At 38.0% G+C, this 71,455-nt stretch overlaps 6 protein-coding genes across 10 annotated transcripts in view; 2 read left to right on the forward strand and 4 right to left on the reverse strand.

The window, feature by feature from the left end:
* The first annotated feature begins 14,144 nt into the window (after positions 1 to 14,144).
* LOC112166770 (65-kDa microtubule-associated protein 1) lies at positions 14,145 to 18,565 on the forward strand. Its single transcript, XM_024303672.2, has 10 exons — positions 14,145 to 14,300; positions 14,999 to 15,083; positions 15,188 to 15,391; positions 15,483 to 15,731; positions 15,850 to 16,065; positions 16,144 to 16,299; positions 16,376 to 16,687; positions 17,350 to 17,437; positions 17,724 to 17,872; positions 18,011 to 18,565. The coding sequence occupies exons 2-10, from the start codon at positions 15,018 to 15,020 to the stop codon at positions 18,320 to 18,322; spliced, it is 1,752 nt and encodes a 583-aa protein (XP_024159440.1). The 5' UTR covers positions 14,145 to 14,300; positions 14,999 to 15,017; the 3' UTR covers positions 18,323 to 18,565.
* Positions 18,566 to 25,617: 7,052 nt separating this feature from the next.
* Positions 25,618 to 26,772, reverse strand: LOC112201400 (3-isopropylmalate dehydratase large subunit, chloroplastic-like). Its single transcript, XM_024342275.2, has 5 exons — positions 26,701 to 26,772; positions 26,441 to 26,611; positions 26,111 to 26,263; positions 25,938 to 26,006; positions 25,618 to 25,659 (listed from the first exon to the last, which is right to left on the reverse strand). Exons 2-5 carry the CDS (start codon positions 26,597 to 26,599, stop codon positions 25,618 to 25,620), a joined length of 423 nt encoding a protein of 140 aa, XP_024198043.1. The 5' UTR covers positions 26,600 to 26,611; positions 26,701 to 26,772.
* A 1,395-nt stretch (positions 26,773 to 28,167) lies between these two features.
* On the forward strand, positions 28,168 to 30,095 carry LOC112203731. The gene is made up of 3 exons (XM_024344654.1): positions 28,168 to 28,945; positions 29,138 to 29,232; positions 29,337 to 30,095. The coding sequence occupies exons 1-3, from the start codon at positions 28,168 to 28,170 to the stop codon at positions 30,093 to 30,095; spliced, it is 1,632 nt and encodes a 543-aa protein (XP_024200422.1).
* Positions 30,096 to 30,769: 674 nt separating this feature from the next.
* Positions 30,770 to 31,660, reverse strand: LOC112203732 (histone H2A.Z-specific chaperone CHZ1-like). Its single transcript, XM_024344655.1, has 2 exons — positions 31,234 to 31,660; positions 30,770 to 31,134 (listed from the first exon to the last, which is right to left on the reverse strand). The coding sequence occupies exons 1-2, from the start codon at positions 31,658 to 31,660 to the stop codon at positions 30,770 to 30,772; spliced, it is 792 nt and encodes a 263-aa protein (XP_024200423.1).
* A 4,180-nt stretch (positions 31,661 to 35,840) lies between these two features.
* On the reverse strand, positions 35,841 to 42,133 carry LOC112167364 (indole-3-acetate O-methyltransferase 1). Its single transcript, XM_024304376.2, has 5 exons — positions 42,021 to 42,133; positions 38,984 to 39,082; positions 38,478 to 38,897; positions 37,302 to 37,577; positions 35,841 to 36,426 (listed from the first exon to the last, which is right to left on the reverse strand). Exons 1-5 carry the CDS (start codon positions 42,111 to 42,113, stop codon positions 36,073 to 36,075), a joined length of 1,242 nt encoding a protein of 413 aa, XP_024160144.2. The 5' UTR covers positions 42,114 to 42,133; the 3' UTR covers positions 35,841 to 36,072.
* A 28,268-nt stretch (positions 42,134 to 70,401) lies between these two features.
* Positions 70,402 to 71,455, reverse strand: part of LOC112164726 (endochitinase A) — a 5,542-nt gene continuing 4,488 nt past the window's right edge. For 3 of the 5 annotated variants that reach the window (XM_024301022.2, XM_024301021.2, XM_024301020.2), the window contains one exon: positions 70,834 to 71,140. In XM_024301022.2, coding sequence (XP_024156790.1) covers positions 71,092 to 71,140 — 49 coding nt within the window. In that variant the 3' untranslated portion in view covers positions 70,834 to 71,091. Of the gene's footprint in view, positions 70,632 to 70,833; positions 71,141 to 71,455 lie in introns of those variants that run through there. The other 2 variants (XR_002922476.2, XR_002922477.2) reach the window with 2 other exon arrangements.

The raw sequence follows: 71,455 nt of genomic DNA on the forward strand, positions 1-71,455 counted from the left end.
TTCGCCTCGATTGGAATCACATTGGGGATTTTAGTTCAAAACAGGGGTTTCAGACTTAAATCGTTTGTGAATTGTTATTAAGTCGAGACCTTATGTGTTTAGGTACTTGACAGGCTTGTGTTGAGCGGATTGCAACGATTTGTGCTTGTCTTGGTTAGCGTGTGAAGACGCAGCGGGATTCAGAGATGAGTAAATCTCATGATATTCGTTATGAGCCTAATTACCATATTGTCTTGGAGTTATGGGATTAACTGTGACTATAGTGATATTAGTGGCATTCCTGAGTGGATAACCATGTATATATATATATATTGTGTGATATATATATAAATATATATATATATATATATATGTATTGGTGGAATCTGTGTAATGATTGGTGAAATTGTGTATTGAGTTGTGATTGTAGAATATTATGTGTTGAGATACCATGGGTCTAATATGACCGTCTTAGGTGAAATTTAAGATATGGTAAAGCTTGTGTAGGAATATCTGTGTGATGAATTGATGACATCAGTATGATGAATCTTTGTGATGATTATCATGTAAAGCTTGTGTAGGGATATCTATGTGAAAAATCGGTGAAGTCTGTGTGATGATTGCTATCTGTGTGATAACCAACAATGAGTCGTTCTGATGATTGTTATCTGTGTGATGATTAGTTGGATGATCGCTATTTGTGTGATGATTAGTTGGATGATTGCTATTTGTGTGATGACCGGCGATATCTGTGTGATGATTAGTTGGATGATCGCTATCTGTGTGCTGATCAGTGTGATGACAACTCGATAGGGGAGTTGAATTGTTATTAAGTTAACAAAGATCAAGAGGACTGCTGTGATAGTCAGAGCTACCTATGGATGTCAGAGTGTGGGGTTATGATGATTACTATGACTTGTTTTGCTTGTTTTGAATTGTGATTGCCTTGTTTCTTCTTGAATTTATTGATTGATGGTTTGATTTATCTTGAAGACCATAGTGGTGATACGCTCAAAGCAAGCATATAATTTAACCCTATAAAATGTCATCGTTAGTATATAATAAATAGGGATCATTCTATTCCGGGGATTGAGGGTGCACCTGTCATTATACAACAAGTAAAGAATTAAAATAAAAATAAGGTATAATATTTACAAAAATATAACAAAGTATAAACAAATTTACGAAATAAAAGGGGGATTTAGGTTTTAGGTTTCGAAAATTAAAAGAAAGAAATAAAATTAAGTAAATACAAAAACACAAGTACAAGAATGAAACATAAGAAACAAAGATCAAAACCAATTCCATAATCAAATTCAAATCAACCCTACAATTGTTCTTCCAAGTCATGAGAAAGAAGTTGATCATGTGAAACATTTGAAGCAAACGATTTCCCATATTTTACTTTCCTTTACTAATTAATCTAAGAAAATTAAGTGAAAGCACAAAGATCAATCCTATCAAACATGCAATCAAAGTCTAGAAAGCTAGCTAAGTAAAACATGTTCAACGCAATAAGCAAGAGAAAGGTTATCAACTTAAGTGCACAACTTAGTATGAAAAAGTTCATCTAATTGCAATCCTCTTCAATTAAATTCGACCTTTGTCCAAAGCCTTTACTACTTTTGATTTAGGTTCACAAAACTATTAGGTGAATCGTTTACCTAAATCTAGCACCAATTACATGCAAATCTTATAAGTGTCGACCCAAATAAGATAAACATATAAAAGTATTCTGTAAAGCAAATTTAATTCAACAAACTCACATAAGCAACTTTAGAATCACAATCATAGGAATCGAAAATTTATTTAATCATAAAATTTCAGAATTAAACTTTGTTCAAACATTATTGTCAACTAGAAACAATTCCAACGAAAATCAAATAAGGTTACAAAGAAAGAGGACAAATTACACCGTGAGATGGAGATGGGGATGGAGAAGTTGACGTTATGGAGTCTTGAGCCTTGGAAGCAAGTCTTCAAGGGGGAGGATGGATGATGATGCTCACAGCTCCTTCTTCTTCTTCTTCTTCCTTGCTTGAAACTGTGGAGATTGCACTAGAGGATGGAGAAAACTTGACGTTTTTGAGTAATTTTCTGAATTATGGGATTGTGTGTCTAACGTCAAAATATGGGGAGTATATATAGGGGATGTTGGACTTGGCCTCCAAGCTTCATGAATCTTCTATTATTTTCCCAAAGAATTATTTAATAATTCCACATAACTTCAACCAATCACGTAGGGGCATGTAAGCCCTGGTGTGTCATCCAACCAATCAAAACTCTCCAAAATAAGTCCCAAATATATTATTGCAGAATATCCATGAATTAATTATGATTTTCTTCTTTATTTTAGGCCAAAATTCCTTTAGGAATTGTAGGAGAGAATCTGGACTTGTTTTTGAACATTTTCTTCCTTAAATCTCTCCATGGACTACCTTTAATGTCCTCCCCTTGATTTTCTCTTGATTTTCATGGCAAAAATCTGATTTATTCTCTCAATAATATCTCCAACGTGATCTTCTTATAATTCTCCCTTGAGAATTAACGGCAAAATGCATATATCCTCCAAAAATATTTCTTTGTGCGTCACAAACCCTAATTCCCATGGGCTTTTATCCATTTTGCCAAAAATCCAATTTAATTCATAGAGTTCATGAGCCATGTTGCGTCATCTTCAAGCCTTGATGGTCTCCAACGCCATTTCCTTCATTATTTCGATCAAGTTTCTTGATTGGCTTTGGAATCTTGCTTGGTACACTTTCCTCTTTTGAACCGAGTTTCCTGGTTGGAACAGGAAAGCTTCATTTCTTCATTTCTGCTCCTTTGTGTAGCCCTTTGTGTCTTATCTTTACACTTCTCAACGTTGGCTAGCTCCTCTTTCCTTTCGTGAGTTCATTTCCACTTGTTTGCTCCAAGGACCTGAAAATAGAAACTATTACTAAAAATAGAAACTATTACTAACAATAGAAACTTTCATAAAACAAAAAATAGAAACTTTCCAAAAATGAAAAATAGAAACTTTCTAAAAGTGAGAAATGGAAACTTTCCTAAACTAAAATGTAAACTTGCTAAAAACCTGAAAAAGAAACTTTCCTAAACTAAAAGGATTCATTTAAGGAAATAACTGAGTAAATATGAGGAAATAACCGTTAAAACGTCGCATTAAAATGCTTCTATCAAGTGGTGACGATTGTGCTCTGTGTGAGGATAGGAAGGTGATTCATTGTTTTCACCTTGATGTCATGTTGATGACAAAGGCTTCCGGTGGGAAGGAAACGAGTGTGATCCTTGTGATTTGCCGTTGTGCATCAAGGGATTTCCAAACATTATCTGAGGAGGTTTCGTTTGACGGAAAATTTGTGTAATGGGATGTTAGATTGAGAATCTGAGCATGTAGTTTAGTCACGAGTTGACCTACGTAAGCATGTTATGGAAGATTTTGAAGCAGATGGTTGTAGTTGTGAGTTATGTGCTTATCGTGGTTAGGTTGAGGTGACTTAAGAATGTGTTTATGTTTTGTGGTTTTGAGTTTACTCATACGGGCTTGCAAAAGCTTACCGGGTTTGTTGGGTGGCAACCCGGTGCACCATTCAAATGGTGTAGGGGTTAATCTTGCAGGTCAAGGTAATCGTGGCTGAACCTGAGGTGGCGTGATGACAGCATTACGGTAGAAAGCCAATTTTGTGACTTTACCTTTATAAAGACTTCCGCTTGTAGTGAGTTCTGAGGAGCCTTTATGTTTTATCTTGTTGTTGACAATTTAATTTGTAAGCTTATGTAATATATGACTCTGTGGACTGAGTCAATATTGATATAGTAGGTTCAGGGCATTAATATGTGTGTAGTTTAAAGGGAAAAAGTTTCCAGGTATTTGATATTGATGACTGGACGTTCACGCATGTATAATTATGGGATTATATATCGATTTTTATTTGTGTGAAAAATCAAGGGCGTGACATTGCTAGCCATCTAACCATCGCCAATTATCCCCCTTAGAACCTCTAGACGATCTAGACAGTGATGCCATCCCTATAGCGTTCAATCCGACTGAACCACGTCGGACACTCGGTCCCCATTAACCCATTCAACTATGGCGCTGCAAGGATGTGTCGTCGGATAAAGCATCGCACCTCACAAGCTTGACCAAATGCGTGCTACGTATTCTAGGTCAGAGAGTTTCTATTACACTCCGAACTTTATGTTTAGTTTTTATTTTATTTTTTCTTTCAACCATTACATAATTTGTATAATGTCTAAGTTTTGCGCTAAATATTTACACATAACCATCATTTCACTTAAGATAATATGCTAGATACAAGGCTGGAAGCATTAGCAAAATTTCTATTGTATACCAAGTCATAAATATTACATATGTACATATTGAAGATTGGGTTCGTCTACAGTATATTAATGTTTTGATACATCAAGTAGACTACCTTGATACAAAGGTAGACTAATTTGAGATAATGTCAAGCTAGTCTACTTAATCATGGACTCAGTCTAACTCTGTATCAAATCTAATATACTTGATGTATTGATATATTAATATACCATAGAAGTTTCCTTGAAAATTTCATATAAATTCTTCATAATCTCTAATTATATCATAACGTTATGAAATTTCTAATTGATCTTTTTGTGAAGTTGTAGCATTCATTGAATCAATTTTAGTTACTTTGACTGTAACAAAATGAGTACACATGATTATTCTTTTTGTGTAGTTTAATTGTAGTATTCATTGAGGTCAACTCCCTTTAACTACAAGCATGGTAGGAAGCACGAGTGGACCGACTTAAAATGAGCTTGCTTGTTTATGATCCAAGTCTAAAACTCAAGTGCAAGCTCATTCTAAGGTGGCAAACATGTAAGTCGGTCTATTCGTGCTTCTTGCCGTGATGGTTGACCCATTTGATATTGTGTTCGGGCTGTACCGACCCACTTACACCGTTGAATCACAATAGCGTTTGGTGATGAAGGAAAAATGGTTCGTACTGTAACCAACTTTTTCCTCCTTATAAATTTCAGTACCTCACGTTTTGAAAATATCAATACAGTACTTGAGGTTTTGACCTCGACCTAATATTAGTTTCTAGAGCCATTAGCTTTGTTAAGAAGGTTGCTGTTGACAAATTTTGAAGGGCACTTTCGTCATTTTATGTTTTAATCCTCACTAATCTCAACCATATCCCCATTCCACTGATTAACACCACTAGCAAGTTCTTTCCTCCTCCTCCACCACCACTACCAGACATAAGGATGCGAGGAAGAAGCAGTCAAGAACATTAAGGGAAAAAGAAATCAGAATTGCCCAAAGTCAATTTAACACAATCCTCGACGACATCAACAACTCCCTAAATAACTTTGCATCAATACCCTTCCAAATCCACAGACAAAAGTTATTGTCCTCTATGACATGGTGAGGTGGGTGCTGGCGGTGGAGACGCAATGGTTGAGGAACTGGATGAAGGTAGAGGTCTTAAGGGTGTGGCAGCTGTCTGGAGGTGGTTGGAGAATGAAGCCATGGAATTGCACAAGCTCCGAATCAAGTCCTTCATTTCTTTCTTACTCAAATTCACTCTCAATCAGACTCTCTCTCTCTCCCTGAAAATTTCAAGAAAACTAATGGGTGTGGTTTGGGATTGAGAATTTGAGGCTTTCCACTCCATCCCATCTCCTTCTTTCACCTTTTTCTCCACTCCAAACCCAATCATCAAGGCCTGAGATAGGCCTCATCAAATAGCCCTCCGGCCAGTAAGGCTGAAGCCCGACCTTACCCTTGCATTAGGGCAGGCCGGCCCTACCCTTTCTCAAATAGGGTAGGGTAAGGGTCATGCAAATGAAACCCGGCCCTACCCTATTGAGCCCGTAAGGGCCAAGCCCGGCCCGACCCTAAAAGCCCTACCGGGCCCGGCCCTAAAATTTATATATTATTATTATTATTTTCTATTACATAGAAATAAAATTTAAAATCTGTATATGTGTTATATTAGAAAATGGGTATAAACAACCTATTAATGTTTGAGGCCCAATGGCCCATTTCTTTCCAAGTCAGTCCAAGTCCAAGGCTTAAAAACTAAGCATGTCTAAGACTCTAGGGCAACAACTCTGTGTCTTCATCTCTTGACTCGCTTTGATAGTTTGACAAACGGAGGCCGCCGCTCTCTTCTTCTCAAAACTCAAGTGTCCATCTCCGCCTCCTCCAGCCTCCGTCTTCTCCAACTTCGATGCCGCCTTCACCTCCAGCATCGATGTGGTCTTTATCTCCAGCATTGATGCCTCTTCCACCTCCTCCAGCCTCCACCTCCTCCAGCGTCGTGCCACCTCCGCTTTCTCCAGCATTGATGTCACCTTTTCCAGCTGAAGCTAGTGATATTTCCGATGAGAAACCAGGCAAGACTGGTTCGAAGCCACCGAAGCTGCTCAAGGACTATATTCATATATGTGCAAGAAGGGGTCAAGCCCCTGACAGCCATAGTCTAGCTGAAGATCGTCACCATCTCCAAATCTCACAGCCAAACACTCGGCCTTCGGCCCTCCTCCTCCAGTCTGAACCATTCACTGACATTTGCTTCTTCAATACATGGTAAGATAATACTAGTATTGCTGTTTTTACATAGTTACAGTTGAAATTTGAATGTTTAAGTGATGTTTGTGGTTTTCTGGTTGGGTTGAGAGAGAGAGAGAAGGAAGAAGAATACTCCCAACTTTCATGAAGATGCGGCAATGGTGTGCAACTGTGTATGACTAATCTGGTGAGTGTAGGACTGCATGCTGTGTAATGACTGGTCTTTTGGTTTATTTCTTTTCCTTCGATATGGACTGTGTAATGACTCTAGGTCTCTAGCCAATTTGTATGGAGTGGGAGGATAGTGGGGTAGTTTATATAGACTATAGATTTTTGATCGTTGTTCACAGATTCCCAAATTTTAAGTTACCATTAGAAATACAAATATGTCCATTGCAATTTTCTTTCTTATCTGGCCTGGGTGGCCTTTATAACTAAGTAGTGCCTTCTTTCTTCCAAACATAAACGCATATTTAGTATTCAGTTCTAAACTACTTGTAAGAGTTCCAGTATTTTCTAAAACATATTTTTCCCTTGATTACAATTCAGTTCTGAACTACTTGGTGCTTTGTGTATGCTTATGGTTGGGATTTGGGACTTGGGGCTTTGGAAGTATTTCATTTCTTTTATCCTTTATGGCTGCAATTGATATGGTTTTTAGTTATTAAATTGTCCAGTTGGATTGAAGCTATATATATATATATATATATGTTGCTGAACTAAAGTCAGATAGATAATTGTATTTGTATGCTTATGTTGTTGAAATGAAATGTGTCTAGTAGCTAAATTATTTATATGATTTTATGCAGGTTCTTTCTTTGGTTGCTATGGATCTTCATATTAGTAAGAGATGAAGGAAACTTTGCTGGTGTTAAATCAAACCATGCTTCAGTTTTTGTATCAAAGATAACAACTTTTTGTGAATTGATGAAGACTTGATCAGTTCATCAGTTTTTGTAACAACTTTTTGTAGCTTCAGTCAGTGGCTTAGTGGCTTAGTGCCTCAGTGCAATTTCATTTTCAATTATAAAACTTGATCATTGAGAATGTGAGTTTATGTGGAATTTGTAATTATTTGTAATCAACTAAGCCACTTAGGTTCTGAAATCTCAAGACTTTAGTATTCAGTTTCATTTTTAAAATTTTTTACTTAGCAAAATTTGGTTTTATGTGAGTTAAACAAAAGTCATGTCCGGCCAGGCCCGACCCTTTTGGCCCTTGCGGAATGGGCCTTAAGGGCGGGTAAGGGCTTACATTTTGAACCCTTGGCCCGGCCCGGCCCGGCCCTAAGTTTCGTTGACTTGGTCAAAGCCCGGCCCGACCCTATCCTAAGCCCTAAAATTTAGGGTAGGGCTGGCCCTAGCCCGGCCCATGATGAGGCCTAGCCTGAGAGACTGTATGTTTCTGGGTTTTTCTTCACCTTTTGCTGCATGTTTATGTATTTTTATGTGGCCCTGTTTTTCAACAGGAAGTTATTGTAATTTGGAACCCATTTGTATAATTATTAGCTTCTCATCAAAGAATACACTCTCATAAGTGAATACCCATTTGTATCATTATTAGCTTCTTATCAGAATGCCCATTTGGAAATCCTCTCGAGGCTCTCACTGAATACCCTCTTGAATTGTAAGTGCGTTTGCAAAGCATGAAAATTTTTAGTTTCTGGGTCTAGTTTTGCTCATCTCCACTACTCGAGATCACCCTTTGGCTTCTTGTTGAAATCCACTGCTCAAGCACACTTGATTTCGTTCATATAGACGATGATAAATGTGTTGCTGGTTCTGATGATTTTCTGCTCGAGAAAATGATGTGTTCTCTTGAAAATTGCTTATCAATTTTGAAATTTGATTTGATAAACTCCTGCAGCGGTTTATTATGCTTGTCTAGGTTTGCATTTAGAAGCTACTTGTATGTGTGCAATCTAATTTTGAGGGAGCTCTTCATTGGGTTCCCACCAATTTTGAATGTTCTTAGTTTATACATTCTTTCAATTTCGAAACAGAACAATTTTGAAGACTACCACTGCCTTCAAAAGTGCGACTTTACTTTCAGGATGGTTGTTTGAAGTTTGGGTGTGGGACTAAAATTCGGGTTTGAGAATGTTCTTGAAAGGGGGGGGGGGACTTATCGTCGGAGTAGGGGTCATCATGGGCCGGGCTAGGGGACTTATCGTTGAAGTTTTGTTGATCATTCGGGGACTTATCGTTGAAGTTTTGTTGATCATATTTAATACACACACATATACATATTGGAATTAACTTGTAAGTTATAACATTTATAAAGATCAGTTAAAGTGGTTATATTCAATTAATTATCTCTCTAAATCTCCCAAAATTAATTGTTATTTAACAAAAGAAACAAAAATTAAAGAAAGTAAAGCTTAGAAAATCAATTACAAAAAAAAGAGATAAGTTGTATGTTATAGAAAAAAAAATATATATATATATATTTATTTAAAAAATAGAAAATTAATAGGGTTGGCTTAGAGGGTCGGGTCGGGTTTGGCCCTAACGGGCTCAAATGGGCCGGGCTTCATTTGCATGGCCCACACCCTACCTTATTTGAGAAAGGGTTGGGCCGAAGGGCTAAATGATGACCCCTACGTCGGAGGTTAGGTTGGCATGGCGGCGTTTCTTTTTCTAGTCGGCCATTTTTGAGAGAGAGAAAGAATATTTAGAAAGAGAAGAGAGGGTCGACCGAAACCCTAGTTTCGAGCCTAAGCGGTGGGGTCGGCAGCCCTCGTGCAGAGTCGGCGACTATATGTGTGTAGCGTCGGTGATAAGCTTGACGGGATTCATAGGACGGGTCTGGTGGTTTTACTTGATCGATCTCTTGATTGGTGGTTGGCTGGTTTTGGTCGAAACTGGTTTGCTCAAAGGCAACGGCGGCTGGTTGGCTTGACGTTTAAGGGTCGGGTCAAAGGATCAAAGCGTCGAGGAGCAGAGCCGGTTCGTTCGATCTTCCCAGCGAGGCTTGGTCGAGGTTCCTGGAGTCCCAGGCACCTGATCGACTTTGGTTTATTGGGATTGGGTTTCTTGATTTCCGGTGGGGTTGTTGCCGGTTCGGAAGGAAGGCAGCGGACCCAGTTGCAGGTGATGCGGTGCTGGAGGGGCCGACCGCTGGAGAGCTTAGTGGCGACGACGATGGATTAGCAGCAACTGTCTAAGACTTCGGCTATTCTTGCTCAGGTTTGGACGGCGGTTGGGGTGGCTTGGCTACTGGGGGCTAGGGCTGCTATCTTGGCTGCTCGGGTTTAGGCTTGGGCTTGGGCTCCAACTTGGGTTGCTGGGCTGTAACTAGGCCCACATTTTGGGCTTAGGGTTTTTTTTAAATGCCAGTCCTAATTCAGATCATGGTTCTTCGGAATTGGTAATTATCTTGAATTTGGGCTGGAGGAAGCGGCTTATGGATGAGGAATTGACTCCTATTTGTTTGCTGGGAAGTGGCTCTCTGTTGGTATCACAATTGCGCGCCTGGATAATGGGGATGCTAGTCAATGATTTTGCCCTAGAAGACACGGAGTTGTTCTTTGTTTATGGGTCCGCTTCCAAAGCGGGCTCAAAATCGACTTGTAATGAGTTTACATTGCTTAGATAGGAGCGTGGTAGTTACCCCACCATTTTTCTGTCTTTAAGTGTATGTTAGACTTTGGCTTTTTAGCTGGTCATCTAATGCAATGAACCTTTATTTCAAAAAAAAAGAAAAAAAAAAGAATATTTAGAGATTTTATTTGATTTTATTAAGATATGAATGGACGAAAGTGCTCTTCAAAAATTGCTAGTTGGCAACTTCCGTAATGGAGCTAACAGCTCTAGTTACCATTATTAGGTCGGGGTTGAAAGCTTAGAGCAAGCTTGAAGAAACTGAGAGAAAAGAGAGAGAGAAATAGAAACTCTCTGTATATATGAGACGTAATTGACTAGCTTAGTTACAATGAGAATAGGTCAAGGTATATATAGGAAGCCTAATTAACCAACTAAGTAACAGAGACCACTATCTTCTAGCCACATGACAAGATGAGCTGCAGCACATGCATACACTGTGTGTAACAACCTACACTATGTGCAACAACCTAATATCCGTGTAATAATGTGTAACACTCTAATAACCTAAAGGTAAAAAGGAAATCCCTGATTTGACTTTTGCAATATATTCTAACACCCCTCCTCAGCTTGATGGGGAGGCGGGTCATCAAGCTGGACTAGTTGAACTGATGAAGAATAGAGAGGTGACAGATGGAGAGGACCCCACATGAGGTGATGGCCGAGGTAGACATGCTGAGGGGAGCATAGGCCTTTGGTAAAACAAATCAGCAAGTTGATCATGAGTGGAGACAAACTGCAACCGGATAGAACCATCTTTAACCTTGTCTCTAGTGACAAGTAGGTTGTAATACCCCTCCTTAGCACCATCATATCTGTAAAAGAAGCAAATGAGAAAACTAGAGAATGGCAGCAAGTAATGTTTGTTTCAACCAGGATGAAGAAGAGGAAGTGATGGCCATAACTCCATTGATTGATAAGCTCTCCTACAATTCATCATAATTTTGACTTTCTGGAGCTCCATTGCCTGAGATACCAAGTTGCCAGTGTTGGCCAAATCCATTTGGCTTTCTATTAACTGTTGCTCTTCTTGCTTGACTCTAACCATTGGTCTCATGCTTCCAGACAGTGAACTAAAGTGCTTCATTTGATCACTACTGGAAACAATATGAAAATCATCACCTTTGCTGATATTTCCCTTCCTCGAATTAATCACACTATCGATAGTAGCATGACCATTTGTAGTGTTAAGAATAGAGGAAGCTTCAAGTTCTTCAGATTGTTTCATTGTACCTTCATTTCCTGTCTTCTCAAAATCTGTTCCTACCAAAATCTCTCCTGGTGTAGTAGCAGTAGCACCCATAATAGAACTACTTGGCTCACTTTTATCATTTTGTTGTGGAATACTCACATGTGCAACAGGTTTTTCAGTGGGAACAAGAATTGGTAGAATATGCATATAAAATCCATCACCTGAGTTAGAGTTTCTTGAGTTATGATAAGAACTCACATTGTGTTGAGACACACCACCTTTTGATTTTGAGCAGCCTTTACTAAACTTGACATCATGTTGAGCTTGACCTTGAGATTTAGATCCACTGTATGATAGGTTACCAATAGATTGAAGGGCATTGTTTTGCTGAAAACCACCACTACTTTGCTGTTGTGAAAAACCTCCATTGTGCTGAAAATAACCATCACCATATGCAGCATTGTGTACTTGTGATTGTAGTTGTCGAGTACCATTGAATGCCCCATTAAGTGCACCATTACTGATAGACAATGAGGGCATCAAACCAATAATAGGTGCAGTAGTATGGGAAGTAGATGACACAAAACAATTACCAACATATGGAGATGGAAAGAATGCATTGGGTGGTGTTCCTGCATTTGATATCCCATATTGCATTTTCTGAGATGAGTTGACAAGATTATTTTGTGCAGCCATAGCAGCCAGAGGTGACAAAGGAATACTTGCATTCAATGGTGACAAAGGAAGACTTGCAGGAGCATAGATAGACTTCACAGTTTGTTCAATCTCATCTTCAGCAATGAGCAAAAGAGATCTTAATTCTCTCATTGAAACAGGGGAGCTTAGTGTTTTAATTCTTATTACAGCTTTTATGGTAGCAAACTTTGAGGGCAAACCATGGAGAACCGAGACTACCATATCCTTATCATCCATATAAACTCCCATTGTAGCAAGCTGATCATAGATTGACTTGACTCGAAGTAAGTACCTATCAATAGAGTTTGAGCCTTTTTGGATGTTGTATAAGGAGTTTTTGAGATTCAAGATGTTATACCGTGAATCATCAACATATTTCTCCTTAAGTCGACACCAAATTTCCTTAGAAGACTTACTTCCAATAATGAAGCAGAGAGCATCACTGGATAGAGTAGAAGCAAGTATCGACATAATGGCAGAATCAATTTGCACCCAATTCATGTACTCCTTTTCTATATCAGATGCAACCCCATTTTCTTCCATAATCACGCGTTCTGAAGGACAAGGGACTGATCCATCGACATATCTCATTAGGCCACAGCCTTTTAACAATGTCTCTACCAGAAATTTCTATGTTACATAGTTAGAGTTATCTAACTGAACTGTAATGAGATTGTAGAAATTGGATAGTAGACAATTTTGTAACATTGTATTGGTATCCATGATGCAAGGCAACCTGAAAGAGACTCAGAAATCTTCACAGCTCATTTCTTCTTGACGATGTACATCAAAGTATACTTCGTTCTTTCACCAATTTTTCATCGATCAACAACCAGATTCTAAAAGAAACCACAAACCATAATAAAGAGAACATCTGAACTACAATCCCCAAAATTCTAGGGTTTCAAAGTATCAAATGCTCAGAATTTCTTATGAATCAACTACTGTATCTTGTGCCAAATCAAAATCGAACAAAATGTATATGATAACAAAGCTTCAAAGCTAATCAATTTCTGTAAATTTCTCAGTAATTTTTCAAGAACATGAAGTTAGAGTCTTGAGAGAGGGATGCACTTATCTCTGTAGCAAATCCAAAGATCGAACAAAGAGAGTGAAATTGAACACGAAGCTAAGCTAAAGGAGCATGATGGAGCTTGAGGAACAAACCCGAGGTCGCAACCTAGGACCTGATACCATGAAAGCTTAGAGCAAGCTTGAAGAAACTGAGAGAAAAGAGAGAGAGAAATAGAAACTCTCTGTATATATGAGACGTAATTGACTAGCTTAGTTACAATGAGAATATGTCAAGGTATATATAGGAAGCCTAATTAACCAACTAAGTAACAGAGACCACTATCTTCTAGCCACATGACAAGATGAGCTGCAGCACATGCATACACTATGTGTAACAACCTAATAACCGTGTAATAATGTGTAACACTCTAATAACCTAAAGGTAAAAAGGAAATCCCTGATTTGACTTTTGCAATATATTCTAACAGGGGTCAAAACTTCAAGTACAGTATTGATATTTTCAAAACATGAGGTACCGAAATTTATAAGGAGCAAGTGGTCATGGACTATTTTTTTTGGTGGAAAAAATGGTGAGGTCTAATCAGAGAGAAAAGAAAAGAAAAGAACGAAGAGAGAAAAGAAAAATTGAAAATTGAAATAGAAAAAAAAAATGAATGGAGATGCAATTTCCAAATTGGTCTAAGAAGGCATGAATAAAGTCACGCTAGCACTAATAAAAAAATGGTTAAAAAGTAAAGAAATCCACTAAACTAGTACTAATGACCAAATAATTGCCCAGTTTTAGGATTGGCATCCGACATTGGAAACATTTCGTCTGTCTAGTGTGAATGAAGCTGATTGACCATTGACCGTATGCTCTCCCTAATTTCTATGGACCATCAAACCCAGACAAAATAACCAGTCAAACCATTGACCGTATGCTTCACACTCACAGTGTCACACCCGTAAATAACCACTAAAACACCGGCAAAATCCGGAATCAAGATTTTCCTAAACAATCTAATAATTATGGTACGCGCCGGCCCCACCCATGACCCCATTTTCATCTGTACACTGTGTTCTATAATCTTCTCTGTCCTTTGCTCTGCTCCCTCTCTTTTAGTGTGATGCACTGAGGTAGACGCACACTCACGCCACTCCCTCTCTCTCTCTCTCTCTCTCTCTCTCTCTCTCTCTCTTCCAGATCTGAAACCCAGAAGCCCCTTGGTTCAGCTACAAGGACGATCCGGTGAGCATTTTCTCTGCTGTACTACTCTCTCACCCTTTTCCTGTTTCTTCCATTCTGTAATATGGTGTTTGTTTGGTTCTGGGGTTGTACTAGTTCTACAAAGATCTGAGTGTTCTGAAGCTCTTTTGTTCTTGATCGAATGTTGGGTTTTATGGGCTGCTGTTGATAATGCATTTTCTGTGTGATTTTGCGTACTGGCTTAGCTTGAGATTTTTCTTCTCTTATCTTGGATTTAGAGGATTGATTTTGGTTTGTGTTGACTCCAAGTTGACCTGAATGTGTGGGTTTGATTGTTTGTTGTGCTTTGACTTGGTGGTGGTTGTAGTTTTTGTGTAGTCTGGTTGGTTTTGAGTGATCTGTGCTTGGAGCTTTAGTGTCATTTGTTTATCGAATGTAGTTCTGGAGTGGATGTGTCTTGTGATTCAAAGGGCCTCTGTAGGTTTTGCTTCTGTTTATGGCAGTTGGTGGATGACCTTGAACAATTTTGTTCTGATGTATTGAGCCTTTTGGGTGATTAGTTATTCGGCTTCTTGTATGATTGATGTTGAAAGGTGTTTACTGCTCTACTTGTCTGGTCTGGTTGTTTATCTGGACCTTTTCTTCATGTGTTTAGTTTATATGTTGTGCGCTTCGGGATATAATTTATCATTACATGGCATATGAGATACTGAATGGTTTTGAACATTTCTATGGAGCAGAGTGTAGATTTTGACAAAAATGGTCACGGATGCTAAAAACCCTCTTGGAGAAACCACCTGCGGTTCTTTGCTGCAGAAACTGCAGGTGACTTATATTTTTCACCTTTCATTGGCTGTCCCTTTTTATTCCCCAGAATTTCTATGTACTGTTGAAATTTGGCCATTGAACCAATCCATGATTTGCTGCAGGAAATTTGGGATGAAGTTGGTGAGAGTGATGAGCAACGAGACAGAATGCTTCTGCAATTAGAGCAGGAGTGTCTGGATGTATACAAGAGAAAGGTTGAGCTGGCAGCAAAGTCAAGGGCACAGCTTCTTCAGGCATTGTCCGATGGCAAACTTGAGCTTTCCACTCTTCAATCAGCACTAGGAGAGAAAAGTTCTGTTGGAGTTGTGAGTATATTTTCTTCACAAGTGCTCTTGATCTTTTTGTTGCATGTCAACATTACTATCTGACACTAATTAACTGCTAATGTGGTTACAGCCAGAGAAGACTTCTGGAACAATCAAGGAACAGCTTGCGGCTATAGCACCAGCACTGGAACAGTTGTGGAAACAGAAAGAAGAGAGAGTAACCGAATTTTCTGATGTACAATCACAGATACAAAAGATTTGTGGTGAAATTGCTGGGAACCTTTATCTCAGTGAGACTCCTGCTGTTGATGAGTCTGATCTGTCCCTGAAAAAGTTAGATGAATATCAATCCCAACTTCAAGATCTTCAAAAGGAAAAGGTAAAATATATATCAACCTAAATAACAATGGTTTCCTAAAGACAAATAGACTATTATTATTTATCTATTCTTAGCCTGCATCAACTTGTGAATGTTAATTGCTCAATTTATCTGGCAGAGTGAAAGGCTGCACAAGGTGCTGGAATTTGTGAGCACAGTGCATGATCTTTGTGCTGTACTTGGAATAGACTTCTACAGCACTGTTACAGAGGTTCATCCTAGCTTGAATGACTCAACTGGTGTGCAATCCAAAAGCATTAGCAATGAAACTCTATCCAGGCTGGATAAGACAGTCATAGCACTAGAAGAAGATAAGAAGCAGAGGTTGCATAAGGTATTTTTTATTCTTTATGCTCATTGGGAAAAAAAAAAATTCAATCCATGAATTAAGTTTCGCATCTTTGCTCTGCAGCTTCAAGAGTCGGCAGCACAGCTAATTGATCTCTGGAATCTGATGGATACCCCTGAAGAGGAAAGGAAACTGTTTGACCATGTTACCTGTAACATATCAGCTTCAGTTGATGAAGTGACAGTTCCTGGGGCCCTTGCGCCAGATCTAATTGAGCAGGTAATTAGCCATTGAATACATTGTTCGAACAGTTTATGATGGCGGTTTACTCATTTTCTCTATTTTTGTTATCAAGACTGAGATCGAAGTTGAGAGGCTTGATCAGTTGAAATCAAGCAGGATGAAGGAAATTGCATTTAAAAAGCAAGGGGAGCTTGAGGAGATTTTTGCTCGAGCGCACATAGAAATAGACACTGAAGCTGCCAGAGAAAAGATTATGGAACTCATTGATTCTGGAAGTGTTGAGCCTACTGAGTTACTGGCTGACATGGATGATCAGATAGCAAAAGCGAAGGATGAAGCTCTCAGCAGAAAGGACATATTGGACAAAGTTGAGAAATGGATGTCAGCCTGTGAAGAGGAGAGTTGGCTTGAGGACTACAATCGTGTAAGTAAACCCTCAGTTAGTATAATTTTACCTGATAAGAAATTTGGCTAATGCTGCTCTGTAATTGTTGCCCCCCACCATTACATCCAGATACTTGAACCCACATGGATGTGATTTCAGTTAGCTTGAGAGTGGCTTAATAATTTCTGGTTAATGCTGTTGGCCTGAACTTACTCTGGCAAATACAATCTGAATTGTGTAGTGGTGTGCAACTGTGCATATGTTGCCAAAACAAATTAGACACTGTATATGGTTAATTAGGTAGCCTTCCGCTCCCCATCCTGCCCTCTTGGTAAAGGGAGAGGTATTTGTTAATTGCTGAAGCTGGTGGACATGCTTATATCAATTATGTCACTAAGGAGTTACTAGAATAAAGGGGCTTGGTATAGAACCATACGAGGATTTGCCAAGTCTTTTCCACCTATCTAATCACCTCCAAACTATATAGTTGATCATACAGGAAAAAGTAATTATCTCATTGCTGGCAGTTAGAGCAACCATATAAATCCCATTAGACTAGTAATTGGTCCACACGGTTGTCCTTATAGGATGGATTGCATGCGACCTAGCATTTGTGCAACACACTTGACTCTTGCATTTTTTATACTCGAGTTTTCCATCTTCAGGTGTTTCATCTAACCAACATTGTTATGCTGAAACAGGATGAAAACAGGTACAATGCAAGTAGAGGTGCACACCTAAATCTAAAGCGTGCAGAAAAAGCACGTATTCTGGTTAACAAAATTCCAGGTATTTGTAGGATGAGGCATTAAAGAAGTTATGTTGATTGTGTATCATACAGATTCAATGTTGATAGAAAGTCGTATGTGCATGATAAAAGAAAACTTTTTGGCATAATAGAGTAAAATTAAACTGTGCATGATATATATGTGTAATTTTTGTGTGGCCCTGTTGCCCTGTGTATATGCATGATAAAAGAAAATTAAATGTTTATAGGTGCCAATTAGCACTCCTTGACTTGCTTATATACCATTAGTTTTCACATTTCTTATTATTCATTTTCTTGGCAATGTAGCTTTGGTTGACACACTGGTAGCCAAAACTCGTGTGTGGGAGGAAGAACGTGGCATATCATTTACTTATGATGGTGTTCCTCTTCTCGCTATGCTAGATGAATATGCCATGCTCAGGCAAGAAAGAGAAGAAGAGAAGCGGAGATTGAGGGTAAGTTTAATTGAGTAGATTAGGAGTTGCTTGATATGACCTGAATTTGTTTTACCAGTCCCACACTTTGTTTTTGTTTCCACATCCAATTTTTTGTCCTTTTGAATCATATAGTGTTATAACAAGTTGCTTTTGCAGGATCAGAAGAAGTTCCAGGAGCTACAACACACAGAACAAGAAAGCGTATTTGGTTCAAAGCCTAGCCCTAGCCCTGCTCGACCAGTTGGCACAAAGAAGGTAGTAGGTCCTCGTGCAAATGGTGGTCCCAATGGGACTCCCAGACGACTTTCACTTAATGCTAATCAAAATGGAAGGTCGGCAGTGAAAGATGCAAAGAGGGATCCTAGACCTGTTGCTCCTATGAACTATGTTGAAGTATCGAAAGAGGATGCTGCATCCCACATTTCGGGAACTGGTTCTGGCAGTGACCCAATTCCAGCTTCACCATAATAATAACAGAGATCATATTTGTAGGTTACATCTCTGTCGAGTTTAGTGTCGTGACTGGTTACTGCTTTAGGGATATAATGTATGAAACAGTGAGGGTAAATTGGAGAGTGAACTATCAGTACCTGTGTATGTTGTATTGGCATTTGGAGGCTTTCTAAATACATGTTGCTTTCTCTGTTCAAGTTTTGATAGTGTAGCAAGCATGAGGCCTCTTCCGGGAGCTACTCGGTGTTGGCAATAAAATATCCTGGGTCAGTGGTCGCTACAAAATTACACATTGAATTTTGGTTATCGGTCTTGTTTCTTTTAGTTGTTTGGTTTTGCGTGACTGCGAATCCATAGAATAGCGTTACCTTGTCTCAGGGCATGCATAAAAGCATAGTAACTTGATGATATGCAGAGTAAATACCAATTATATTTCCTACCAGATTTATTTGTTTCTTGCACAGATGCTCATTCTCACTTGCAGGTTTAACTTGTAACCTAGAACTGATATTGCAATTTTTTTATTTTGGTTCCCTTTTAATCTTTTTTATCCCCGACCCGCCCAGGTCATGGGCAAATTGCAAATGTTTTGTTTGTATTGAATTTTGGGTTATTCCCTTGTTGGAACAATTAATTGAAGCTATGATCGGAAGGAAGCCTTAGAAAGACAAGGATGTTCAAGGATCAACTTGAAGACAAATTCAAATTGGTCGTAGATAGTGTCAATTGTGCATTTATGCTTTGGCATCTGCTTATGTTTTCCAGGAAACAACCGCCGGCCAATGTAGTATAGCTACTATTGTCATAATGTAAGGGAATGTAGTATAGCTATTATTGTCCATAGCTCTAATCAACTACCAATGTGATTACATCCTGAGAAGACTTTCTGGAACAATCAAGGAACAGCTTGCAACTATATATAGCACCAGCACTGGAACACTTGTGGAAACAGAAACAGAAAGAAGAGAGAGTAACAGAGTTTTAACAGAAATCATATTAATTTGTGGGTTACATCTCTGTCAAATTTAGTGGGGTGACTAGTTACTGCTTTAGGGATATAATGTATGTAATAGTGAGGGTAAACTGGAGAGTGAACTATCAGTACCTGTATATGCATGTCATATCAATTTTTGATATGACTTGAATTTCGGTTATGGATACCGGTCTTGTTTCTTTCATTGTTTGTTTTTGTGTGACTGCAAATCCATAGAATCTCCGATATGGGTTTTCCTGTCATGGGGAAAACATAGAAGCATAGGATGCTTCATGATCTTCACAGAATAAATCCTAATTTTATTTTCTACCAGATTCCTTCTTTCTTGCACTAATGTTCATTCTTGAAATGTTTTGTTCATAACACTCGAATTGTGTGATATGACCTTGTTCCAACAATTAATTGTAGGTATGATTGGAAGGAAGCCTTAGAATTAAAGCTTCCAAGGCAAGGATATACATGGATCAACTTGAAGACAAATTCAAATTGGTCTTAGACAGTGTCATTTGTGCGCTTATGCTTTGGCTTCTGCATACTAGTGTTGGATACATCTGACGGTCCCTTAACGTCCTAAATGACATCAAGGCAGGCTAAAACATATTTTTTCATGAAACGAATTTAACTGCCGGCCTGCATTGTAGTGTAGCTAGTCTTGGCATTAATTTAAAAGAGTTGGCGTTATTGGGGTAGAAGCTAGAGACGAACTTGAAATTTTGAGTTTAGGTGTTAAGTGCTGTAAACCAGCCACTAGAGTCACAATCCCTCACGTATAACATATCGTCTTAAATTTGACTCGTCTTCAGCTGCTTTTGAGGCTGTTTACGCCTAATTTTGTTAGGATTTAGGAAAAATGGTTGGTGTGATCCAAAATAGCTTAAACTTCAAAAACAAACGGACAGTCTTTCATTTTCTACATCCATAGGGACAACAACCTGATGGATATAGATGTAATTGTAGGTACAATTCTTGTACATATTGTATTGCCATTCCCATACAAAACTATGACAAAGTCCCTTTACTGATGTCAGAGAATCATTGGTAAATGCATCTGCATATGCATGGGATTGCAACGTGTGTTGCAATCCCCGAGTCAGTAGTCAGTTTCATGTGGAGTCCGATTTTGAAAAGTAGGTTTGAGGTTTTATGTATTTATGTCTTTAAAAGATTTTTCTGAGTGTTAAAATCGTGGTGTTGATGCCCTAGGGTGGACTTGTCTATTCCTAATTGATTTTCTTTAAGATTTATTGGATTTCATATATGGAAAGTTACTTTCCTAATTAAACGACAATTAGGGTAGAATCTTTGGTTGAGAGGTTTTGCTGTTGGTGCTTGATATATATTCAGAAAATATGCACGGCAGAAGGGTGGATCTTGTGACGCAAGAATTTTGTTAGAGTCTTGCATGTTAGTTTGAGATTGAATCTTCACGAAGAGTCAAACACTTGGTCCATGTGTAAGTGTTATTGATCACGTTTTCATATGCATAAACAAACTCTCTTGAGATTAGTAAAGAGACTGTGAAGAAGGAAGAACAAGATTTGGTCATCGTTCAATTGAAGGAGTTCAAGAAGATAGACAAATTGTGTGTTAGTTTTTGTCTAAACAAGATAGCCGAGCTAGTGCTATTTGAAGTTGTAAAAGAACATATCCTTTTGAATGGGTTCTCAAGAGTAAGAGCCTCGCAGTGTTTTTAATCTCATATTTGAGGTTTTCACTGCGTAACCAAAATCTGGTGTCCCGTTTGTTTATTTTAGTTTCTGCTGCCCAGTAAGGATTGATCCGTGTACTGCAATCCCCATTCTCCAGAAAACAGTTTCTGTCCTTGTATTTTTAGTAATCACGGCAATAATATCATAATTTTTATGAAACTGATGGCTCTAAATTAAACTGCACATTGAGATAGAACTATCAATAGCTATCTTATAGCATCACATTAGAAATAGAAGTTGCCAATATGCTTATAAATATTGCTGAGTACTTTTTGTGTATGCGAGGAGAAGATTGCTTCCTTGGTCATTAAAACTGAGACGGTTTTTTGTCTTTGTTAAAATGTATCTAGCAATAAACAACCCTGTTTACTAGTGATGGATTTCTATCTATAGAAAATTACAAAGAAGTGTCACTTTGAGACTTATATGACTCATAAGGCCACCTAAATTGTTTTGTACACATAAGGCCACTTTAGGGCCCAAAACCATCAGCTCCTTTTTATGTTATACCTATTTTACCCTCACCTATCTATTATTTAAATTTCTGTTTCAGATTCAGTTACTCTCAGTCTCTCTCTCTCTCTCTCTCTCTCTCTCTCTCTCTCTCTCCACCACGATGAAACTCTTTCTCTCTCTAGCAAACCGTGAAGTGCTCTCTCTCTCGCTCGCTCAGGAAGACGAAGCTTTCTCTCTCTAGCTCGTCAGGAACTCTTTGTCTCTGTAGCAAACCGTGAATCTCTCTCTCTCTAGCTCACTCAGGAAGACGAAGCTCTCTCTCTCTGGCTCACAAACGAAGATGAAGCTCTCCCTCTAGTTCGCAACAGTCTCTAATCGATCATTGAGGTTTAATTCCATATCTCTGCACTCTGTTTAGCTTGATTTTTACTTCAGTTTTCATCGTTTTTGTTTTGATTCGATCTCAGCCTTCTCTCTCTGCAATCTGTTTAGCTTGATTTGTATTTCAAATTTCATCAATGTGATTTCATTTTTGTTCTGCTAAACCTAAATCATGCGTAGCTTATAGTTAAATGAGTAGCTATTGTGATTTCATCACTGTATCAATCATGTGTTTTTGTTGAAAGTTGATTGTACAGTGAAACTGTTGTGCAAGTTGATTGTTCATAGCTATCTCTGTTAACTAGTGCAGGTTTTAGCTGATTTGTACAGTCAAAGTTACTAATGCAGTTTGTAAATGCTACTGATACAGTTCAGAAAAGCAACTAACAGAATGAAAGAATTCTACATTTGTTGTTTTGTTATATATTCTTTGTTTTTTCCTCTTGCCTTTTAATTCATATCAAAACTAGAAGCTGATTGATAGACTGATATGTTCGCAGTCTTCATTTTTCATTATAATACCAATCTTTGTCATGTCTTTGTTTTTCCTTTTTGATTACATATAGTAGCTTTGTATAACTTTTATAGTGCCTTTATCTTACTGTGGTAGTAGCTTTCTTTTCCTCTGCTAGTATTATTTCAATCTGCTTCCAGTAGCTTTTTTGTTTGATATTGCGAATAGAAGCTAATTATTCTTCCTCTAATGTGTAATTGCAGTAACTTAGCCATGGATGCAGAACCTTATGCGAGGTGCACGTATATCTTTGAGACGATCATGTTCGTTCTTGATATGAAGCATAAGTTTAATGATATTGTGAGGGAGGTCTCTATGGGTTTTAATCATTTGAATCTTGCACTAGGCCAAAAAAGCTAACAGACAACGGACCAAAATCGTTGTGTGATTTGGATGATCTCTATTGTGTATCGGAGCGTTGTGTGATGAAAAATGACACAACGGTGGAAACCCGTTGTATGAAACACAAACAGACAACACGTATTTTGTTATCAGTGTTGTGTCTTCTCTCGGCATATGGCAAGCACAGCTGCCGCGCAATCATGCATCACATAGCAGTGGCATCATTCACACAACAAATGTTGTTTCCGAGATGTTGTATGAAAGGCTAATCAGACAACATCATTTTATTTTCTCTGTTGTATGAGTTATCCTCACACTTCACTTTTGGACTGTGACTGTTGTGTGGCTTAGTTTTGGACAACATAATTCGGTTTTTACAGTTGTGTGAGCGTAAATAAGAAGACATATTTCTTGTGAAACCATTGTGTGATATATAAGAATGCATTGTGTGAATATCCAAATTTTGTGTATTCAAACAACGTTTCATTGACATTATATAAAATTTGTTGTATGATAATGCTCTATTTGACCTAATGAACAGTGATCAATTGTAAAGAAACCATATTGCAAACTATCAAATGAGTAATTCAACCCATACTATAAAACTCAAATGTTAAAAGGAAGCATTTCCTAATCATCCAAGCCAATATTAAAACAAGAAAAGCATTCTAGTGTACAAGCCCTATCTGCTTGGGAACTACAAGCCCTATCTACTTGGGAACTCAAAAGCTGATACACATATTGTTCCAAAACACGCCTCTTATGAAGTCTTCATTGATAGTTGGCAAATTCCTTGAACAAATTCTTTAGCATCTTAGCTTTCCGGTGACATGCATTGCTCAAGGTAATTCACAAAGCTTCTCAGCTATCTCTTCAACCTAAAACTGGAAGAGCATCAGAAAACAAATTAGATGGCTTATAAGGTTCAAACTTATTGCTACAAAACAACATCTCAATGTACATGCTTGATAAACTGGTATTAATGGCATCAGTAACTTGTAGTAGTTGGAAGCATCAAAGGCTGTTTTGTATGACGAATTATACCTAGGATCCTAGGTGTTAATGGCATCAGTAACTTGTAATAGCTGCAAGCATCAAGCAATAATTCTTTGTATTCACCAAATACTTAACAAAAATCAGAAGGTACTTTTTTTTTAAATCTTTTTTCTTTGTATTGAACTAAGCTTGAGCCATTATTATGACCCATGTACACTTTTAACTACTCTGAAGTCCAAAGCCCTCTCTATTCTAATGAAGAACAAGATGCAACTTACTTGAATACGCAGACTTTCCCAATTTTAAGTTCTTGCAAGTAAACAGCTCATGGAATGAATTACTTGAATTATCTGAAAAGAATTAAGAACTGCAATGAAATTCTAATTTTCATTGTACAAAAGCGACAACAGATTCGTCCTTATCAGGAGCTACAGATTCATATATAGCAATATATCTTAGGACATGAATGGCCCCAACACCCAATTGAATAGATTTGTGCCTTTGACACTTTTTTTGCATTAATAGAGAACAAGTCAGTCCATCAACATCAAAACACATTATCCGAATTTACATTCATCAGATGAAAAGTTTCAGCAAGATCTAATAGCGTCACTCTGAGAATCTAAACATTTGAAAACTACAACTTGAGCCTTGAGGGGAGGAAAAAAGATATGAATTTTACTAGCAATGAGATTTTGTGACGATCTAAAAGACCAAAGTGAACATAACGAAACGAACGCCAAAAATCTAAGGGATTAAGACTAGCCACGTAAAAGTGTACAAGAAAATAATAACTTAGGGAAGCACCTGAATGAATTGCGACAAAATTTTATTGTTTGAATTGCTCAGCAACCATTTGCAAGATATCCTAAAGTAGAATCTGTCGGCTTATTCAGGTTAACTAGGTCAAGCATACATAACCCAGAACAAGTTTCAGCTATGACCTTCACAGAAGAATCTGTTAAATTTCTGCAGCAAATCGAAATCAACCATCATAAGCATAATATCAACAAAAAATCAATGGAGCTACAATAAAAGATGACAAAAACATATTTCTTGAAAACGTTATACATAGAGATGAGTTAATATGACATAAAAACTCACAAGAATCCAGCTTATGCAAAATAAGAATCCAGCTTATGCAAAATATTCAGAACACTAAACAAGAAGCTACAAGTCCACAATCAGTGAACAAAGAAATCCCACACTACTGAGAAAGCAACAGAAATGGCCTCAAACAAGAAACTAATCCTTTCTGTTAACATGAATGCAGGTTGAGAAGCATGTTTTTCAAACTTATCAACATATTCAGCAAAAAGTTAAATATAAGACAACAAATTCTAAATTAAATATAAGAATATATCAATAGAAAAACAAAAAGTGCAAAGCTGCAGATTGGTCACCAAAAAGGGTACAGTCCTTTACCGACCATATAGATCAAAGCATTAAGTTTGAAATTGAGGTACCGAGGATATATGAAAAGTTAAGAGCTTAAACAAAGAGTGAGGACCCCTAAAATCCTAAGTATTAATGCCATTTGTTCTAAAATTTCTTTGCTCAAAATTGAGAACAATAAGATGCACATATATAGTAATAAAGCATGTACATGTACGGCTGGTGCAAAACCATATTTACACTACTTCAATACCAAATATTTCTCACCCAAAACTCATACAAATAATGATTCACAAAATCCATATACACGTCCATAACATTCATTAGCTATAAATACACTATTTGTACCATTATGAGCAGCCAAACACATGTTACAGTGAAACAATATGGTGGATGTAATCAAAAACTAACCGGGTCACATTAGGCTAACATTGGAGTCCATCCAGGAATAATAGAATAAATGCAATCCGGCTCTTTGCCAGTCTCGGTCTCTTCCTCCTCTGTGGGTCTCTTCACTGGAAAATCACCGGACTCCTTGTTGATTTCTGACCTTCATTTTAGCACCCTTCATATACAGAAGCACCGATAAAAATTAGACAAAGAAAAATCAACATCAAAGCACACAAGTTAACACTACGTCCTAAACTTCGGACAAGTAAAGCTATGCAAACACAAACCCACTACAAAAATTACTTTAATCGAAGCTAATCTGAGAAGAACTGAATTTGTACGTACACAGACTTCTTAAGCGAAAACCGCAAACGAAGAAATTGAAGGAACTAGTGATATTATTAACGAGAATGCAACAAACCCTAAAATCGTGGGATTTTTAAAGAAAAATACCTCTCCAGGCCTGCAATGACCTTCTTGAGCAAGAGCAACATGGCATACACCCTTGTAATCTGGGTTAGCCTGCCAAATTGTGAACTAAAGTTAACGTCTGATGCAAAAACAGAATAATACATAAGAAAATATACACTAGCAAATCGACATAAAATTAAACTTCAAATCCACACCTTAAAGTTACCAAGATCCTTGATATCATAGAAGTACTTGATGTTCTGCTCTGTGCAAAATTCCCTCAAGATATCCACATTACGGTTTGCACGCTCATCAGTAGTAAATATATAATGGTCAGGTATGATTACAATCTTTTCTCTGTCCCAAACCTACAATGCCAAAACAATGAAGTAGCAATTAAATAACTTCACAGAACACGCAGCAATACAAAGATGACAAAGACTATGAGCTAAACGAAAGGAAGAACCGATATACATATATATACACCATACATTGTCTATATGGTGATCAATGCAATGATCTTATTAGCTGAAAAATGAAGCTACCTTTGCATTCTGTCCAAACTCTTTCTTGAAGATTCCAAATGAACCAGGGCCACACACGTCATGGGTCATCAAAACATCAATGTTAACCCAAACATTGTCACCTGGGCTCAATTGGGGTTTCTCAGAAGCCCTAGCCAATATCTTCTCAGTCATAGTCATTCCCGTCTTGACCTGCAAAATCAACCAAAACCCAATATCAAAAACCAGAAAACAAAGAATCCCATTAACCCCAGAGCACCAAATCAATGGAAAAAACTAACCGAGCCAGTAGTGGCTGGCTTCCGCTCCGATTGCTGTGGCGATATGACGGAGCAGATTTTCTTGGAGAGTGATCTCTTGCATCTCGGAAATGAAGCCAGCGACGTGGAAGAGAAAGCAGAGAGACCCAAATCCTTGCTTTCAAAGTTGTATTGACCCAAATCCGGCGATGTCAAACAACTTGCTTTCAAAGTTGCAACCACCGACGAAAGCAACAATCACCAACGCTGAAAGATCTGAAGAACCCTAGAGGCTACCCATTAGGTTTTCTTCCCTTCGCTATTTCCCAGATCGAATAACCTAGCTAGAGGGAGAGATAGTTTTGGTCGGGGTTTGTCGAAGAGAAAGAGCTTTGGTTGGGGTTTGTTGAAGAAGAGAGTTAGGTCAATGAAATTTGAGTTTCAGATTGAGGTTTAGACTTGATTTTGGGGAATCTGAGATTGGGGGTTTCCCTATTTGAGATTTCAGAATGAAAGAGAGAGGAAGACTATGATTTCTGGGTAAGGAAGAGAGTTGGATGAAGAAGAGAGCGAGAGCAGACTGAGAGTGAGACAGGGAGAGGAGCGATGTGGGGAGAGGGAGAGACGGGGAGAGAGAGAGAGAGTACAACGTGAGAGTTCAATGACCCCTGCTTTCTTTCTTTTTTTTTTTTTTTTTTTTTTTACAAGTGATGGAATGAAGGCCCAGCCTTCTAAATGTTCCCGCTTATGTGAACTCAAAGTATCAATTTTGGCGCTAGGTTAGGCATTACTCGTTTATACAACACAAATAAGTCATTCAGTTGTGGGATTATCAATCACTAGATACATTTCAATCAAAATCTATAGGTTTTGGGGGGAATGAGTGCTATTTTGGGGCAAACATAGGCACATCCAAACCTTTCCTTCTTGATCATACAACACAGAGTAAAAAACTGTTGTATGATATTTTGCATGTCACTCTCATACAACAGATATAATTATTCTGTTGTACTATGTAGTACCAATTTTGAGCCAAATTTGAGTCAAATTAAGAGGGAAATCTGCCGCTATTTTTTTTTTCATTCACACAACAAATTATTCTTGTAAGTGTTGTGTAATGACCTTCTAGCTAAAAACTTCAGAATTTTAACAACTTTATACAACACAAGTTTTTTAAACGTGTTGTATGATTCACTTTCCCTCATCACACAACAAATTTTTTTTTTTCGTTGTGCAAAAAGTGTTGTATGTTGAGGTTATTGGCCTAGTGTTGGTTCATTCGACTTGAGGTATTCTTTCCCTGGATATAAAAGCTGTGTGTTATCAAGTGATATGGATGTAAAACTGATGTTTAGGTGTATGTTTGATTTTAAATTGAATTCTATTGATATTTTGGTGAGGGATTCTAATGGGAGCACCATTTTGGTGCCTTATTGTCTAGGGAGTAGTAGTTCTACTTCTGCAACAACATCTTGGGATGATGTTTCATGTGCTTCTTCATGTTTGTCAATGGGTTCAAGCAATATTATTGATGCGAGTGAATACTTGGGGTGTTATAGGCCAGAGGCTCCAAAGAGTTATCTCACTCATGAGTGCAGGGCTTTACAAGGCATGAGGATCAAAAGTTTGAAGGGGAGGGGGGTGTTAGAATTTAGGGAAAAGTTGACCAAGTATGCTATTGAAACTAGTTTTCTTTTCAAGTACACACGGAATACCTCAAGTCGTGTTATTGCAGAGTGTGCTAAGAGATATTCTGATGGTTGTCAATGGTTTATTCGCGCTTTGAAGAACAAGGTGAATGGCTTTTTCTACATAAAGAAGTTGAATAATGTTCACACATGCAAAGGAGTTCTTAGGAAGCAAAAGAGTAAGCTTTTGGGGTCTCATGTTGTGAAATCGGAGATTGCTAATGAGTTGAAGTCTAATCCTCAACTCAAGCCTAAAGAGATTGTGTCTCGTTTGAAGCATTCTTTTGGTTTAGATGTGTCTTATAGGACTGCTTGGTATGGGAAAGAGTTGGCTAGAAAAGCTGTCCATGGTCATGATGGTGACTCATATTCTCAACTGCTTTGGTATCGTGATGCTATTTTATCTAGTAATCTGGGCTCTTATTGCATATTGGAAACTGATCATTTAAGTAATCATTTTGTACGTTTCTTCATTTGTTTTTCTGGTTGCATTGAGGGCTTTAAGTCATGCATTCCGCTTCTGTTAGTGGATGCTGCTCATTTGAAGAGTAAGTATAAGGGATACATGCTCTGTGCTACTGGAAAGAATGGAAACCAAGGTATGTTTTATTTTGTGCTCTCTGTTCTGTGCTCAGTATCTTGGATGGTAGCTTTATATAGCTGTGATAGTATATATCTATGCCTGTCATAGTATCTTTGTGTACCTATATCAATAACTTTTAAAGGGTCAGTAGCTTCTGCTTCAATTTCCATTTTCAAATACTAATTATTTGTTTTATCTTTTTTTGCAGAGTTCTTCCCCTTTGCATTTGCAGTTGTAGATTCTGAAAATCATACGAATTGGATTGGTTTTTTGATCATCTATATAACATCTTGTCTCCGCAAGGTAGAAATGTGACTTTTGTTACTGATCGACACATCGGACTATTGAATGTTGTTGCCAGGGTATTTCCAGATTCTCCTCATTAATACTGCTACTATCACCTTAAGGAGAATGTTAGAAGTGTGTACCGAAAGCAATCTGAAAATTATTTTGTTGACAAGATTGTGGAGGAATTTACGAAAGTTGCTTATTCACCTACATTAGCAAGCTATAACTTCAACTTTCACAACTTGAAGAAAGAAGGTGGTCCGCCTATTGAAGAGTTTCTGCGATCTTTGCCGTTGGAAAAGTGGTGCAATGCATTTTTCAAAGGAAACATGTATGGTGAAATGGCAAATAGTGTTGCCGAGTCATTTAACAATTGGACTAGAGATTTGCGTGAGCTTCCTATATTTGAGATATTTGAAGGCTTAAGGGCTAAGGTTATGGAGAATATGTCTGAGAGGAAGTTTGCATGCAAGAGGTGGACCACTATTTTGTGTCCTCCAATGGAGGCTTTGTTGAAGAAATCAATGGATATTGGGCGGCATTGGGCTGTTAGTATGTCTAGTGAGACTGTTTTTGAAGTTCATTCAGATAAATCAATGGCGGTTGATCTTGGGAACAGCACTTGCTCTTGCCGTCAATGGCAAATTAATTCATTCCCATGTTCACATGCTCTTGCTGCAATCCAAAAGGTTGGAGTGGAACCTGTGTATAGTTACATTGAGCCGTTTTACACCTGTCAAAGCTATATGGATTCCTACGCACATGGTATTCATCCTATACCAAATATGGAGAAGTTTTATGAAGATGCAGCTAGTTCAACTTCTGTCGTTAAGCCTCCATTGGTTAGGAGGCCATTCGGCTGGCCAAAATCTGTTTGAATGAAGTCTGCAGAAGAAGGAAGCACAAGGAGGCGTATCAAGTGTGGCCGGTATGGTGAGTTGGGGCGCCACAACAAGATAACGTGTACTGCGCCAATCTGAAAGCTGGTAGTAGTACATGAACACATGGAGTATCTTTTTACAACATTGACAGTAGTTTTCTATAACAATTTGAGTATCTTTTTATACCATTTGGAGTAGCTGTTACTATACTGTCATTCTTTTACAGAGTATAGCTTTTACTTGTGTTGGCAACTGTAAATGAACAGAGTATCTTTATACAACATTAACAGTATCTTTTGATCACCTTTGCGTATCTGTTTATATGATTGAGAATATCTTTTGATCAACTTTGTCTAATGATTTCGACATAAATTTCAAAATAAACCTAGAAATGGACATTAAAGAAGAAAACTAAAGCTAAAAGTAACAAAATAGAAATCAATTTCCACCAATATTAAAGCTGAAAATTAAACATAAAGCTACTGTTAACAATTCGTAAAGCCACTGTCAGTACTTCAAAATACTACTGTTAGCCCGACGTCATTTTCCATCAAATATCAAAGCTAGAAATTAAACAACATCAAGGTACTGTTCACACATGAAAAATCTACTTTCATAGCCTCAAAAACCTATTGTCAGCACTACATAAAGCTACTATTTTCGATTATCATCTAATGCCTCTTGCCGCTCCTTGTTCTTTTAGTGGTATACGTGAAGTCCTTGTCTTCAGTAGCCTTCCTTATTTTGTTCTTGATTCGATCCACCATTGAATTTCTCTTTACAGCTTGCTTCTTCCCTTTCTTCTTCTTTTTAGTGGGTTCTTCTTGTTCATCAGCAACTTCTTCTTCAAGTTCTTCTTCAGCAGCAGCTTTTTTCACCCTTTCCCTTCTCCCTAATTGTTTCTTTGCTTCCTGTTTCTGAGAAGACCTGCCTCTTTTATCTCTTCTTGCTGCTGTGTGCTTTTTTTTGGTTGTTCTCACTTCAGGTTTTTCTTCTTTGTCTTCATCATCGTCTCCACCATCTTCACCATCATCTCCTTCTCCACACTCTTCCTCACCATCTTCACCATCATCTCCTTCTCCTCTCTCTTCCTCACCATCTTCACCATCATCTCCTTCTCCAACCTCTTCCTCACCATCTTTACCATCCTCACCATCACTTTTACTATTTTCTACATCTTCTTTCCGTAAATCCTCTTGAGCATCCAACATATCCTTCTCGAGTAGCTTTCTTTCCATTTCCAGCAATTCATTTTCTAGATTGTGTATCATTTCTCTCTGCTGCTCAATGACGTCCTCCAAGTTCTTTTTTTCCTTCTCAATGGTTGTAAAAGCTTTCCACTTCTTCAACAATTTGTTCTGCAAGATCTGTATCTTCCTTGTTGCTATATTGTCTTCCTCAAAGGCTTTGTCCAACATCTCCCAATATCTATCATTCTGCCTTGCTAGCTTTTCATTCTCTTCGGTCAACTTCTTCAACAAGTCTTGAGTTTTCTGGTTTTCTTTTTGCAAAAGACTTTTTTGAGTTGTTGCTTCTTCCAACGAGTCTATTATGTCCTTCATTCTCTTCTAACTTTCTGCTTCTTCTTTTAGTCGCTCTTGGGTGGTTTTCATGTGCTGTATCCAAAAAAAAAAAATTCACATTAAAAAGCTACTGAGGTGGTTATTAAAATATACTAACATAGTTATACAAAGATACAAACTTGCTCAGAATTAATTACATGAAACTGAAAGTTTCTTAGCTACTGATTTGAATACAAAAAGCTACTCAAATGATTAAAGAAAGCTACTAACATAATCATACGAATCTACTAACTAGTCCATGAAACTGAAAGATTCTGAAAATTAAAAAAAAAACTACTGATGAGCTTAAAAGAAGCTACTCAAACAGTTACAGAAAACTACTAAAATTTTCAAAGAAAATTACTTGGTTATAATCACATAGGCTGAGAAAGGCAGAGAAAGCTACTAACCTAGGCAGAGAAAGCTACTGAAAATCAACAAAGAAAGATACTTACCCAATCTCCAAAAGTTGGAGTTACAAAGTCTTCCTCCCTCAGCTCTTCGTTTGATTCTTCTGATGCTACTCCTCTGTTTCTTCCTCTGATGTCATGCATTGCCACTTCCAAGTCTTCCTTTGTTAGCTTTCGGTCAAACATTTCCTTTTTTTCATCAAACAAAGTACACACAATGTTAAAGACTAGAACAATATATTTCTAAACTAATTTCTTATTGCAAATTTATTCTTTGTTTTTCTTTCTTTACCTCTATCTGCCCATTGGTTAGTTTCTCCATTTCTTTGTGCAGCTCGATGAGTGACCATCTTATGAAATTTGGCGACCCTAATTCATTTCTCTTGATTAGTCCTCCCATCTTTGTCTTCTCAGCTAACCAATACTGTTACACAACAATGAGAAAAACATTAATTTTGAGGGCTAAATCTACTGATATATTAATGAAACTAACATTAGTGGTTACTTACCATGATTAGCGGCAAACAACCTGACAAATTGACATCTTTGTCTTCTTGCTTCTTACTTAGATCATTGTGTAGATGGTCTAATACCAAGGTTGCCCATGAATATCGTTGCCAAGAATTCCATTCGGTGCCAATTTCTACCAACTTCTAGGACAATGTAGAACCTGAGGTGCAGAACAAGAAGGATACGAACAGATTCATGATGATTAGCGATGCCACCTCACTTGGGACTTGATTCTTTGGGTCTTTCAAAGATTCGGCAAGTGCACTATCGATCATCGCTTTTGTCACTTTCTTTGCATCTCCAAAATACTTGTCAATCATCCGATTCTTTGTTGGCTTCTGGTAGTGCTTGTTTAGCTCGAATGTGACTCCTTCCAATCGCATTCCAAGGCAGATAGCTACATCTTCACGAGTTATTTTGTGTATCCTTTCCCCAAGCAGAAACCCTTTCTGATTGACGTCGTATGTCTTGACCATTCTATGAATGTCCTCATCTACTTTTCTGCATTCATTGTCTTTTAAAAGTCCATGATGGAAGACATAAATGATCTCCCAGAATGGTGTCCTATTCAACCTCAACATTACATCTGGACTAATCATCCCTTTGTAGGTTTTCATCTTCTCATTGAATGACTGTAGACTTGCTCTATACTATGGTATTCGGTCTCTATGTTCAGCCATTTTCCCTTCTTCAAGTAGATACAAACAAAGCTACTAAGACTACAAAAGATTTTCACAAAAACAACAAAAAAGCTATGAAATGTTACTGCTAAAGACTATGAAACCTACTAACACCCAGCACAAAATCTACTACCATAAACTGTCAAACTTACTAGCACCCGACACAAAATCTACTACCATAAACTATGAAACCTACTAGCAACAAACAAAGCTACTAAAGGCTACAAAAGATACAAAAACGACAAAAAAAGCTATGAAATGTTACTGCAAAAGACTATGAAACCTACTAGCAACCAACACAAAATCTACTATCGTAAACTATGAAACCTACTAGCAACAAACACAAAATCTACTATCATAAACTATGAAACCTACTAGCAACCAACAAAGCTACTAAGGCTATAGAGAGAAAAAGGCTATGAAATGTTACTACCAGAGAGAAAGCAACTGCGACAGAGAGAAAGCGCCGACGGAAAAGCTACTGAAATGTAGCTACTGAGAGGAAAAACTACTGAGAGGCTATTAAGAGAGGCGCCGCCAATGGAAAAGCTACTCAGAGAGAGGCGCCGACGGAGAGGAAAAGCTGCTGAGAGAGGCGCCAACGGAGAAGCTACTGAGAGAGGAGCCACTGACGGAAAAGCTTCTGAGAGAGTCACCTCCGACGGAAAAGCTACTGAGAGAGAGGTGCCGATGGAGAGGAAAAGCTACTGAGAGAGGCGCCGTCAACGGAGAAGCTACTGAGAGAGGCGCCGCTGACGGAAAAGCTACTAAGAGAGGCGCCGCTCTGTCGAGAGAGAGAGAGAGGGAGAGAGAGAGAGAGAGAGAGAGAGAGAGAGAGAGGGTTTCTGATTCCAAATGACCTAGAACGTGAAATTGGGTCTGTTTAGATACCAGTGGCAGAGCTGTAATTTCTATTATTTTTAATGTTTAATAATTAACACTATTCCTAACCTAATGGCCTTATGAGAACAAGAAATATTTGGTGGCCTTAAAGCTAAAAAAACATTGAAATATGCACTTATATGCAATTTTCTCGTGTATCTATTGGTGAAGTTACCAAGTAAATATTTTCCTGGTAAAAAGGAGGATAATATCCAAGAGTCTCCAGCTAGCTAAGAGTTATCTTAAAAGACTTTTATGTAAATCTGTCCCAGAATTTTTAATTACAGACAGAGATCCAGATAATGTTCTTTGATCTTAGACCTATAAACGATAGGTTCAAAGAGTGCTTTAGTTGTTTTTTATAATAAAAATCAGCTCCAAGTATATGTTTAGATAGTAATGATTGTATATGTTTATATATACCTCCGATCCCAAATTTTTACATTAACCCACTGATAAGAATGAAGTTACCTCACCAAGAAATTCCGATCCCTATTCATATCCTCGGAGACTCCGAGGAATCCAACCATCAAAGACATACATATGTGCTCACGATATTTTATAATTGTGTTATATATTTATGCTTAAACCTCATATAAGTACGTATTCTCTTCAATTCATGACTTCTTTTCCTCCTAGCTGGCTAGGAAAATCCTAAGAAATGGGTAGGAGTCTCCTCTGCTTTCGGCAATTTTCAAGCCCTTGTAGATTGCCTAAGCAAGACTCCGATGATGATCGAAGAATTAGCTTCACAACATCGATTGTCGAGTTCATGAAGCCATCATGCTTATGGAGAGAAAAGAGCGTGAGGCGGAAAACGTAAGTGCAGCTGGCCAAAAGGCAGAAGAAGCAGCAGAAGGTGAAAATGGTGAAGGAGCTCACTCTAGAGGAGTGGTTTTCAATAACGTCGCCATGCAGAGATGACAATAATAGCCTTCGCATCAATGGATCAGCTGAACACAACACCTGGGTTTTTCCATCTCCAGATGATGATGATGTTATGTCAAATTCGAGGCACAGTTTTTCTCAGCAGAGGCTGGTGATTGAAGTGGTTGACTGTGGAAGAAGAAGAAGTGATGCTTCTTGTTTGAGCTCAAGGAAGAGTGGGAAGGTGAAGAAAAGGGTCAGCTTTAGATTTACCAGAAGAGGCTGATATAATCATTTTCTGTTCACCAAAAGCAGATTATGAAGAATGAATTAATCAAGTTTATGGTAATGTATGCATTTGTAAACTGTTTAGTTTAATGGTGAATGTGTACACTACCATAAAAAATAAAGAAATTGCTACATGTATGATTCAAGTTAATTATCAGTTATTGTTTTTTCTTTTCTTTTTTCTCTCTCTTTTTGGTCTGGAAACAAGTTTACAACTTTACAAAAGAACCCAACTATTCTGGTTTATTTCATTTAAATAATTAAGGTTTAGTTTAATTGCAACTGAAATAACTAACATTGCTCACTAGTAGCCCATCACTTTGTTCCAAAAAATTAAATTAGGTTGAGGATCTATCAACAAAAGTCCAACTATTCAAATGGTATTTCAAAAGCTGTAAGCTAGCTTTAGTGGAAGCAAAGTGAATGTAGACTCCTCATTCATACAACTAGCTGTGCTATATCATATGATGCAGAGAACATAATAATAAGCTATAAAGAAGCCAAAGTGAACAGAGTTGCCCAATTGTTTTCTTCAAAGGAACACAGTCATAAAGCCCATCGAGTATATAAATAATGACTACTGCAGTCAATAATAGCACAAACAAACACACAAAAGACGGAGATAAAGAAGAGGATTGAGCCAACCCTCTTAATTCTCTTTTTTATCTTTTGTGTTATCTACTTCTTTCCCCAACTACTACGCAATAAAAATAAAATAAAACTATTTGCACATGCATTCGTAAATCACATTGTAGACAACAAAATTTAACATTACTCATGAAAAAGAAAGTGAAGCCACTATGTGATAGAATTGTAGCTTCTCTAGCAGCTCTTTGGCATGTGATGTGCCTCTCTTTTCTACTCGTGAAAATAGTTCACCGCTGAGCTTCTCCCCTATGTGTGCATCGACGAGGACTCCAGCCACACTCCGGCAGCTGTTGGCGAGGGCTCGACCTACTTCAGCTGCGTCATCGGGCTGGTTCACCACAAGGGGGCTCCCTCCTTTGAAAATCTCAAGCTTGTTAATGGTGAATGAGCCGTCGGCTTCTACAACCTCCTTAAAGTCTTGTAAACTTGATGCATACACCGGAATGTTGAAAGTGTCACGTTTGTCACTAGTGATAAGCCCCTGCAATCAAAACGTACAGAACGTTTATTAATTCATTTAATTTGAAAGATAAAAGATAAGTATTTACTGCATGGAATGTCAGCCACACACAGAGACCATGTAGATCTTGTATTAATAATCAACTGTACCAGTCGGTTTAGAATGGTACTTGATTGATGGAGAGGAGTTCATGAACTGACTCTTTGCTAAGCTGAAGGCAGTTTTTTTTTAATATTTTTTTACGATGATGAACATTGATCCTTTTGTCTTTGATATAAGACATTACTATCCAACTCATCGATGATCGATATAGTGTATGTATGGGCCATCCACGAGCCAATGTTGTTATAATTCCATTCCATTTGCCGACAGTACGTAGTAATCAACGAGTTGAGGGATATCGATTAACTTTAGTGAGAGCATCAAACGGCTAGAATTAGTGTAGCTTAATCATGACCAGTGCAAAAACATAATTAGGTCTTGTGAAATCAATAACACCTAACGTTGCATATCTATCTTTCGTATCAAAGTCATCATCAACCCCATCCTTCCTTCTCGCGCTCTATAAGAAGAAAGAGATGAAGTGAAATAAAATGTTACGACTCTCCGGAATACGTCACTCTTTACGAATTCAATTATCGAATTCAAGATTTAACGACTATAAACATCTAGAAAGTCCTAAGTAAAGCATACTCTAAACAACTACAAAATCGTCTCACAACATTAGGATTTTGGTACCCTCTGGTTCTTGATGGGTGTTGATGGTGTGTGCTTGCTTTTGGTCTGCCAAGAAGCAGAAGGCAATGACAACTACCTAGTCATAGGTTTATACATTAACATGTATACAGTACTATTTGGTTATTGACCCTAGGCTAGCATTGAGAGTAAAGGAGTACCTCTTGGAGAAGATCGTCCCAGGCATCCTGAAAGTGGGTGCCGAAGAGAATGCCGGGACCACCCTGGTCGGTGGGGTCGACGGAGGTCCTGCCGAGGCAAACAAGGAACATGGAGCCACCTTTCTTCATCTCCTTTGATCTTGCTCGCAGGAAGCTCGCTAGGTCTGTTTGATACTGCTTCTTGTAAGCCTTGGCCGTGCACTCCTCCGCGCCGTGGATGAACACCCTCCCTTTGTTGTACGCCGTCGATCGCTTGTCCACCACACTCTCCGGCACCTGTATGTCCAACATACGTATTTGTATACGTAGTATAGAATAGTTAGCTTTGAATTTTGACTACACGGGACACACCAGAACAAAGCATGCATTTGCATAAAGTAGTAAGATCACTCTCATGAGCTATATATCTTCTGTCTAGATTCTTCAAGAAATCCAGCAGGCTCACAGTGCTTTTGTTTGATCATTTTTGGTCCAACCCACTTGACTTTATTGCCTCGATCCAATGCATTCAGTCTTTTTCAGGACAAGTCGAAATATGTATACATAATAATTCTTGGGACAATAGGATAAATTGCTTTAGGCATGCTTGAAAGTTGAAAGTTGGAAGAAATGATTTGGTGATTAAGAACCCTAATTCAAAAGTACCAGTAACTCTAGCTTAGTTAGTGAGTTGATTAGCCAATCTAACTATGAGTTTCGCAAACAATATACAATATACATCATAATATCATAGAAGGTAGATATTACTAAATTAATGATGTGATTGAAAAAGAGAAAATTAGTACAAATTGACAGAGGGATAAAAATAATGTTTCTGTTTCAAAACAATTATTACTGGCTTTTACGAACTTAGCTACTTTCTCCTAACCCCGAAGACCATAATTTTTTTGGGCATTTAACTTTTGACGTACTCAAAGCCGGCTATAAAAAACAGATGTTAAATATAGGAAATGTATTGTTGCATATATATATATAGGAAATGTATAATACGTTTCTTTTACTTTCTTTTTCTTAAAGTGCGGCATATTCATTTATTATGAGATCCTCGGAAACAATCGATCGGGTTTCAAATATATGTCATTACCAACCTAGAATTTTGTTGTTGGTCATATTATAAAATGCAGTAAAAAAAAAAAAACGATAAAGCAATTCTGACCAATAATGAACAATATTCACCTGAGAAAGCCAATGCAAGGAAAACGCCGAGTGAAAGAGGTCAATGGACCTGGACGGGAAAAGCCTCCGGTAAAAGGAACCCGGAACCCCAGCCGCAAAGTACGAGCGGTGGTTATCTGCGGCGAGGCACTCCTCCATGCTCCCGGCCCCGTAGTTGGCCAGAGGAGGGAGGAGCTGGAAGAGAGTGTTGAAATCATTGCTAGGGAGGTCGGAGAAAAACGCTGAGAACTCCGGCGGGTCAATCCCGGAGGCCTCGTAGCGCTTGGTAATGTGCTTGATGATCACATCGACGATGTAGATGGTGTTGCTTCCGCTCGAGCACCCCAAGTCCACAACCACAAAGGGAACATCGGGGGAGCTCAGCTGAACACTGTCTAGGGTTTCCTTGAGAAGGTGAAGCATAGATCTTGCATGTATGGCCTGAAAATCATTTAAGAACACAATAAATATTTAAACAACAAATTAGGTGTTTAATGGTTTAATACTTTCATAATAATTGGACCAACCTGCGCTTGGGAATTATTGGCATAGCTGGCTTCTCCTTTGCCTCCTTTCATGCTAAAAATCCTCTCAAGCTTTATGTTAGAGACTACAACATTGTCTCCCTTTGGAGCCATTTCAATAATATTATGATCAGAGAGAAAGAAACTTGGGTGAGAATATTATTTGTACTGAGAGGTTTGAAGGGGGAAGTGAGAAAACGTTGGGTATATATAGAGGGAGAGGAGAGAGAGAAAAGGGTAATATATGTTTTTGAGAAGAGTGACAATGAAATTATGATATACTGCATATATTTTTAGGAGTGGCATGTTGGGGAGCTAGCTCTTTAATTGTGTTCCCTAAAGAATTTTCCATGTGCACCAAGTTGGGGCTGATGTGACCTGCCTCTTTAATTTGCTCAAGAATTTATAGGAGCTAGCTAGTAGTGTATATTGAAAGGTTTCTATATACATATATCCAATTCCACTTAAAAATTACTGTCTGTTATTATAAACTTTTAATATAAAACTGTGACGACAATTTTTTTCTTTCTTTTTAAAAGAATCACGTCAATTTATTTCATTGATCAGCAAAATTATACATACTGATTCATTCCGGTGGGATTGTTAAAAGAGTCACTACCTAAGTAATTCAACATTTTTAAGAATCATGAAGCTTAGCAAAAAACTACCTAAAAACATCCTAGAAAGTCAAAGGCAAAATGATCCATTTTGGTGGGACTGTTAAAAGAGTCACTACCTCAGTAATTCAACATTTTTAAAGATCATGAAGTTCAGCCAAAAACTACCCTAAAACATCCTAGAAAATCAAAGGAAATGATATCTTAGGCATTCTTAGCGACATATCTCATTCTTGTGCTGAAACCGGCTATCTCTAAAAGAAGAGGGACCTCACTTACCTCATCAGTTTCCACCTCATTAGCCTCCAATGTAGCATCATTGGAGTCCATCAAAGTAGCAACCAACAGTAACCCCTTCACTCACCTCTAATTTGCAAGGGGTCCTCTTGCTTTTCACTCTAGGTTTTCAAACCTTTGTAGGAGAGATCCTCACCACGCCCTTATTATTGGGCAGTCTGAAATCAGCTTAGATGAATCTGCCTTAAGCTTAGCCTTCTTTCCAAGTTGAACATAATCTGGTCCAACTAAATGCTTTACACCACTCAACTGCACCTCTGTGGCCAAAACCATCACCGCCAGCGCAGCAACCTGCACAGAAGAGGCAGGTGCATTCCATCCCTACACCGCCTTTAGAAGCTCCAAAGATAGGTCCACAATTTCAGCCAAGCTTGGCTGTTTTCCATTTGCCGACGTTAGCCCTAACTTTATGGAACCAGATGTAGAAACACTAGCCTTAGGGTTTGGACCTGAAGCACCACCACTTGCAAAACTCAAACCACATTCTGTTCGCTTAGAAGAGAGCCCAGCAGACCCCAAAAAACTTTGTCGCCACCGCATTGCTAGTCTTCTTGCTAAAGAGTTGGTCGCATATCTGGCCACCATGGTCTAACAACCCGCAACCCCGACACCACCCTTTCATCTTCTCGTAGGGCAGTGCACCTCCACCATTGTAGATGTTGTGAAGCTGAACGTGCGTCGCACTCATAAATGTCGGCGAACATCCAAGAGCATTTGAAAAAGTTGTTGCAGAAGGCCACGCTGCAGTACATACTGCCTAGCCCAGAGATACCGCCCCATGGAAGATCTGATCAACATCAAAGACACCTCCATCTAGAGTCGCGGTGGAAGACAGCACATCACCACCTAGGTCTCCAATGAGTACAGAGGGACACATTCCGGATCTCCAATCCCGTCGTATTCTGCCAACAACAACATTTGGCCTTTAAAATGCCAGGGACTACCGTATAGCACCCTTCGCCCTTCCTCCCTCACTTGGAACCGAAACTGAAAATTGTCCCCCTCCAGCTTTGTGATCGAAAAACTATCACGCATCCCCCACACTGCTGCCTTGCCCTAGGTAGACCAAACTTGTCTTCTGCCCTAAGTATGACCATCCGACCAACCAAATAGAAAAAAGAATTGGCCACCGCCGCTGCTCCGGCTTCACCAAACTCTACCACAACCTCGTCCGTTAGCGTAATCACTGCTGCCAGTCTTGATGTCATAGCCTCAGCCATCACACCACCAATCTCAGAGAAGGCAGACTCCTCTCAACCCTAGAGACGCTAAGTTTTTTTTTTTTTTTTGGACTTAAAGGGTTTTTGTTCTTTTTTTTTTTTTTTTGGCGGGGGATAAAAAGTTAGGGGTCTTCACGTTCTCCAAATTATTTCTTTCATGTTTGAACTAATATGTGAAATGCTAATGAACTATTACACTTCAATGTTATTTAATGTTCGATATATTTCACATTCATTTGTGAGAGTAGCTTATAGTATATTTTCTATCAACAAAACTCATAAAATGCCTAAATTGGACCAAGTTAAAATTCTTAAAGAAACTATAAAAGTACAATTTCTATCAACAAAACTCACAAAATACCTAAATCGGACCAAGTCAAAATTGTTAAAGAAACTATAAAAGTACAATTTCTATCAACAAAACTCACAAAATACCTATATCGGACCAAGTCAAAATTGTTTAAGAAACATAAAACAACATTTTATTGAGAGAATTTGACCTACCTATCAGAATAAAAGGAAGAAGATAACACAATTTTATTTAATTTTCGATTTCACATTAATTTGTGATAGTAGCTTATAGTATATTTCTATCAACAAAACTCACAAAATACCTAAATCAGACTAGGTCAAAATTGTTAAAGAAACATAAAAGTGCGTTTTATTTAGGGAATTTGACCTAACCTATCGGAATAAAAGGAAGAAGACAAAAAAAACTCAAGTATTTATGCATATGATAAGATCTCCAAACCTGAAAAAACATATACCTCATCCTTGACATTGAAAGATTGAAGGTTAAGTTGAAGTTTAATTCATGACAAACTTTTAATCGAATTTCACCATTTGTGCCTTACAGTTTACAAGAATGTAATCAAAACGAAAAAGAAAAACTTAAAATAAACTAACCTGGGATTTGGAATTGCTGCCATCGTTGTCTTCTACTTTCCATCCATTCTTGCCATTCTTGCTCTCACCAATGTTCATATCATTTGAAGCCATAGTAATTTATCAGAGTTTTGTATGTAACTGTGGGGTAGAAATGAAAAGGAGTTACAACTGCATATACATATATACAAGGGAGTAGCTAGCCTAGGGCGAGAAGGGTCAATTGACCCTTCTAAATTTTTAGAAAATCCTTAATTAGTGTTAATGATCGATCTATGAATCTTAATGGAATGAAATAAAATTGACCCTTCTCAATTTTTAAAAAATCCTTAATGAGTCTCAATTTTTAAAATTCAATACAAATTTATCTTAATTAGTTTTAATTATTCTTGAACTTTAATGGAATGAAATAATATTTTACACTATTAATACAGTACCACATGTATCTAATTAATACGAATCTTTTCAAGGTTTTCTTACCCTATTGATAGATATGCGCGCATATTTATGATTCTTTATTAATATGCTAAATTGAAGTAACACATAAGTTAACTGTATTTTTGGTGCTTGCACGCACCCTAAACCCAGAGTCTGGCTTCTGTGCAATTGCGTTCCCCAGGCGGCGCACGACGTCTGGGCGAGCCACTGGCTTTTCCTCGTTTCGTGGTCTGCTACCGGACGGGTGGTTTTCATCATGGGGCTCGGGGAGGTCTGTTGCTACTTGAAGTCTAGCAGGATGGGCTTTGATGACGGGTCTGGTGCAACACCTCTGAAGCAATGTGGTCAGGTTTTTGATTCTAGGGATGTCAATGGCAACTTGGGAGGGACTGGATTTTGATCTGCTTCGTTTCCAAGCGGCGACGCAGGCGTCTGGTGGCGACATCGATCTGGAATCTGGGTGGACTCAAATCGTTTTGGTTTTGAGTTTTCTTGGATATCAGGCTCGTGGGTGGTCGAAGTTGTTTTGTCAGAGGCATCTGGGATCGGCAACGACGTGGTTGTGGTTGTAGCCACCATGTGAAGGAGATGAAGCATTGGGCCGGGTTTGGGCCGTTTTTGCTAGGGTTTGAGTAGGACTACTCTTCGGAATGCTGTCAATTGGGCCTGGGTGATTGGGTCTAGGGAGAGCCCTAGGCCTACCATTTGGGCTCCTATTTAGTTAGTTTTTTCTTTCTAAATAATTTCCTTTTTTGAGGAAGCTATGCACTCTTGTGTTAGCACTCTTGTGTTAGTATGGTGCCTATTTACTGTGGTTTGTCATAGTTTTTAGGCTTTCTTGAATAAGTGAGCGTGGGTACCGTCAAATGATCGGACCTAACCTACCCATAGATGTGGTTTACCACAAACTCTTTATCTACCCATAGATGGTAGAGGGAGGATATGTAATGGTCCTTTCTGGCCTGAGTATTAATATATCGACATGATATTCTTCAAAAAAAAAAAAAGTAACTCATAAGTTTTTCTATATTTATCATTCATCTTAAATCCCAAAATTTATTCAACATGATTTAAGGATCTTTCAATTTCAACATTAGTAAAAGAAATATTACACCTAAATTTTCTTAATTATACTAATATATATATATATATATATATATTTGGGCAAAAGATTGTGTTATTTTTAGAGGACGACTAGAAATGAATATAATTTGTTAGTTAAGAGAGATTTTTGGCTACGCCACTGCATATATTTAGCGAGTAAATTACATTTGGATAAAGTAATACATTTGTAATTAATCATTTCCAGAGTTCCTGTGATATTACTAGTGAAATTACTTAGACGTGGTTAGATTTAGGTGGGTCAATATGTATAATTTCATGTTATTAAATAATCCACCATTTTTTGTTAATAAAAAAAGATAGTGATTCCCCCCCCCCCCCCAACCAAAAAAAAAAAAAGATAGTGATATACCACTGAAAAAAGAAAAAGAAGATAGTTATACCAACTCCTCAACCATTTGTATTTGGTAGCAATGTAGCATAATTAAACCCTCATTAATCAACACGACAAAATTAGTATGCCAATCCAATTTTGTAGAGTCCTAGCAAGTCATGACCGTAAGTAGCGATCATGCCAAAATAGGAAAAGAGTGTGCCAACGCCATCAATAGCTTCTGTTTAGGGAAACAATGGAGTTTAAATTACATGTATGTATAGTATTATAAACATCACATGGTTAGCAGCATAATGAGATATGAAACTTGCTAGGTTTTTGTGTCTTTCATTGGCCCTATAAAATAATTTTGAGAGAATTATTAACTAATAATCCTCCTACAACGTATAATGACAACAATGAACTTAACATACATTATATTTCTTATAGTTTAAGTACGCAAATACACAGGGACATGATTAGAAAGCTTAGCTCCATTAGAAAAAGTATATATATGTTGAGGAGTTTACTCCAAGACGCAATTTTATTGTCGGCTTGCTTATGAGGACTTTTTTGGATGATGGAAATCAAAGATATCTATTAAAAGCCAAATGATGAATAATTATGTTCTTATTAATTTAACCATCACCCAGAAATCAAGGTTCAATTTGTACCTAACCCTTTTTAACTACTAATTAGGCTTCTAGCCTTTGTTGGATTAGTGTTGGTACGTAAGTGATTAGCAAAAAGCCAACGAATTACACGAGAAAACAAAAGGCACCGCTCAAGTTCTAAGAAATTATATTTCTAACAACTAATCTCATAAGAAGATCAAAGTTAACCTAAAATTGGATGAGTAAACGTTGTAAAACTGTTGATGTAAAGTCTTTGTAACAACTCGACTACTTTCTCAACCGAAAGACCAAAAGCTTGGTTTAGTTCGTTCTTCGACTTTTTAAACCCTAAATCAAGAAAAGTAGTCTCTCATTTCCCAACTTAACTTTTGAGGAACTTTGATTTTTTTTGTTCTCCATCACCAACCTCCATCCTATATAAAAGAATATATTAAAGGAAAAGAAACAATTCTTTTCTTTTTCTAACAAAATGTGAATCAATTTTCGATAATTTTTTTAATTGTTGCAAGACTTTAGGGTTGATTATCTTAGTGCCTAAATTTCTGAGGTTGAGTGTATAATTAGTTTTTAGGTATCATAGTATTTTGCATTAGTGGAATGAATCGTAAATTTTATATAATTTTGTATAATAATAACTAATCCAGTACATAAAATAATGTTCTCTCCAAAACCTAGCGGCCGGGGCTACGAAATATGGCGATCGGCTCCGATCTCCGCCCTAAGTGGAGACTTGCTCTCCAAGCTCTGCGGTCTTACACCCGCACGCCAACGCCGTGCTTTCTCGGCAACCACTCAACCATGCCAATTGCCTTGCGCTAGACTTGAGAGAAATGTTGATCATTGGAGGAATCTAGTTGAGATCAAGAATAGAAGGGCTTGGTTTTCTGGCTTCTGGATTCGTCCACGGAGGGGGTAACTCAAACCTCCTATAACTCCAAATTTGCTTCTGCAATCTCAATGGTCTTGGCATGCATGGGAGTCTGGCTGATGTTGTGTGGGCTGCAAAAATAGCCGAGGCGGCTTACAGAACAACATCAGGAAACCGTTTTAGATGGTTTTTGGGAGTGAGGTCCGGTGAGATGGGGCTGGGCTTGAAGTGGATCAGGGTGAGATCTGCAGGCCACGACGATCGCGGCAGTGCAGAGCGAACTTTGGAGCGGAGCGACGCAATCCTCCATTGCATTATGGATGCGAGTCTGGCCTGGATTGCTACGGCGGAGATTGTAGCAGAAACGTAGGTGAACGTCGGCGTGGATGCTAATAAGAAAATGGGTGCCCAAACCAACTCTGAGGCCCAATTGGGTGTTCAAAGTTTTTGAGAATGGTGCTTGGATGTGGGCCCAAGCTAGTGTGGACCAAAATCTTTAGCTCTAGTTCTCTATGGTTTCGTATTTGGGATCCTGGCGACTTAATCCAACAAACTACGTCTATGTTTGACTTCTGTGGTCCTAGCGAATCTTCTGGATTGGTACTGAAGGAAGATTCAAGCTATTCTAAAATGGCAGAGCATGATACGACAAATGAGTTGACCTATCTCTATGTACCACCATGGGTACTACCACATCTTCGTGTTTTGTCTGTAGATGGCAGCAGAAGGGTATGTGATGGCCACTATAGCTTTAGGCTAGCACAAGTTTCTGATATTCTGATAACACTCCAAAATTGCTATATGGAGGTGTTATGCTATGATTGTAATCAATCTCTATTGAGTTCCTATCTATAAAATTTATTTCCTTGGTTAAAAAAAAAAAAAAAAAAAAATTTCAGTATCAGCTAGACTACTTAAGCAAAGAAAGTTATATATAAAAATGGTGTACACTCACAGACACACACACAAAAGTTTAGGTTTTATGGTTTTGTAGAATTAAAGGGAAAAAAAATTGCAGTTAAATCGTCCTTCTGGATTGAGAGAGAGAGAGAGAGAGAGAGAGAGAGAGAGAGAGAGAGAGAGAGAGTGTGTGTGTGTGTGTGTGTGTGTGTGTGTGCCCGCGCCTAAAAATCATCTCGGCTGAGGGACTTGATCGTCCTTCTGGATTACTCCGCCATGCCAACTCACGGCTAATTGGCAATGGGAGGTTTTAATAGGATTTGTGCTTGGTCTGACTTCTTTTAGGTGATTATAGGCTGAGGAAGGAACCTTATCAGCTATTGGGTTCTCTTGCCTTTTTTTATTTTTTATGAAAGAAATACATTAAAACTGAAAGCCTCTAGGGCAACCAGAGTTTACAATGTCAAACAACGAGCTTTAGAGTCCTCAATTGGAACACTATTGTTCCAAAAAGCATCTACAATGGTATTGTGACCTAAATTAGTAATTGCATCGGCAACAAAATTAGTCTCTCTTAACACATGTTTAAAAGATATTGAAGAAAAGTAAGAAGCAATAAGCTTAATATCTTCAATAATCTTTATCAATCTGGGGGGAGGGGTAATTACTCTATTGACTGCATCAATGACTAGCTTAGAATCATCGATGTTGCAGGGGGTAATATCTTTAAGCAGGTTCTCCTACCTTTGTTGCAAGGACTTTTCGGCTTTTTCACCGATGTCGCTTCTCTTTTATGGGTTTTTGATATAGATTGCGAAAAGTAAAGGTGCATAAAGTGAAGAACAAAAAATAAATGCGGGAATAAATAGCATAGAACTTAAAGGGGCTAAAGAGAAAAGTGCAAAAAAAATAAAGTATGGAAGGTAAAGAAAGCAATACAAATTGACTAGGGCTGCACGCGGATTGGATTGGTTTTGACTCCAAACCGTCTCTATGCCAAAGTAAGCGGTTTAGACATTTTAGACAACCGGTCATCAAAGAAAATAAACTTAATCCGATCCAATCCAATCCATTTAAAGATGGTTTGGTTCGGTCGGTAAGGCGGTTTTAACCTATATAGCATTGACGTTTTGTTTACGAAAAATTCATAGTAAAAATTCTAAAACTCAATCTCAATAATAAAAATTTAATAATCAAAATCCAAAACTAACATTCAAAGAACAAAATCTAAAAATGATTCACTTATTTGGGTTTTAAGCCTTTTGGGTCTAGGATTCAATATATGGTAGTATATCATTTTGAGAATCAAAATATAATTGGAGATTTATAACTTAATTATAAAAGACTACCCACAAATATATATATATATATATATATATATTATGTATATAAATTAAAATTTTTTTCCTATTATATTTAATACATACCGGTCGGTTCGGGTTTTGCGGTTTAAGTAAAAAAAAAACCAAACCAAGCTAATTCATAAACGGTTTGGTTAGGTATTGAACCGGCTTTCATATTTTGACGCAAAAAAACCTTAACCAAACCATATTTACAGGTCGGTTTCGACCGGTTTGGCCTGTTTGTACCGTGTTTTGCACACCCCTAAAATTGACTAGGCTAGAGAGAAAAGATATAGCTGAAACTTGTGATAAAAACAAGTAATACTGATTAAAGTAACCCTAAACCAGAAATTGATAATACAAAATAGATATCTAGCACTTCACTCATAACTCTCACCAAGTGGTTATTAGCTGAGTTACCACACTCGCAACACTCACCAGACAGCCACTAGGATCATGTCACCAGTTGTACTCATTAGATAGTCACTAGGATCATGTCACTAGTAGCTCTCATCAGATAGTCATTAGGATAATATCACCAGTAGCATTCATGCATCATATTATTACTAGGACTATGTCACTAGTAGCACTCATCAGGCGGCTATTAAGATCAGTTTGCTAGTAGTACTCACTAGGCGGCCACTAAATCGAAGATGTCAGAAGGACGAATTACATTATACTACTACTTCTGGAATATCTATAGTTTACTGCTAACTGACATCTTGTGCCATTTGGAGGGTACTGCTGACCGTATGATGCATCGGAGGGTATTGCCAACCAGAATACTCTTCACTCTCTATCTGAAGTATCTGAATAACACATACAAATGGGTGATGACTAGAGGGTATTCCCGACTAGTCATCTTATGCCATTTGGAGAGTACTGCCGACTAGATGACACATAAGAGGGTATTACCGACCAGATAGTAAGAGGCGATAGCTAGAAGGTACTGCTGACTAACCATCTCATGTCATCTAGAGGGTACTGCCGACCAGATGACACATCGGAGGGTATTGCTGACCAGAATACTAAGAGGCGATGGCTAGATGGTACTGCCAACTAACCATCTTATGCCATCTAGAGGGTATTGCCGACCAGATGATGCATCAGAGGGTATTGCCAACCAAAAGTTTGTCCGGAGGGTAGTGCCAACCAAACTATTACCTGGACAGTACTGTCGACCAGGTAAGGCATGTATGCACTTAATAATATGGATTAATTTCAGTTTACCCCCCTGAGGTTTGGGGGTGTCATCATTTCACCCCCTGTACTTTCAATTTTGAATTTTTACCCCCTAAACTTTCAAATTTCAATCAGCCGTGTCCAATTTCTACTATTCTGTCCAAATTGGACGTTAAGTTTGACTTTTGAGGGCTAAAATGGTCATTTCAACATAAAAAATTTAAAAAAATAAAAAAATAATTTTTTTCTGTTTTTTAGTTTTTTTTTCGGTTTCTTCGCTTTTTTATTTTTTTTTTGTTTCTTCGTTTTTTTTTTGTTTTTTTGTTTTTTTTCCTTCTGTTTCTTCGTTTTATTTATTTATTTATTTTATTTTGTCTTCAACCTATACACCACAAGTTATAATAAGTTTATGAAAACAAAAAAAATACTCTAGGTAGTTGAAAGCCGCTCGCTGGTCAACGATATTTGTGACATATCTCCGATAAAGTGAAGAATTTAGGATATATCCCCAATAAAGTGAAGAAATATCTATAAAAAATAATTTTACACAGATATTTCTTCACTTTATTGGGGATATACAGATATTTATAGATAAAGTGTAAAATCATTTTTTACAGATATTTCTTCACTTTATTGGGGATATATCATAAAATTCTTCAATTTATTGGAGATATATCACAAATATCGTAGACCAAAAATGATTTTACACAGATATTTCTTCACTTTATTGGGGATATACAGATATTTATTTACAGATAAAGTGTAAAATTATTTTTTACAAATATTTCTTCACTTTATTGGGGATATATCCTAAAATTCTTCACTTTATCAGAGATATATCACAAATATCATAGACCAGCGAGCGGCTTTCAACCACGTAGAGTATTTTTTTGTTTTTATAAATCTATTATAACTTGTGGTGTATAGGTTGAAGACAAAATAAATAAATAAATAAATTTAAAAAAAAAATGAAGAAACATACCAAAAAAAAAAAATAAATAAATAAATAAATAAATTATTTTTTTAATTTTTTAATTTTTTATGTTGAAATGACCATTTTAGCCCTCAAAAGTCAAACTTAAAGTCCAATTTGGACGGAATAGTAGAAATTGGACACGGTTGATTGAAATTGGAAAGTTTAGGGGGTAAACATTCAAAATTGAAATTACAGGGGGTGAAATGATGACACCCCCAAACCTCAGGAGGGTAAACTGAAATTAATCCTAATAATATTATTAACCTCCTTAAATTCATAACTCCAATCTCATTAATTCTCATAAGTACTCATCATCTTTCCGAAAGAAAATCTCATTAGCTCGAAATTCAAATAACTCGATAATTAATAAGTTTTCCCTTCATAAGGGAAAATCGTTCGTACAGTACCTGACATTTTCCCCATTCTAAACTTCAATACCTCACGTTTAAAAAATATCAGAACGGTACCTAAGGTTTGGACCCCGACCGAAGATTAGTACCTGGAGCCGTTAGCTCCGTTATAAAAATCGATAACTAAAGGATATTTTCGGCTTTTTAAATTTTAATCCATTATTTTGTTATCTAATTCAATTTTTTCTACTCTCTCTCTCTCTCTCTCTCTCTCTCGTCCCCATTCAAACCCAGAAACACCATGGTTTCCAGCTTAGCTTTACCATGATGCTTGATATTTACCTACACATAATAACACTTCTGAATCATCACCCAAAATTTCTACACATTCTAATCGATCATATCCAAATACAAATACCCATAACTAAAAGAAAAGATCAAAACAAAAAAAAAAAAAGATACAATATTGATTGGTTTTGATAGCATCAAATCAATAAAATTTCCGGTTCAAAATGCAAACAAAGGATAATTTCATTGAAAAGAAAATTTTTGCATCAATTCAACATGCACCCAGAATCCACTATTGAAAGACAAGAGCTTGAAGAATGAACTGGGTGTTGTTAAGGTTGGGAGGTTTATGGGTTTGTGAGAGAGAGAGAGAGAGAGACAGAGACAGAGACAGACAGAGAGAGAGAGAGAGAGAGAGAGAGAGAGAGAGAGAGAGAGGAGGGGGGGGCAACAGTACGCAATATCAGCATCTTTTGGAAAACCCACTATTGATTCACCCATTATTGATCCAAGACTTGAAATTGATCTTGGAATTTGACGGTGGGGAGTGGTGGATCGGAATAGGTGGAAAGGAATCACAATGAAGAAAGCAAAGGTGCAGGGAATCCAAACTGCAAAACTTCCCATTGGCAAGTACTTGAACATGTGTAGTTCCCAGGTACTCACTCAATTTCATCACGAACATCTCGATGATGAACTGATCCTGAATTCAAATCCCTCAACTCAAAGCAAGCATGCAGGATCATCGACACCATCACAACATTGGGTCTCACTCCAATCAAACCCATCTCTCTAAACACCACCAAACCCTGCCTGGGCAGCCCACACTAAACATAACAAGAACACATACATGCCCAAGAAATCACATCCTTCACGGTCATTTCATCGAAACCCCCCCTTGGCCCATCAACATACACTTCCCAAACATTTCAACCATGGCATTAATTGCCCAAAGCAATATCCAAATGAAACCCGAACCGAATTGCCTCATCATGAAGCTCTGTTGCTTTTCTGAGATTACCCAAAACCGCACAGGCCTTGGCAATAGAGAGAAGCAGAAGATTGTCAGGAGCAATGTTCCGAGCTCTGAGTGAAGTGTAGAGGTTTATAGCTTCCCTGAGCAGCCCACGTCTCTTGAGTGTAAAGATTGGAAGGAGCAATCCTTCTACCAAGTGATTCATCAGAGGAACCTCAACAACAGAATGTACAAAGAAGGGAAAATAGTGAAGAGAGAGATGATGATCAATATGAAAACTAAAAAGCAAATATTTCCTTCAAAAAAATTTCTTTTGCTTTTTTTTTTTAATATATATAAATTATATGGAGAAAACTAAGGAAAAAAAAGAAGAAGAAGGGTAAATTGGTCATTTAATGATCAAAATATGCCAGCTGTCAGTTTTTGTAACTGAGCTAACGGCACCAGGTACCAATCTTCGGTCGGGGTCAGAATCTCAGGTACCGTTCTGATATTTTCTAAACGTGAGGTACTGAAGTTTAGAATGGAGAAAATGTCAGGTACTGTACGGACGATTTTCCCTTTTCATAAAGGAATCTCAATATCAACTTCGTAAATCATCACCATGTTTTCGAAAATGTAACTTATGGAATCCGATAAATCGTCAATTTATGGAAATCAATAAATCATATAATCAAATATCAAACTTTAACTGCACTTGAAAAAAATCACCACGTCATCAAAAAACATAATATCAAGAAATCTTGATAAATCATAAATAACTCATCGAAAACATAATTCAAGAGATCTCGATAATTCAACCATAAATCAAAAATTTGTATGTCATACTTTATTTATTATACATATAAATCAATACGATAAATTAATACTTAGAAAATAATACTGCATGCATAATAATTTAAAAACAATTAAATGTCCACTCACGTGTTTAGTATTTCTCAAACAGTACGCAAAACTCACATTCTGAATATTTATTGAAAACCACAATCTATAATAGAATCAAATCTACAACGTATGTCCGAATTAAATTAATACTCGCCAATTAGTATACTTATCTCTTAAATCATAAATAATTCTCAAAATTGATACTCCTAACGGAAATAAATTATAAACCGTAAACTTGAATTCAAGACGAATCTCCGAAACTTCTTTAAATAAATTTGTCGTAAAACCCGACAATCCGAAATCACATCAGAAATGGCTTGAACTTTAATAGTTTAGTTAATTTAGTAATTCGAACAATCTGCCAGAAAATTACGACCATCTAATGGTTCGATAGTCACGAATCGAAATCCGAAATTCTCGAATTTTAAAATTTCCGATCGCTCGCTAAACATTCTTCAATGGCCACGAAAATCATACCAACATGTTCCTAATGCAGATATCTACCTAAGAAGTTAATAAAGGTGGCCATAGAAGGAGGCACGCGCTCGCACAAGTCACTGGGTCCCACGCGCCGGCGTCACAACCCTCTATTTTGGGTAGCACAACCTAAATCAAAATATTCCTTTCAACATCCCAAACATTTTTTCTAACTAATACGAGGTCTAGTTTTGAGTGTGGAGAGCATAAACTACGTCGAAAGGCATGGGACCTAAAATCTTCAAGTTTTCGTTTTTTCGATCTCCGGTCAAATCGACGTATATGGCTTGGAGAATTTGAACCAGGAAGGTGAGGGTTTCAAAGGTTGGGTAGTGGCGCGATTTGACATGGTCGAAGAAGGCAGCTCCGGTCGAGTTAAGAACGCGGCTTGCCGAAGCACAAGATGCTTCGATTCTCTTTCTCCAGTGCAAATCGAAGCTAGTGGTGATCAGAGACTTGGTCGCAGTGGAGAGACGTGTTGAACATGACCAGTCTGACGATCTAGGTCGACTTGACGATGGAAAACTAGTCGAATCTTACTTTTGGTTCTCGTCGATATCCGGGTCTTTGTCGAGAGAAATTGGGATTTAGCCATTTCGGGTTAGGTGCGGTCTGAAAAAAAAAAAATAAATAAATAAATAAATCTTTCTCGAAATAGAAAGTCCTCTATTTTTACTAAGGCCAAAAATAGTAACTCCTGCTTTTCAGATCGTAACTTCTTCATACGAACTCCAAGTTTAGCGTGCCACAAGCTCGATTTAATGTGCTCTACAACTTTCCAGAAGGAAGTTTCTTCAATATGTGATTCAATTAAAAAGTCAACTCTAGAACCCCCTAAATAATTTTACGAAGGTGAGAGAGGAAGAATCTTATCTTTTACCCTCCAATTGACTAGTGAATGGGAAATTCTAGGTATGAAGTGTAACACAATTAGCCGATAAATGCTGATTTGTACCATGTAACGCCATTGCTCCTATTTTTGATATGTAATGTGTCCTTTATTAGTGTTAAATATCAAATAATCGGCGAATCTCAATTAGAATTAATGATAATTATCTCACTTAATCACGAGAATTATCATTAATGTTAAAATCTCCCTCTCATCTAAGCCGATGTGCTAAAAACAGGTACAAACAGAGAATGAGAGATATGTAATTTTTACTTAATTTTTAGGATCTACTACGCAACACATGACACTTTGTGATTAAAACTTTAGGCATAAGTTAGGTAATTAGGCATGAGGTTAAGAGAAAAACCAAATTTATAAAGGTTTTTAGAGTGGTTCATTCATTACTAGAAAATATTGGTATATTATCACTCGAACCAAGCCTATACACTCGATGATGGGTTTTCATCAAAACAAAACAAGAATTGATCATTTTCAATTGTTCGGCAATTGACGGAAGAATATCTTCCATTCAAAAGATGAAAAGTACTTCATTCCATTCAAAAGAAAATAAATCGTACAAACAAAACAAGGAATAGCGCGCATTATCCAAGTTGTTATAGATATACAACATGATTCCAAAGTAAAGAAACAAAGGATATCATGGAGCTTGATTGAGCTACAATTTCATGTTGGTGACCCAAGTCTTCAATTTTAAATTATAACCTAGATCCGGAATCTTGCTATAGCCCTATTTATTGTTGTGTACGCTTTGCACTTTTTCAGAAACTAATGGTATCATGTGATCTATATATGAGACTATGACCCTCTTTTTGCAGCTTCTTTCTGATCCTGTGTCGACTCAAAGTCTACTTGCACACCACCGTGATAGTCGCCGGTTCATATGAAACAAAAGCCGGCCTACTTTCTTCTTCTTTGTCACCCAACTTTAATTATCTTTATCCATCTTTAACCTCCTCTCCCCTCAATTAAACTACCCTCTATCCTACAGGCACCTACAGCTTTTGCTTTTTATAATCCTCCTCCCAATTAGGGCATGCAAAAGGTCCATATAAAGTCACTACGAGCCCTCCTTTTCCATTATAATAGCTCTACTTTGCAGTCAAGGTGGCCGTTGGACTGGGGGTAACCTCAATTACTCTATCGTGGCTTTAGGTTTTCCTGAAGAAAACGGTGTAAAAGTTAAATGGTGACTAAGGTGGTCAAAAAAGAGGATGGTAGCAGTAAATGCTTTTGCGCTATTGAGTCATGACGCTTTGTCGACTGGTAGTCAATATATATGCCATTGGATTTGGATAATGGACGTCAAGGATTTGAAAATGCAGTAAAATACAATTGTTGCTTGAGGGCGGCTAGCTTGTCTCCTTCGGAGACAGATGGGACCAGAATGCATCAGAGGAAAATTTTATCGATCTTTTATAGTTCATGTCGCTTCAAACTTTCAGTTGTCTGAAACAGTGTCTGTGTGTGTGTATATGACCACGACATCTACTAGCTAGACTGTAGACAATAATTTGATGTTTACATGTACTCATGTGCAGGGACGTAGGCAGAAATCTTCGGAAGGTTAAGCTAATTTAGTTATACAAAAGTTTTGTAAAGAGTTTTTTTTTATTTTTTAAGGTTTGAAGCTCTGTGAGAGGCTCATCTTCACGCCTTTATTATTAAAAACATACAATAAGAGGGACATAAAATCAAAACTCCTTAAATTAAAAATTACAAGTATAAATCTAACTGAATTGTACCCTCTGAGGTTTACTTACTTCAAATTCAGCAATCAATCTAAATCATTATCAATACTATCTACGAGAACTTCTCACGAACATGACATTAACAAGCAAGATGGAAATCAGTAACGCAATTATTAACCTAACATATTGACATACTTGTCTGTTATGTCAAAATCTCCGGTTTTATATATATGTAATTGTTGTAAATATTTGTGGATAATCATGTAAATAGATGTTGAGTAATAGGTGCCTATCCCTATAGATTGGTGATTGATAGGTTGTAATTGTAGGAGTGATTGGATTGTAATTAAGCATTACCCTTTCGTGTACACCATGTAGTCCTATATAAGGCTCCTTATGGTGAGATGAATAATACACAATCTGATTATCTGTGTCCAAACTCTCTCTCTCTCTCTCTCTCTCAGAAATTTTTCTGTTTTACAACACGTTATCAGCACGAAGCTCTAACCAAAGCTCTAGCCAAGAAAAAAAAACCCCCCCCTGCTGCAGCCTGTTTTCACGCCCCGAAACCTCTTGATTGGGACCTCAGATCAAAAACTTTCCTTCATCAAAGTTGTTCGTCTCTGCCTCTTCTATTTGCCCTCCAAATTTCAGCCATATTGGAGTCGTTTTGAGACCTGTACACCATTTGAAGTGGCAGCTGTTCAGAAGAGAATCTGCTCCGTGTTCACGACTAGCTCTAAGATTTGGATCGAATAGCTTTGAGATTCGGGATTTCCTACCAGAAGAGGCGAATAGTTCTTGGATTGGCTGAGAAGACAACCTTCTCAGTTCTGCACACATAAGCTGAAGATTCATCCGTTCTTCATCGAGTAATGTTTTCCAAAATCTAATTTCATATTCATGTTTATTGAGCCTAATGATTGAATATGAACAATCACCATGATGCATGAACCCTAATATTTAGTATATACATATCTATATATATTCGTTTATGTGTCTTGGTTTATTTGGCTTTGGATTGTTTGGTTGGAAAAGAAAAAAAGGTTAGGATTCTTGGATTTGAAGCATTTGGTCCAGTAGTACCATATAGTGCATACCAATTAAAAAACAAGCAAAAAGAAAAGGAATTCTGCTGCTCCTGGGATTCGAACCCAGCCACATCATGCATTAGCCTAGCACAATGTCCACTATGCCACTATGGCTAGCTGGAATTTATCAACACCATTTAATATTAATACTGCCATAAGCAGATTCAACTCCATATAATTGGTGATTGATCAATTGATCAACCCGTGATTTGATTTTGATTGATTTTATCCAAAGCAATTACCATTGTAATTTATGCTCATTACCACAATCACTTCATTATCACATTGAGACAATTCTGAATTATTGCGTGAATTATGATAGAAGAATTATGGGCTTAATTTTTGGTTACACTAATTTGAATTATGCCATTATAATTCCTTATGCTAGAAGCATTATTGGCTAAATTATTACGTGATTATTACATAAACATTATGCCAGAAGCATTTGCCAAATTTATTACCTGTACGTAATGTCAGAAGCATTAATGGGATTTGAACCCATTTCCCTAGGTATATAACCGCTGCATTAATTTATTTATGTTACGATTTAATAACATATATTTAATTTGGTTATGTTATAATTGTGAATATTAATAGAGGCTGAGTCAGAAGCTCAAATCAAGCCCAAAGTCATAACAACAAATTCGAGCCAGAAGCTCAGGCCCAAGTTGCAAGGCCAGAATAGAAACTTACTACATGTTACCATGACAAAAGTTATGAATCTTCTCATACTAGGCTCATCCAGTTGGATGCGATGTCTAGGAAAGGTTCAGATGAGGCCGTGTACTTAAGGGAGCCTCGCTCCACCTAAACCTCATCTTTCCTTACCTGGTCGTATTCAATTGGAGTTACCGAAAGGGTTGAGTAATAACTTTTCATTCCTTGGCAGACTAGCCTGAGCCCAGCAGGCCCACTCTCCCTCTGCAGGACCTAGCAGCCCAGCAGGCCTCACATACTTTTTGACTAAGCACATGAAAGCCTAGGTCAAGAGCCCGCAGACTAAGCTCGATAGGCTTCACTATCAAGCCCACTCCTTCTTTGGTCCAACAGAATCAAAATAAAAGGAAAAATGATTTCATATTGTAAATAGATTCACCATATTTAATATGTGTAATTAATTGCCAGAAGCATTTATTCACATAATTGTGTGATAATTAATCTGTTATTTACTAGCATGCAATTAATATCTCAATTGATTTGTGATTTTCATTTAGCCAATTTGTGAGATATTATTACAATTTGCTCTATTTAGTATCATTTTATTACTTGCCAAATTTTCGCATTAGAATATATGTGTAGAAAATGCAGGTATCTGATGAACCAGTAGTTCATACATAAATCGAACTTGTAGTTTCGATAATGCCATTTAAGAAACTTGAAGTTTCCTTCATAAATTCACCACACATGATAAAACCAGTAGATTTTACATGTCTAATCCGCGTGTTATAGAACCTGAAGTTCTCATTACTTGCTTATGGATGATATTGCCCAAAGCACTAATATTATTTGTTCCTTTCCTGTAAGAAATGTCAAATCTCAACATGTTTGACTTTGTTGCTTTGGAGGTCTCCAGAAGAAACTATCTAAAGTGAACTCAAGATGTGAAAATTCATCTGACTGCAAAGAAGATAAGATCAACAATCAATGCTAACAATGTCATCATTGAGGCTTTTAATATGAGTGCCATAATTTTCAAAAATATGGAGTAAACACTCCAAGTTGAGTATCCGATGAAGAGGATATACAGACTCTTTGGGTTGCTCTAGAAGAGCACTTTCACCATCAGATGACCATTTTCTTGCTTGAAGCAAGACATGATTAGCAGAACAAAATAACCCATATGACCATCAGCCACGTGGCCAAGTCCCAAAAGGCCAAGGTGCATGTAATCCAGCTCCACGTGGCCAAGGCCCACGTTGTGGGAACCGTGATGCCCTAACTCAACAAGCCTGAGTTGAAAGGAACACTGGTCCGGCCCGTCGCCACCAGAATCAGCATGATCTTTGTTATCGATGTGGAGGAATTGACTGTTGGTCCTGCACCTGTTGTGCGATAGCCGAAGCAGTAGATGAGTATTACGCCGGTCGCGGAACTCGAAATACCAACTTTATTAAAGGGTCATTTTCTATTGATTCCACACTAGAGATCATGGATTTTCAGGCAGTTATTGAACATACCGAATACCGAGGATTAGAACTCGAAGACATGGGTATAATTGATCCCTTGTGTCATATCTATTTCATCTTAATGAATGAAACATCTTCAGATTTTGGTGATTTATGTTTTCAATTATTTTAGATTATAGAAATGTGGTTATGTTCGAATATATTTAATTCAATAAACTTATTCATACATGTGATCCATTGAATTAAATAAATGAATAGGCATATTCTGTGGGGAAGTTTGTTGTCTGGTTAAAAGTGCTATTATGCACACCATACTCCCAGATCGGAGATATTTTTCAAACTTATTGTCTATTCATACCTATGTGACAACCGTATCAGGCCAATCCAACCTGATAGAGGGTTATGGCAAAACCCACTATATGATGTCCAATGGTACTGAACCTACCATTAATGAGGCCTTATAATCTCCATGTTCCAGAAGAACGTTATTAAGTATTAAGGATATTCGAACCAACGGTTATCACGCTGAAACCACTGAGAAAAATGCGTGGAATATCTTTGCATAACCTCCAAGTGTGCGGCCAGAAGCGTACATTGGAGAAATTGAAATCTGTTAGCTAGAAGCTAACTAATTCAAGCAACTGCTTATTATGGCATGACCGTTTGGTCCACCCAGGTCAAAGTATGATGCACCGTATCCTCAATTCATCGCAGGTGCACCCCCTTCTGAATAAGGGTCTTGTATATAATGACACGCTATGCCATACTAGACCATCATATGCAAAGACTAGTACATACACCACCATTTTTCTGCACAGAATGCAAGGGAAATTTGTGGACATATCCAACCACCATGTGGACCAGTTAAATATTAATGGTTTTGGTTGATGTATCGACAAAGTGATCACATGTTACACTATTGTCCACAAGAAAACGCTGCTTTTGCTAAACTCTCACCTAGATCATGAAATTGAGGGTTCACCACTCGGATTATCCCATAAAGTCTATAAGACTTGATAATACCGGAGAGTTTACATCGAAGTCTTTCGATGATTATTGCATATCCCTTGGGATTGATGCTGAACATATAGTTCCTTATGTTCACACCCAAGATGGTCTCGCAAATAGAATCTTGGTAATGCGCACCAAGCTCCTAGTTTTTGTGTGGGGCTATGCAATCTTGCATGCAGCTATGTTGGTCCCATTGAGGCCCACTGCTACCCAACCTTACTCTGCGTTACAGTTGGTGACTGGGTACGAACCTGATGTTTCGCACTTACGCGCATTTGGGTATGCAGTCCTCGTGCCAATTGTGCCGTCACAACGTACAAAATTGGGTCCTCAACAAAGGATGGGCATACATGTCGATTATGAATCCCATTCATTATGTGCTCTTTCGAGCCCTTGACAGGCGATCTCTTTACCGCTAGATTTGTGGATTGTCACTTTGATGAGACAGTCTTCCCGCCGTTAGGGGGAGATAAGAACGTTATCGTTCCTGATAAACGACGTGAATTGACGTGGAATGTCCCCACTATGTCTCATCTTGATCCCCGAACCGCACAATGTGATAATGAAGTAATGAAGTGCGGAGAATTCTAGATCTACAGAGTGTAGCCCAAAATATGCAAGACGCTTTCTCTGATCTAACTAAAGTGACGAGATCATATATACCTGCTGCAAATGTGCCTGCAAGGATAGACGTCCCTGTAGGATGTGTCGTCCCAGATGGACGAGGTACGACCATGGCGGCTAACCAGTCATATGTCCATGCCCTGAAGTGAGGTAGATCATTAGGTTCGAAGGATTCTTATCCCCAGAAGAGGGTAAACTTGGCACAAATGAATCCTCTTAACATCGCAATCTCAAACCGATTCATCTCACGAGATAAATCCGGATTATGGGTCTGTCCTAGAAGAGACTATGTTAGGGGACGCTCCAACATTTGAACCCACTCCCGAGAATAGAGAAATCTTGGTAAATTTAGTGAGATTTGGAATCGGGTTGAGATTATCATCGATGATATATTAGTATTTGCGGTGGCCACCGAAACTATAATATGCGATGACCTCGAACCTTGCTTTGTTGATCAAATTCAACAAAGAGACGACTGGCCAAAAAGGAAATAAGTAATTCAGGTCAAATTAGATTCCTTGATAAAGAGAAAGGTGTTTGGACCTGTTGTTCCTACACCTCCCCATGTTAAACCCGTAGAATTAAATGGGTATTTGTAAGGACGCGTAATGAGAAAAACGAGATTGTGATACACAAGGCTCGTCTAGTGGCGCAAGAATTTTCTCAATACCCTGTGATTGATTACGAGGAGGCGTATTCTCCCGTAATGGACGTCATAACGTTCTGCTACCTTATCAGTTTGGTAGTTTCCGAAAAACTGAATATGCAGCTTATGAATGTGGTCACATCTTATCTCTATGGGGATCACGATACAGAGATATACATAAAAGTTCCAGAAGGACTTAATATACCCGATGCAAATAGTTCTAGACCACGGAACACGCTCTTCATTAGTTTTGAGGCGTTCACTTTATGGATTGAAACAATCCAGACGGAGGTGGTATAACCGTCTAAGTGAATATTTAATCGGGATGGGATATGTGAATAATAAACTATGCCCATGCGTGTTTATTAAGGAAACAAGTTCCTAGTTTGAAATTGTGGCGGTCTATGTCAATGACATGAATTTGATCGATACTTCTGAAGAGATCAAGGAAACCGCAAAGCACGTGAAGTTGGAATTTGAGATGAAAGGCATTGGGAGAACAAATTATTGTCTCGACCTGGAGCCCGAGCACAATGCAGATGAAATTTTGGTCCATCAACCAAATTACATCCAGAAGATGTTAAGATGCTTTAATGAGGATAAAAGCAAGCACACCCATGGTCGTCTGAAGTCTAGAGAGAACCATATCGTCCTGCAGATGATAACGAAGAGATATTGGTGCCATAAGTCCCATATCTAAGTGCAATAGGCGCATTATTGTACTTGGCTCAATGCCCTAGACAGGACATCTCATTCGATGTGAACTTGTTAGCTAGATAAAGCTCTGCGCCAACACGCCGCCACTGGAATGGCATAAAAGACATTTTTCGCTACCTTACAGGTACGGCAGATATGGGCTTATTCTATCCCTACGCATCAAGGAATGGATCAAACCCTCTTGATCCTCAGAATGATGCTCGCCTTGTTGGATATGCTGATATAGACTATCTATCAGACCCGCACAAGGCATGTTCCCAGATTGGTTATGTCTTTACCATTGGGAATACTGCAATTTCTTGGATGTCTACGAAATAGACACTTATTGCTACCTCTTCGAATCATGCTGAGATACTAGCTCTTCACGAAACAGTATGTGAATGTACATGGCTAAAAGCCGTTACAAAGCATGTTCGAAGCACATGTGGACTGCATTCCACCACTGATGAACCAACCATTATCTACGAGGATAATGCTGCTTACATAGAGCAAATAAAGATGAGTTTCATCAAAGGAGACAACACCAAACATATTGTATCGAAGTTCTCCTTCAAATAGCAACAACAAGAGCATAAGAAGATTGAAGTTAAGCATATTTGATTTGAAGACAATCGTGCAGACCTCTTTACCAAGTCACTACCAAAGTCTACATTCCAGAAGCATGTTCAAGGTATTGGTCTACGTAAACTATCTGAATTACCTAACATGTAATTTTCAGGGGGAGTCGAAATCAGGGGGAGTATCTTGAAGCATACCCACTTGACCATCGTGTACTCTTTTTGTCCTTCGTCCAGGGTTATTTTGTCCCACTGGGTTTTGTTACCTGGCAAGGTTTTAACGAGGCACATCTTTAGCATGGTCACCCTACTTATACTACATCCTGAAGATGCTTTGATTCGACATATACATGCATTTGCTCATCTTTTCCCTTCGACCACGGGTTTCTCCCACTGGGTTTACCGGGCAAGGTTTTGGTGTAGCAACTCTAATGCATCCCTCTCGTAGACATACTACCTACTTATGGTGTTGATAAGAAGACTTCACCTATCTCTAAAGCTGTGATACTGCTACTCCACACTCAAGCGCGTTGTGCTCTTTTTCTCCTTCGACCAAGATTGTTTTTTTTCCCACAGGGTTTTTATTACTTGGCAAGGTTTTTGACGAGGCAACTTAGAAGCGCTCAGCCTATACAACACTATTGACATGGAATATCCAAGGGGGAGTGTTGTAAATATTTGTGGATAATCATGTAAATAGATGTTGAGTAATAGGTGCCTATCCCTATAGTTTGGTGATTGATAGGTTGTAATTGTAGGAGTGATTGGATTGTAATTAAGCATTACCCTTTCGTGTACACCATGTAGTCCTATATAAGGCTCCTTATGGTGAGATGAATAATACACACAATCTGATTATCTGTGTCCAAACTCTCTCTCTCTCTCTCTCTCTCTCTCTCTCTCAGAAATTTTTCTGTTTTACAACAGTAATCAATATTTGATCGTCTTCATCTACGTACGCAAGCATTACAAAGAAACATTTGGTAAATTATTCATTTATGTAAACCAAATCAGTGAAATCAAACAATCAAATATCATAAAGTGATAAAACAATTAAACCCATCAACAACTCACAAACTAGAAATCTCATATCAACCAAAAGTCCAAAACCCACACAAACAATCAAAAACAAAGAGTTTAAGTCTCAAAGACATGGGTAATCAATCATTAATTTTTTCTATTCATTAAAGAGTACGAAGACATTCGTTTTTACCTGGGATTCTGGGAAGTAGAGTAGCACACTAGCAGTAGCAAAGGATTGAAGGAGTCGCACTGCAGGTGGCTCGGTGGCGATGGAAGTGGCTCAGGCTTGGCCGCGTGGAGCGGTGGAGGTGGCTTGGTGGCGGGACTAAGAGGTTGTAGGATTGAAGGAGTTGCGGACTGGAAGGCGGAAGTGGTTCCGGCTTGCGGTCTTGGGTCTGAGAGTATGTCGACCTAAAGCATTAGTATTATTTTTTATTTGGGCTATACTCCTACTTGACAACTTTTGACCCAAATTTTCCCTAGGGCTACAGCATAGCTACGTCTCTGCTCATGTGACTTTTGTAAATAGCGGATGTAAATTCAGTTAGATATTAACCCAGATTGCAGACAAGAAGGATCAATTTCCAGGTAAGTATTGATTAAAGATTTGCATTCATTTCTGAAAAGAAAAAAAAAAAGATTTGTATACATTTCTATAGACTCTTGTTGGCTTTCCATGTCAATTTCTACAATGTAGTTTTCTATTTCAGATTTTCAAATTTATGAACCAATCCCTGTTTTCTTATTTATTATGTATCTTTTAGCGTGAGAAATATCACGCACTCCTCAACCACTAGTTGATGATGTTGATGCGGTGGTTGTTCAGTAGTATTACACATCAAGACTGCGAGACAAGAAAGATGTCACAGGGTTTAGGGTTTACGCATCTATATTGCATCCTTGCTCCGCACCCGACATTAGCTAGCAAGTGAAACCGGCCAATTTCATAATTCAGATTTCTTACTCTACTTTTGTAAAACTAATCAAACATTACTAGATCAATAACTGGTTAATGTGAACTGCTCATTAGTTATCGACTTATCGCTTTCAGATAGTTGTACGGAAACTGGCGGTACAGGCAACAACAAAGCAAGAATTTAGTCAAATGTGTTGATGGAGGGGGGATGATTCAGAGTACTGATGTGCATTTACACCAACATGAATTTATGATTGGATTACATCAAATACACTTTTTAGTTATTAAAAAAAAAAAAGTTGATTATAAATATCAAGAGTTGAGCTCATCTTATAAATGTTAGGTCACTTATACCGTTGGTGCATAAAAGAATTTTCAGGTGATGAAGACCAGGAGAAGAAGCCATAAATGCCACAGAGGATATAATGATCCTTGGTTCATAAATAGGCAGCAGATCCAATTAATTTCTGGCCAACAGTAAGATTTAGATATACGTGTAAGCTAATAACTAGGAATTATAATTACAGTGTGGATGATCAGATTGTTTATATATGGCACTAGTTGACATTCATTTTTTTTCTGTTTCAAATTCTTAGCCTCTTAAAGGCAGACTAGGATAAGTGGTTATCCATTTACAACACACCCTTATCCGGAAGCATAATGTTGTAACTCATTGGAGGAACAACCATCCTACAATCATTCAAAACACAGTAATTGTTTGGTACTAAAAATATGGGGCAAGCTCAAACATGGGGTTGGGTTATGTGACGACAAAGATAAGTCTAGGAGACTTTGTGACAAGTAGATATCCATGAAATCATTTACCAGGTTTTAGCTTCTTGTATACATATTATAAGCTTTATAGATATATCAAATTCTCTAAGTAATGTTTATATCTTGTAGATCATCGAGGAGGAGGACTTTTGCTATGCTTGATTGGTTTACAAGGTTGAATTTCCATATCCCAATAAACGGTTTTCCTTTTTCGTACTAGTACTTAGCCCATGTTCCAAATGATTTTTAATGATGCTTCAAATTAAGTATGAAGGTGATGAAACCATATTATGGACATGAGCGGAGACATGTATTCTAAGTCGTTGCACCGTACTTTTGTGCTCATTGAAAGAAAAGACTTCAAATTAGTAAAATATAAACTGATTTATTAAGCAAAAGTTTATATTACATTATATATGATGGAATATTAATTAGCTCTATGCAGTGTTTTTTTTGTTTTGTTTTAGCTCTATGCAGTTTTAAATCAACTTCACAATCAGAAAGTTTTAGATTAATTTTTTATCGGAATGAAATTGTCTAACAACGGTATGAACTATGAAGTTGATCTTTTATTAGATAAATTATTTATTTATTTATTTATTTTGATATATAGAGTTCATACCAGTTGTATGACCCTGGTTCATAAATAAGAATAGTACGAAATCGACTATTCTGTTTTGACATTGGAAGGGCAGAGTAGTCTATGCTAACAAAATCAACTCGCCATGTAGGCAATATATTCTAATTGACTTTAAACGCCGAGCACGCTATTATAGTACGTTAAAGCCAGATACTTCTACAAAGACTTTTAGAGAAGCTCCTACCAACATAGACATTATTCTAAATAAACCAAACTAGACAAGCCTTAGCAGTTAGCAGGCCAAAACTGAGACCAAGCCCAATAGCCCAGTCCAAGGCCTGGGCCCATGGGTAAACAAAATCATGAACGGGAGCCCAAATCTGATTTTGCCAAGCAGCTGTCATCGCTGCAGCCAAGTTTTCAGACGGACGGCCCTTTCAGCACAGTGTCATCACTGCCTCCTCAGCAACCAAGCGCAGACTAGTAAGCGGAGCAACTAACCACCACACAGGATCGGGAGACCTCAACTTCAAACCGCCACTGCAACAAGAAGGACCTCCTTCAATGCTTGCACCGCTAATAGACCAACCCCAATTCCAAAACCGCTGCACTCGCGACGATTCCAAAACTCATTGCCGTAGAAAGAAAACCTCGCGCCAACTCCTCCTCGACCTTGAAAGCACTGTTCTTGCCTCCTCAGCCTCACCTTAGGGCCTCACTGGATGACGATAGAACTCGCCACTGCTAGATCTGATGAAGAGGAACAAGATCGCTGTCATTGCTCTCTACGCTCAAAACCCTAAGTTTTGCTCTATCCTACTTAATATGCAAATAATAAAAGCCTTTGATCTTTTATTGGATAAATTAGTCTATCATCCTGTGTAATATATTGTGCTTAAAGAGTTTTCGACTCATTAAATCCAGTTTTTTATTAAATTAATAAAAATTAAAATAAATGAGATTGGAATCGGAGTATACTCATATTTGAACGAATGAACAACATTATTAAATGAAGAAGATTTGATAAGAGTATATTACTTACTAAGATAATGTGGAATTGTGGAGTAAGAGATAAACGTATGGTAGAAGCAAAGCACAAAAAATGGCCCGGGGTATAGGTTCTGATCTAGCTATAGCCATACCAAAAGGGTATTGGGAATCCGAAGTCTACATGAAATTCAGGGTTTCTTTTTATACTTTGCTAAAAATAAAATGGATATATAAGGATTCGATCACGAGCATCATGGAAATAACTTTTATTTTATCATAGTTATTAAATTGTCTTTTTTTTTTTTCCTCTTGAAGGAGTGTTCATCTAATGATCATATATAGGTTCATTTGTATGTGACCCCAGTTTTGTGGTTGGGATGGTGCTGTGGTGACCCCGATATTTTGTTCCATTTTAGGAATCGATCGGAGCCCAAGGGGTCATGCAGTTGCCATGTGTTGGAGGTTCCTATCCTTACGTACGAGATGGTGGCCATTGGTGAATCTATGATTTGGTGGCTGCACTAATTGGGTCACTTGAGCCTCATTGCAGCTTGCCTGCTAACGGGGGACTTAATTGATTCTAGTTTTAAGTTTTTTGATTCTTTATCAATATACTTTATGCGGACAAGACGAGCTTTGCGATGTTTAGACCAGTTGTACGTTGTGCACTTATCATGTTTACATAACAGGTAACCGATCCCTTGGTGTCCATTTATCCGTCTTCATACGAATTCGTCAAGTCTCAGTAACACTTTTAAGAGAATCTAGGGCAAGTCAAGTCAAAAACTCTCAACTCACACATGATGATCGGTGATTATAAAGTAGGAGAATATAGTCACATCAAAAACTTATGAAGTCGTACGATTGAACAATTGTAATAAATCTATATTTATATATTCCTAGGGTTGGCCATTGCTTTATGAACTCACTCTAGGTGAGCAACCATGGATTCATCTCACGTCTCAACATGCTTGGTTCAAAACTATTAGATGACCTATATGGATTAAATTCTCCAATCGATCATACCATGGTCAGAAGCCCTGAGAGCCCTCTTGCTTTCTTTCTTTCTTTCTTTCTTTTTTTTTTTTTTCTGATGAGCTGTGGCCTCCTAATTAACTAGCATTATGGAGGTCATGGATTCAATTATTAATTTTTTTTTTTATCGAATAAGGGGTGTTAACCCATTAATAGTAAAGAAAGAAACATTACAAAATGACTCACCCGAACAATCAGGCTATGAAAAAAATGTGTCATTCCTAAAGGCTAAAGCGAGAACCCTAATTAATCAAACATAATGCAACTGTAGAGTGAAAGCTCCAAGTAACTAGAGTAACCTAACACTACCAGGGAAGTCTCTTAATGTAGTCAAGGGTCTTCCCCAATTTATTCATGTTCCCACAAAGTACCATACTCTAGGGTACTCTCGAGAGTGCTCACAACCAATTCCTTGCCTTTGCTCATATCCATGTTCTCCACTACATTTGGAGGAACCGCAACAGCCGACTTGAAAGCCTTCTTCTTCCTAGGCTTGGGAGCAACCTCCACCTTAAGCTTTTTGGGCTTCAAATCCTCAAGTTTTGTATTGTTCTTCCGGCTAGGAGGGTGTCCAACTCTAGACTTGTTTGTAAGGGAGACCAAGATAACCCCATTGCTACTCTTTAGCGCTAGTTCAAGTTCAAACCCTAGTTGAACCTATTTGGAGACAGGGCAGAAACAATAGCCAGCTACGAGCGCTTAGAGTGCTGCATAAGGGCCATAGAAGCAGCTATTTTCTTGCCTATAATAGGCTATGTGGGAGTAGAAGTAGCTTGAGCAGCCTCCACAATTGTTGCAAGAGGAGGAATCACCACTGAAAATTGGAATTTGCTAGGCTCTCAATTCCGACACAACCCAATAACACAACTCGAAACCCGCACGAAATCAAGCGAGTTGAAGCCGCATGATTAAAAAGCTGATCGGCCGTGGGTCAACCCGCCATGACCCATTTAATAAATGGGTCGGCCACGAGTCAACCCACCAACACAAAGTGAACCCGTATAACCCTATTATGCTATATATATATATATATATATATTTCAAATATTGGACGTTAAGAGTATTTGATCATAGGATTAGACAATTTGAAATATTTTTCTTTATAATTATTGGATTTAATTAGTTATGAAGTACATATAATTATTTATATTCTTCGTCTTGTGGAGTTTTTAGTGAATTTAATCAATTTTTGTATTTTTTAGTTAAATGGGTCGCATTGTTAACCCTTAAATGGGTCATTTTGTCTAACATGACACGACCTATTTATTAAATGGGTTAAGCGGGTTGGAAACTGGTAACCCGTTTAATAAATAAGTTGGGTTTGGGTTTAAATTTTTGACACGATTATTAAATGGGTTGGGTTTAGGTTTGTATCTTGTAACACGATAAATACCTTGATCCAACACGAACCATTGACAGCCCTAGAATTTGCTCATCTATGCTGCTAGGGCGTCTGCCGGGATGCCAGGGAATGAGAAGGTAATTGACCTCGGCATAGAGGCGAATAGGTTTGGCACTGCCACCTGCGCCAGAAAACTAGCGAGACCAAGAGCCTGTTGCAACCTAGGATCAGAAACCGTAGACTAGCTAAGTTTAGGGTTTGGATCAACTTTCACCGCCATAACCTTCAGCAGCCCTGCACATCAAGAACATGGGTGCTCCAACATACCACTGTTACCACATACACTGCAAAAACCGACGAGACGTTCGTACCAAAAACGAACAATAACAAAAGCTCCGGTAGTGAAGTCAAATGTCAACGACAGAAGAAAAAAAACTGCTTCATGGGAGAAGCTAATGGACGCCTGATGCGGACCCTCAACGCCGTACCCTTCCTAATCCCAGGTTTATCAAGCTGCACAACCTCACCCAACGTGGCTCCAATTAGAGCCACCGCACCCTCCGTTGTCAAAGCTGGCAAGAGACCAATGATATCCACCCAGACAAAAACAGAGGCGATGAGAACCGCTGCGACATCACTCGGACCAATAAACTTCGCCGCAACCAAGGCCTCTTTGCCAAAAAACCAACGTCCCCATCGACGACTTTCAGCCGATCCTCCGCCAACGAGAATTGAAACACATAACTACCACGCTGCTCTCGAATCGAAAGACGATTTCCTAGACCCCAGAGAGAAGCCATAGTCCCCATAAACGCTTTGGGATCAGAACCACGTTTTGCCGTCATAGACAGCAATCTCCCAAGTCCCAACCACAAAATGGTGAGTGGACATGGTGGCAGCACTATCCAAGCCAAAGGAAGTTCTGCCGTTCTCTGAGATCGCCAAAGCCGCCGCCAAGCGGGCAGAAACTTCATCAACCATGATGAAAGAGATCAAGAATGCTGAGAAGATGGAAGCAGAGAAACCCTAGTAGGGGAAAAAAAAAACCCCTTACTCCTACAAACTCACCGGTCTCCAATATTGCATAAGGGATAGTTAAGGTAGGGATAAGGAAAAAAACTACTAAGCTAAAAACGAAGGATACACATTTCGGAATTCCAATTTAGGGTTGTGTCCTGAGTCCTGACAGCTAATGTTGTTCCATGTACATTCATACGTTTGAAATGCCCCAAAAATAACCTTGGGCAATGACAAATGTTGCCACATGCCCTTATTATAAAGCATTCATAAAATCCATATAATTGGCAAAGAAAGTTTACACAATTAGTTCTACTGTAATTTAAGCTAAAAAAAGGATAATTTGAATGCTGAATTTTCGGGTACTTTTCAAAAGACTTCCTTTCTAGAACAGACGTGGAACAAAAGGTGAGTCTCAAAAAAGCAACTTTGAAATTGTATCAGCTCAAGACTGGTACACAGTAATTCCTCCAAGAGTAATCAGACAACTAGACAACCCACCCTACAAAATCAGTCGTTCCATATCTCTGACTGGATTTTAAGAGAAAAGTGATCCAAGTCCAGAAAATGAAATGTACCCAGTCAAACAAAGAAGATAAGGATGAAGAAGAGTCATTTTATAATTCAATTGATTCCACTAAATTTCATACTGTAATAGAAGGAATGACGATAAAAAAATGGGGAATGAAAGACTGCGTTGAATTGCTATTGTGCACACACTTGCAATTGCTAGTTTGAATACAAAACAAATATACCCTAGTTTACATACAGGAGATGAATATGGAACTCCCTGTGCAGATTAGCCACGTATGCCCCATTTGCAACAGGCTACCTGTATTGACACAAACTCAGTAAGCCACTACCACGAATTCTAGCGGAGGAACGGGTTATACAATCAAGAATCACTTGGGACAGGAAAAGATTACAAAGACATAATAGTTTGCCCAATTTTAGAGATCATGAAGGTCGCATGTAGATCCCAACCATCACAAGTTCAAACATCAAGAATTATCATTTATCAACTCCAATGTAAATGCAACATAATGTTGGCATCAGATATATATCCACTAATAATTATCATTTATCAACTAAATGAATTGTTCTACATAGCTTAATAAATGGACTACTGGGTGTTGACCCAAATGAGTATATTCAACCCAACAAATAAGCAATAAACAGAGCTAGAATATATACAACGGAATCACCTTTCAGATACCTGATCAAAAAGAGCATGATCGAGTTGCCATAACCAAAAAGAATAGGAAACCACCAAAAATACACTTATAACAGGATTACTGGGAAACAGTCTGCAATAACCCTTTGAACTCATCATAATTCCATCTGCAAAAACATAAGAACGTGTAAACATGTCTTCATTAAAAAACGAGGTCAACATATTCCCCCCTAAGACAAGAAGAAATTAAAACAAAAATACAGATATAATATGACCATTTTACATAATTTTGATTGAGTGGTTTGCGCAAGCGCGCATGTATACAGAGCAGCTGATCTTTTGCGGGATGATTTTGAGTGAAGACTTAAAAGTGAACAATTCAGATTATTGAACCACTATGCAAGGCGGGCCTCACATGCAATCCCTCAACCTGAAAAACTTGAGGGATCCCTTAGTGTGTGTGTGTGGTGGGGCCGCCGGGG

Source organism: Rosa chinensis, chromosome 5 (assembly GCF_002994745.2).
Source record: "Rosa chinensis cultivar Old Blush chromosome 5, RchiOBHm-V2, whole genome shotgun sequence".
NCBI lineage: Eukaryota > Viridiplantae > Streptophyta > Magnoliopsida > Rosales > Rosaceae > Rosa > Rosa chinensis.

Coding starts and splice junctions, on each gene's coding strand:
- LOC112201400 (XM_024342275.2), bottom strand. CDS start 26,599: ATGACTATGACTGAGAAGATATTGGCTAGGGCTTCTGAGAAACCCCAA. Junction 26,264..26,440: donor AGTTTGGACAGAATGCAAAG/GTAGCTTCATTT, acceptor TTGGCATTGTAG/GTTTGGGACAGAGAAAAGAT. Junction 25,660..25,937: donor GTCATTGCAGGCCTGGAGAG/GTATTTTTCTTT, acceptor CTGTATATGAAG/GGTGCTAAAATGAAGGTCAG.
- LOC112203732 (XM_024344655.1), bottom strand. CDS start 31,660: ATGAAGGACATAATAGACTCGTTGGAAGAAGCAACAACTCAAAAAAGT. Junction 31,135..31,233: donor TGGTGAGGATGGTAAAGATG/GTGAGGAAGAGG, acceptor AGTGTGGAGAAG/GAGATGATGGTGAAGATGGT.
- LOC112166770 (XM_024303672.2), top strand. CDS start 15,018: ATGGTCACGGATGCTAAAAACCCTCTTGGAGAAACCACCTGCGGTTCT. Junction 16,300..16,375: donor CGCCAGATCTAATTGAGCAG/GTAATTAGCCAT, acceptor TTTGTTATCAAG/ACTGAGATCGAAGTTGAGAG. Junction 17,438..17,723: donor TCTGGTTAACAAAATTCCAG/GTATTTGTAGGA, acceptor TTGGCAATGTAG/CTTTGGTTGACACACTGGTA.
- LOC112203731 (XM_024344654.1), top strand. CDS start 28,168: ATGGGTTCAAGCAATATTATTGATGCGAGTGAATACTTGGGGTGTTAT. Junction 28,946..29,137: donor TGGAAAGAATGGAAACCAAG/GTATGTTTTATT, acceptor CTTTTTTTGCAG/AGTTCTTCCCCTTTGCATTT. Junction 29,233..29,336: donor TAACATCTTGTCTCCGCAAG/GTAGAAATGTGA, acceptor TATCACCTTAAG/GAGAATGTTAGAAGTGTGTA.
- LOC112167364 (XM_024304376.2), bottom strand. CDS start 42,113: ATGGCTTCAAATGATATGAACATTGGTGAGAGCAAGAATGGCAAGAAT. Junction 39,083..42,020: donor GCAGCAATTCCAAATCCCAG/GTTAGTTTATTT, acceptor ATGGCTCCAAAG/GGAGACAATGTTGTAGTCTC. Junction 38,898..38,983: donor CCAATAATTCCCAAGCGCAG/GTTGGTCCAATT, acceptor AATGATTTTCAG/GCCATACATGCAAGATCTAT.